Source organism: Alosa pseudoharengus, unplaced genomic scaffold (genome assembly GCF_046254945.1).
Source record: "Alosa pseudoharengus isolate Yale_2024_CS ecotype anadromous, Long Island Sound unplaced genomic scaffold, YU_APseudo_1.1 YU_APseudo_1.1_scf_11, whole genome shotgun sequence".
NCBI classification, from domain to species: Eukaryota; Metazoa; Chordata; class Actinopteri; order Clupeiformes; family Clupeidae; genus Alosa; species Alosa pseudoharengus.
This window is the reverse complement of record NW_027468576.1, coordinates 24,408,763-24,480,060: the sequence shown is the minus strand read 5'-3', so window position 1 is coordinate 24,480,060 and position 71,298 is coordinate 24,408,763. Positions and strand designations below refer to the sequence as shown.

The 71,298-nt window shown below is 43.3% G+C and overlaps 4 protein-coding genes across 5 annotated transcripts; 1 reads left to right on the top strand and 3 right to left on the bottom strand.

Annotated features, from left to right (window-relative positions):
• Positions 1-1,614: 1,614 nt before the first annotated feature.
• rexo1 (REX1, RNA exonuclease 1 homolog) lies at positions 1,615-20,029 on the bottom strand. 2 transcript variants are annotated; one of them, XM_076278526.1, is made up of 16 exons: positions 19,702-20,029; positions 17,289-19,381; positions 16,131-16,232; positions 15,760-15,991; positions 15,271-15,428; positions 10,923-11,060; positions 10,385-10,508; positions 9,992-10,117; positions 9,382-9,519; positions 8,294-8,407; positions 7,080-7,153; positions 5,814-5,924; positions 5,559-5,674; positions 5,125-5,263; positions 3,452-3,572; positions 1,615-2,834 (listed from the first exon to the last, which is right to left on the bottom strand). In XM_076278526.1, the coding sequence occupies exons 1-16, from the start codon at positions 19,886-19,888 to the stop codon at positions 2,746-2,748; spliced, it is 4,062 nt and encodes a 1,353-aa protein (XP_076134641.1). In that variant the 5' UTR covers positions 19,889-20,029; the 3' UTR covers positions 1,615-2,745. The 2 variants fall into 2 exon arrangements, with proteins under 2 accessions (XP_076134641.1, XP_076134643.1); XM_076278528.1 differs by lacking the exons at positions 15,271-15,428; positions 15,760-15,991; positions 16,131-16,232.
• Positions 20,030-29,395: 9,366 nt separating this feature from the next.
• On the top strand, positions 29,396-44,869 carry zyg11 (zyg-11 family member, cell cycle regulator). The gene is made up of 16 exons (XM_076278525.1): positions 29,396-29,954; positions 30,978-31,143; positions 31,519-32,033; positions 34,312-34,557; positions 35,171-35,311; positions 35,700-35,876; positions 36,897-36,961; positions 37,153-37,252; positions 37,450-37,500; positions 37,942-38,103; positions 39,808-39,855; positions 40,518-40,715; positions 40,906-40,958; positions 41,209-41,306; positions 42,083-42,275; positions 43,810-44,869. Exons 1-15 carry the CDS (start codon positions 29,952-29,954, stop codon positions 42,271-42,273), a joined length of 2,214 nt encoding a protein of 737 aa, XP_076134640.1. The 5' UTR covers positions 29,396-29,951; the 3' UTR covers positions 42,274-42,275; positions 43,810-44,869.
• A 1,300-nt stretch (positions 44,870-46,169) lies between these two features.
• echdc2 (enoyl CoA hydratase domain containing 2) lies at positions 46,170-53,713 on the bottom strand. Its single transcript, XM_076278523.1, has 10 exons — positions 53,320-53,713; positions 52,140-52,207; positions 51,517-51,604; positions 50,774-50,860; positions 50,098-50,190; positions 49,625-49,681; positions 48,975-49,162; positions 46,985-47,035; positions 46,823-46,870; positions 46,170-46,654 (listed from the first exon to the last, which is right to left on the bottom strand). Exons 1-10 carry the CDS (start codon positions 53,558-53,560, stop codon positions 46,577-46,579), a joined length of 999 nt encoding a protein of 332 aa, XP_076134638.1. The 5' UTR covers positions 53,561-53,713; the 3' UTR covers positions 46,170-46,576.
• Positions 53,714-53,938: 225 nt separating this feature from the next.
• ccdc190 (coiled-coil domain containing 190) lies at positions 53,939-63,909 on the bottom strand. Its single transcript, XM_076278524.1, has 4 exons — positions 63,737-63,909; positions 59,269-59,448; positions 58,816-58,948; positions 53,939-54,949 (listed from the first exon to the last, which is right to left on the bottom strand). The coding sequence occupies exons 2-4, from the start codon at positions 59,444-59,446 to the stop codon at positions 54,424-54,426; spliced, it is 837 nt and encodes a 278-aa protein (XP_076134639.1). The 5' UTR covers positions 59,447-59,448; positions 63,737-63,909; the 3' UTR covers positions 53,939-54,423.
• Positions 63,910-71,298: the final 7,389 nt, after the last annotated feature.

Sequence of the window (71,298 nt, the reverse complement as noted above, 5' to 3'; positions counted from 1 at the left end):
TAAGAAGTCCTGTCATTTGCTCTATACAAACAGCATAATTTCACATTTCGAAGCTGAGACCTTCTAACCAATAGCATATGAAATCCCCCAATCAAGCTCAGACATGGTGTAAACATATCCAAGCCCAAACAATCTGCTGACCTTCAGTAAAGACTACATATACTGTATACCTGCCTCAGAGAATGCATCACCAATTGAACTTGACTTGACACAGAGTCTTGTGGACATCCCTCCTCCAGGGATCCTTGTAGTGCTGACTGGCTCTGTAGGTCAGTACTGTTTACCTGACACTCACTCTGACAAACAAAATCTTTTCAGGAGATAAATTACTGGCACTTAAGTAACATCTCTTTCAAACCAAATGATGCTCTGTAGCCTTGTCCAAGAGTGGAGAGGCAGGAAATCAATAGGGTAACATCAAGGGATCAGTTCAGTAATGAGGCAACAGAAGTGTGAAATCGGAGAAAGAGAGCTAATGAGAGATAATCAGTGTGTGTGTGTGTGTGTTACATGGTGGTGGAAGTGGATTGAAATTGGGCTGTCAAGGTCATGATGGAAGGGGCTTTCTGTTTTTGTTTGTGTGTGGGGGATGTTACCATAGAATCTCTGATGTTACTGTGCACTAAATTTGCTATTGGTGTACAATTAGAAGTTCACAGAACTCTTTAAAGAGTGTATCTCTGGCTGATACCCCACTATTTTAAGTTGTTGGTCTTGAGCTAATGGAAATATTCCTATAACTATGGACGAAGGTTAAACATGTTACTAAATTGGTACAAATATCAATCAATGCACTTTCATTTACACGTTAAGCAAAGATAGCACCAAACACACAAAACAGCTAAAGAAAATATGTCCCTGTTGATGTTTGTCTGTGGTAATGGTCAGTGGGGTCACTCTTCTCCATCCTGGGGGACCTGAGGGATAGAGCAGCCTGTGCCCAGCATGGGGTCCGTGTGCCCAGGAGGGCCAGGCCTGACCCCCAGCAGTCAGAGGTGGTTAGAGGGACAGCTCTGATCGAAGTTGATAATGAGGTGAAGTCCTTCTGCTGCCTGCCTGCTCCTCTGCCCCCACATGTCCAAAATCTGCGCAGACACTCAATAAAGTGCTGACAGGACGCCTCCTCCCTGTCACTAGAACATTGTGTGCGGTATTGATCCCGGGGACACTGGGTGCTCGTGCTGACAAGTGACACGCGGGGGGCTCAATGGAGCACACACTGGGGCAACAATGGGCTGTGAACACACCACAAGTTGGGCTTTTTTTTTTTTGTTCGATTTTTTTGTTTTTCCGATAAAACAGCTGTTCCAAGAAAAAAAGGGAAATCTTCAGCAGAGCACCTGTCAGAAAAATGGCCGTGGAGGTGAACTTGACCAGAGATGACCAGCACATGGCAGAAGGACGAGAGGACAAGAATAATGCTGACCATGAAAACTACGATATCCAGAGAGCAGAAGCCTTTACAAACCAACCATATGTTGCATTTCGCAAAAATACTGTAGGTCCAAAATAAAAACCCGTTTTTTTCCTCTGAATTTTTCATCTCCATGTTGGAAATTGTATTCTTACAGAGTATGACAAGTAAACCACAAAGGACCTACACAGATATGCATATTGAGTCATTTAACATTGTTTAATAGAAAAAGAAAAACATACAAAACAATCTAGTGACATATGTACAATGTTGCGTGCAGGCTCCATATTTCACACAAAAATCATCCCGTTGGTTTGATGACCTTTATACTGTATATACTGATGATATCTGAAGTTATTGTTTCTCTAAAAGATTCAGTGATGGCTACGGTGGTAGGCAGGTATATGTTCTACCTACGTGAGGTTAGGACAAACCATAGTGAGTTCAGTATCAGCGTCTTTGTCATGCATTTCAAAGGGCTTGGTGAGCCTCAGAAACTTTTTTTAACTACACAAGAAGAAAGGTGCTGTTCCTTCAGCTACTTAACACTGTGTATTCCAATTAACAGTCTTCTCTAAACAAGCATGACTAATAGAATATCCGAATTGTAATAATAATAATAATAATAATAATAATAATAATAAAAGTAATACTACTTAGTTTCAAGTCTTTTGCCATTCATCAACTATGAACCACCAACGACACATTCCACCATGTAAACAATCGTTTAAAGAAGAAGTACTATTTGTAGTACAAACAAAAGTTAAATGACCCTGTAAGTGCATTTATAGCAGACTATAATGGGCAGTTGTCTGTGAATGCGCACAAAAAGTAATAAACATAATGGGATCAAAACAAAACAAAGAAGCAAAAAAGTAAAATAAACAAAACAAACAAAAAAAAGAAAACTAAACAAGACGTGCCTGCATCCTAGCGTGTTTGAACAGCTATGTAGCTAGCTGCGGTGGCATGGGTGTACATGATTAATCTCACACGGTCGGCTCTAGACTACCCGGGGCTTTAACAGTAGGAACCTTCATAGTGCAACTCGGCTCCGACAACTCAGCCTTTCAAAAGGATAAACCACCATTGGGGCCTCCTCCTCGAGCCCCTTACGACAGCCTGGAGCTGCGCCAAACTCCCAAATATACACATCTACAAGAGGTCCATTAGAACACAGGCCAACAGTGCATTTTGACGGCTATGGGGCATCCTTTCTTTTACTTCTCTCTTTCATTTCTCTCTTTTTTTTGTCTCTCTCTCATTTCCCTTCAGTGTTCAGTCTTTCTCTCCTGATGCGCTGACAAGTAGGAGCAGAAAGATGTCAAAGGTCATCTCTTGACCTTGGCGTCCTCTTTGATCTTCCACATCATGAGCTCCATGCAGGCGCAGGCGTCCTCACTGGAGTCGTGCCCCTCAACTGCAGTCACAGATGAAGGACAAAGTCAGGAACAAGGGATTTTATATCATACTACACACAGGCCTGCTCATATGCACTACATGCTCAAGCCAACTATCAAGCTGTGAATTAGTAGCTTCTTTAGTAGAACTAACCACTGCCTCCTTTGACTGTCATGTCAATTGAAGATGAGGTGCATTTAGTTTATTATATCATTGTATCGATTATATGACTAAATAGTATTTAGTCATATAATCTCACCAACATAGGCTGAGAATCATGCTCTATTCATTATTACCTCTTCCTATGACTGACCAGGTTTACCCCCCTACACCCACCAGGACGAGTTAAAGGAGGGTTTAGGAACACAACATCCACACTCTACCTGTTGTCACCGATGTCATATGTACATTAGCTCTTAAAGCAAACAGACAGAAATTGAACAATAATTGATTTCTGAATCCTTTTGTTCAACTGCATGGACACAACATTGTTGGAACGTAGACCAAAGCTGTTGTTTAATAGCCCTCATATTTAGCACATAGCCAGCTGAATCCTGAAATATGCTTTAACTGCATCTATCAAACTGTCAAAGAAGTAAACATATTAAGTAATCCAAGTGAGCTTGAGGGCCTCACCGTTGTCCTGTATGATGCGTTTGAGGTAGTCTGCCATCAGGTTCCTCAGGGCGCGTTTGTAGGGCAAGCCTAAGCGGTGGGGGAATACTATGGCTGTGTCCACTACTGTACTGTGCACCAGCTGCAAAACAGGAACAAGCCATTTAGTCAGATCAAGCTTGCACCCACAAGACAGCTTTTCTGGATGGGCCATTGTATAAAAACAAAAACATTTATATATGGCTTTTCAACTGTACTAGGATTATAATAATAATCTAATAATAATACATTTTATTTAAAGCGCCTTTCATGACACCCAAGGTCACTTCACAAACAAAAAGGTTGTTAAAATTATAGTCATCTCATAAAATGAAAATAAAAATAAAAGTAAAAGTATTTTAGATTATGTACCATGTATGTACAGCATTTTTAAAATGTAAAGAGACAGTAATATAGGACCAATTCTCCAGAGTAATTCAGATGTGAGGGTATGATATACATTTGGTACATACAGTATATGGGATACAATATATTGACGATCTTGCATTTCCCCTAAAATTATAACTGTTTCTCTGTATAATTTACAGCCATTTTTTGCCAAATACAACTTACAACCCCAAATCAGAAAAAGTTATGTAAAATGCAAATAAATAAAATTGCTAGAGTTTTAAGAATGAAATGTTGTCCTATTCCTGCTGATATTGGATTTCAGTTGCTCAACAGTATGGGGTATTCTTCATCATGTTTTTCATTCTATGATGCACCTAATTTGACAGGTCTGGACTCCAGACAGGCCATTTTGGCACCTGGGCCCTGTAACTTGAAAATCATAACGATCCGGGTGTAACTGAAACTTGTCGAAAGTCACATGTAAGATGTACAGAACTCAAACTGTAAATGTTATATAGAGATAATATAGAGAATCAGCACCCATTTCCCCCTGACAACGACGTTATCAGAGGTTTACCTGAGCCCATAAAATGATTTATATTGAATAAACAGCTATGGTTTTAATGCAGTACTATCTGAGGTCCAAAACACCATGGCCATCAAATATTGTTTTTTAGCCTTGTCCCTTGTTTGCAAAGATTTCTCTGGATTCTCTGAATATTGTAATGATATTATATACTGTAGATGATTAACTCCCCAAATAGTACATTTCATAAAAAGCATTATAATTATATTGTGTCTTTATTTGTCCATACACATTTACACAAAGTGATCCCAGAGTCTTTATGGGATGCTCTTTTTCATACCCAATCATGTTGCCAGATTCCCTAATTAGTTGCAAAATATTTCTCCTTTTGTTTTCTTTATCATTACACAACTTTTCCAGCATTTTCTTGGCCCCGTCCCAACTTTTTTTGAAACGTGTTGCTGGTAACAAATTTAAAATGAACATATATTTTCAATGAAATAGTGATATATGTCCTTTTCAACAACATATGATATATTGTCTGCATCCTTTTTGCAGCTAAATATGAGTTTACAGATTTGTATGAATATATGAGATTTGCAGATTATCACATTCTGTTTTTATTTGCATTTTACACAACGTCCCACCTCTTTCTGATTTGGGATTGTAGAACATTTATCCAGCTGTTGCATGTGTACAACATATTCAGAAGATTCAGAACTGTTACACTAGAACATGTCTAATTCAGCCAGTGCTGTGCTGTGGTGTGGAGGTTCACCTTGAGGGCCGTGAGGTCACTCTCCAAGCTGTGTCCAATCAGGATGGAGTCAGCGCTGAACATGCTGAGCAGCACGGCCTGCACGTCTCTCATGGTGATCGAGCAACTCTCCAGATCCTCCTCCGTCACACCTGAGAACCTGGAACCACAAATTTAGGTTAAAACACACACACACACACACAAACACACACACACACAGTAAAAAATGAGGGACAGAGAGAAAGAGAGAAAGAGAGAAAGAGAGAAAGAGAGAGAAAGAAAGAGAGACAGAGAGACAGATACACAGCACAGAGAGAGACAGAGAGAGAGAGAGAGAGAGAGAGAGAGAGAGAGAGAGAGAGAGAGAGAAAGAAAGAAATGTGTCTTGCATAATAGATAAAAGTTTCAAGCATCAAGCCATCCCCTTGCGAGAATCACGCCTTGAGGGTTCGGACCTTGTGTTGTAGTCCACCACTTTGCTCTCGGGCTTGACAAATGTGTCATAGATGACCTTCAGCTCCGAGTTGATGACCGTCACGCGGGTCAGCTCCAGGCCTTGCTTGGTGTAACACTGAGGACAGAGAAAAGAGGAGACATGAGGAAAGGCACCACCCGCAAGTTTGAGAGCCTTTTCACGATCCCTCTGGACACTGGGCATGTTAGCTCCACACTACAGAGGTAACATGGGGTCTCTCTGACCAATTACTCACCATCTCACAGTCCAGGGCAAACACCCCAGCATCTCCGTCCGATGGCAGAGGCTTGTTGAAGGTCTTGACGTATCCCTCTACCGCCTCCTTGCGCCCATCCTGCACGTGTTGCTGTAAATAAATAGTAAACACACAATAAACAATAAGTGATGGGAAGAACATATTCATTAATCCACACAAAAACTACAGTGTGACATACATTTACATTCAACCACTATTCACTATTGGAAGCATCATAGTCAATCACCCTCAACCTCAAACATATCATCGATAACCTCCAATAACATAGCGACTATTTTTGAAAGTGCCCCCTAGTGTCAGAAACAGAGAGAAAGAAAGAGACAGAGAGCGAGAGAGAGAGATAATATTTAATAGAGTCTCTATGTACTCAGTCTACAGTTGTTAAAGTCTAGACTGTCAACAGTCTAAGAATTTTCACACTTTCTGATTGGCTTGTGGTAATCCAACTAATACATTATTAGGATTGTTTGTTTCTATGGACTTAAGAAAGAGACATCTTGCCAGAAATTCCACCTTTCTGTCATGAATTCTGACTAAAATCAGTGTTTCCCACAGAATTAGATTCTATTTGTGGTGGTAGGTTTGCAGAATTAACTTGAATGCAACAGTTTTTAACAAATTAGCGCAGCGTGGTTATGATGCTAACCAGATTTAAGCACAGTTTAGTACAACCTGGAAAATCATTGTGTGGTGGTTAATGTTGATATTGTGGTGGGCCGCCACAAATAAGTCAATGTATGGGAAACACTGAAAATGGCCGTTGTGCAAGACTTTGTCAGCTTCTTCGAAGTTCTGACCTCATTGGAATGCCGGAAATGACATGGTAATACTGCTGACACTTCTTCTCACAGAGCACCTTCCCTTCCCTAAAGACTGATACTGCAGCCACAGATGTAGATACTGCGTTTAATGTCTGATACAACACATGCCACTCAGTGTGCACTGCATACTTTATCTCATCAAATTTACATCCACTAATTGTATTTCTTGGTGTAACACCTCCAAACTAAAACCCATTTTAAAAGAACAAAGGACTTTCTTGTGGACTTACAACACTAAAAGGACAAACCAAAAGTGCAGCACTTCTAAAATACCTCATGCCTTCTATTAGGCCGCTTCTTTCTTTATAGCTTATCTTTTTTGCAGCACCTTTAGAACATATCAATATGACAGACTGAGGAGCAATTTTATGTGCTCAACAAAAAGCACAGGTGAGAGTTTCTGACAGAACCCCGTAGAGATTACCTTTGCCACCTGGCATCCAAGTGAGCCCACAGCACCTGAGCAGCAGTTATAATGTGTCTCCCAGCCACCAGACACTGCAAGCAAAGACCATTAGAGCATAAAACACAAATCGCCCAAAGGATTCTCTCCTCAGGCCTGCTTTATGAAACATCCTGCACAGGATGCCATTCACTTGTACTGTGGTAGACATTTTAAGACGATCCCTAAATTGAATGTGTTGGACATCACATCTAGAATTATTATGTATATGGTTTACATACAGTGTATTGCGTTTAGGAAGAATTGACGTTCTTCTTTTGTATTGAGTCTCTCACTATTACAAGATACATTTCTGTACATTCAACTTGCTCTCTCCATGAATGGCTCTCTAATAAAGATCATGCAACAGCCATTAGAATAGTGAAGGAATTCCCTGAGTCAGACAAGTGACTATGTGATACGCATTGCCTATGCTTCTGCAGAGAATAGTGCTGACATATAATTAATATCATGTGATGTAGCCTCCAACAGCAGGGAAGATGCATATGTGGCACTTTGCTTGAGTTGTCTATTTTCTCTGCTGAAACTACAGCATGACAATCATGGGCTTTGTATATCTGTATGTAATGTTTTTGCCTGGAAACAATGTAATTGAACCTGGATAAGATTGGGCCTCGCCCCAGAGAACTTTGGATTTGTTGCTGGAACTTTGTTGATGGTAACATTTCCTCATCTCCGATCGTGATTAAAGACGGTACCTCTTTACACTCCTGCTTGTGTTGCCTTGAGGTTAAGATTTTTTACCAAAGTATTCATGCTTAATGTAAACATTTCAATTAAAAGGTGCTAAATCTATGCTACACATATACATATATATATATGCACCATTGTGCTCATAATGGCACTCTTGCTTTGCCTTGCTGGCTTCATTATAGTGACTCACTAGTGCCTTTTGTGGTAGAAAGTGTATGAGACAGGAATGGGCCGGGACTAGCTGCTAAATTATAGGCATTTCTGTATTTACATCAAAATAGTTATTGCTTCACATTTTGTTTTTAGTTTATTTATGAATAAGAATTCTCACATATAGTGCCTAAAATTAACTAATCAGGTGTGTAAAATAAAGATAAACAAGATGAAATAATAGCAGTTCGAAAGCCCGGACACTCCCCACAACTGCCCTGTTCTTGCCCCCAGCCCAACCCACCCCACCATCTCCCCGGGTGACCTCTGACCTCGGTAGCGGCGCAGGCGGCCCCAGTGGTGGCTGCACTCCTCCTTGCGCACGCAACTGCCATTGACGTTGATCTTGTACTCGGCCCCACAGCGGCAGCACACCTTAGAGAAAGCTGGGAGAGGCAGGGCAGCTCATCAGTAGCTGTGGCAGACAACTGCCATGTAAAGTAGAGGCAGACGGAGAGCCTGATTGGGCATGTTTTCATACGCGTGTGCAGGGATGAGGGAGTAAGCGATCAAGTGAATGAGAGACAGACAGACTATATGAGTGCGTGCAGGAGAGTGAGAGAGACAAAGAGATCGAAACGGAGAATATTTATGTGTGTGTGTGTGTGTGTGTGTGTGTGAGTGTGTGTGTGTGTGTGTTCATACAAGAGTCAGTGAAAGAGTATGTGAGGAGGATAGAATATATGTGTGCAGAAGAAGTGGCAGAGAGAAAGCCAGAAGGTGTGTGTGTGTGTGTGTGTGTGTGTGTGTGTGTGTGTGTGTGTGTGTGTGTGTGTGTGTGTGTTGAGAGAAAGTGGAATAGAACATTATGTCCAATATTCCAATATGTGGTTTAATGTTGCATTTCTCATTAGTAGGTCACTTTGATACTAAAAGTATGATTCTATGTAATGACTGTATGATATCTGTACTGTCCCTGTGTATATCTCTGTGTGACTGTGTTAAGAGATAAGCGGGAATATTATGACTTTGCAGTGTTTCACTGTTCTGCATGGATGCGTCAGTAGCTATCTGCTCCGGATTGCCAGGCTGCCACTAATCAGGGTCTGATTCAGTGTAGTCCACGTGAGATGGGATGACCAACGCCATCTCCCGTCAGCCTGGAAGGATACTTAAACTCTAACTATTTCCTTGTCTAGTTAGAGCAGCTGATGGATCTTTAGGTGAAGTCATGCTGTCTTTCCCTTGATGCGCATCATTGTAAATAAACTCTGTTCCTGATTTTTCATACTATTGGTCTGACTGGGTCTCTATTAAATCTATGGTATCAAAATTACCATCAGTGTGTATGTATGTATGTATGTATGTATGTGTATATGTGTGTGTGTGTGTATATATATTTGTGTGTGTTGGTCCTCACGATCTAGGTTCTTCTTCTCCGGGGCGTTGTGGATGATGACGTGGCCTGGGCGGTCAGGGTTGGGTCTGGGGTAGCCGTGCTCCTGCAGCTGCTCTTCAGTCATGAGGTACTCCTTCAGCTTGGCATACAGACACGCACCTGTGGAGCAGCATGCCACAGACACACACACACACACACACACACACACACACACGGTTTACATACCTGCTTAAAGCCCAGTCCACCATAACTATAAGGACTACTGCAACTGGAACCAATGACCGGGAAAGTCTCTCCTCATGTTCATGAATGTGATGCCGGATATTCTATAGATTCTGATTGTCTGACAGCGCTTCTATCATTCACAAAATCGCTCTGAAAAGTGATTCCTAACTATATAGTTTTCCATGTTGTTGTCGCTATAGTATGCAGTGTGTACATTGTTGTTTATATTAGCTAGAGCAATACTTTAGTTAGTTTGCTGTAGTTTTTGCTGTTAGCATTACAGTTATCTCTGCCAGTGTGAACAGGCATTAACCCTTTGGTTTTTCTGCTAGCCATTCCAGAATTTAAATTAGTTAAGTCAGAGGAATCTAAAAGGAATCTACTTTCTAAGGATGCGGTTAGTCACCTCGGAGTTCCAACTCCTGCTGTTTGCCCATCCTGTTGACGGTGAAGCTGGTCTTGGCTGCCATGCGGCCCCCCAGCATCTTCTCATGAGACTGAATCTTCTGGCTGGCGCTCGCCGCTTGATACTCTGGAGAACAGCAGCGATGGGTGGGGTGGGTTAGAGGGGAAATAAGTCTGACCTTTGGGTTGTTTGGAAAGCCATGACATGATGCACATGTTGGGTGCGCCAACAGCTAATACATAATACAAAATATGAGCTTAGCAATACAAAATGTGAGCTTAGCGGGATTACGTAATTGGATTTCCGTGTTTTGAGTCAAAGTTTGAGGAACAGGGAGTTTTGATGTGTGCGTGTGCGTGTGCGTGTGCGTGTGCGTGTGTGTGTGAGACGTACTGGGCGGGTTTGAGGCAGGCAAAGTGCTTTTGCTGCGTAGCTTCTTCAGCGTGTTGACGGCCACATTCAGGTAGATGTTCTTACTGCTGCTGCGGTCGTACACCACCTTCTCCTCATCCAGCGCCTGCAAGGAAGCACAGACTGCATGCTCAGAGCGTCCAATCCCATCACAGCATTTACATCCAGTCAAATGCTTTGATCCAAATCCACTGACAGTAATGTAGTCTGTCTCACACAGACACACACACACACACACACACACACACACACACACACACACACACACACACACACACTACAATAAGAAAAACAGAAACATACACACTCCTTTGCTCAATCTGTTGAAATACAGCTACACATGAACAAACACTTGCATTTGCTTACTGACACAAACACACACACACACACACACACACGCGCGTGCGTGCGCATGCATGTGCATTGTGCACACACGCGCGTGCGTGCGCATGCATGTGCATTGTGCACACACGCACGCACGCACACCACTTGTGAGTCTGTTGGGAAGGGAGGCGCTCACCATCTGGAAGGCTGCGGGCTCCGAGGGGCAGACCTTTAGGCACTCGTCAATGAAGAGGTTGAGGTAGCGCTGGCGGACCCCAGTGGGGACTTTGGCTCCAAACTCGGTGGGGATGACCGGCCGCTTCATTGATGAACTCTGAGGAGAGGGAGAGGAGAAAGATTGGGGGGATCCGGTGGGGCCATAATAACATTAGGGCCACCTCAAAGGTGGGGAGAGGGGAAACAGTCAGAGGGGCCCCTGTGGCAAATGTGCCCCATCCCCATCCTAACAGCAGCATCCATACATCTACTTAGCAGCCTAATCTCAGTCAATGTACGATTGATTGGGTGATGTGATGTGTGGCTATTTGATTGACTGAAAACCTACATTGATTCTCTAGTTATGTTGGAGGAGAGGGACAGACTCATTTAAATATATTGATATTTGCCAATTATCCAATCAATCTGCATTGAGATGCTAAAAATTGTATAAATTTGATTTGTTTGTATTTTTAATCCAAACATGGGCAATATCTGTTGCTTACACAACCTACAATAGATCACCGTCAAGCTATATAAACTAGTATATATATATATATATATATATATAACAAACCAAAACTCATCACAGGCCTTCTTATTAACATACTGTACATTACCAAGGTTTATACATTGATTTTGCAAAATTTCTTCAGCTATGACATCAATAAACTGGGGCAGGCTATACATGGGAATGCATTTCTTCTCTTCATTCCTCTTAATGATTAAAGCTCAATTCGATTTTTATTCATTGGGCTATTGGCCACTGCAGTTAATACACAGGTATGGTTAATAAATGGTTTTGTTTTTTTATTTGTATAAAACACTCTCCTGCAGTTTATAGATGGATAGATAATAAATCTTATTAATCCGCTGCTTGGTTGAATTTCCCATTGTCCTGCGTAATTTAGAACGACCATTAACCGTATGTTATTTGCACACCTATGAAGATGTATTTTGTGGGCCTGTATCACACTTGTATATTAATTCGCCGAACCCGTTGTGAAGTTTAAATAACCTGTCACGTTGCATCTGAGCTGTAAAATGCAGACGTTCAGAACATGGCAACATTGTAGCATATGACGGAGGTGGCTTTTAGCTAGATGGATGACAGCAGGCTAAGTAAAATAGCGATGTTTCCAAGCTAAAGTTCATCAGAATCTTGGGATACGCCCGCTTGACAACGGGAGAGATATAACCAAAGATTCTAGAACAGAGCTCTGTTCTAGAATCTTTGGATATAACTAACAACTGGCCTTTGGCCGTAGCAACCATCCATTTAGAACTAGTAACGGCAGTTTGTCCTGCAAGTTAAGAAATTAGTTGATATGTGTTGGAAGAAAGTAGTTCTACAAACAAGACAAGTTTTAGCGATTAAAACGTTTAAATTGTAACAGGAAATGAACACAACGCAAGTGGCAAAAGTGGAATAAGCGGGATAATGGACTCCACGGTGGCCTGTTCACAGAAGTTAATGCACTTACGAGGTTCGCTCTGCATCAACTTCTGTAAACAGACCACCGTGTCGTCCATTATCCCTTACTTAATAAGATAATACTTTATTGTCTTTATTGTTATAAGTATATTATAATATATATATGTTTTGCGTCCATTTCATAGTAGTAGCTTCATTGTAAAAAAGGACAGACATGTAACACTAATGGGAAAAAGTTCAAGTACAAACATACATATAATCTCTCCATAACCAAATAAATGTTATACACAAATGCGGCTAATACACAGGAAATTACTGCACTAAACTAAACAACTCAAGAACTGTGATGAAGCTGAATCATGAGTATATCCCCACCCTATCCACCTCTGTCCACATCACTGCCCTCTACTGGCAAAGACATAGTGTAGATCAGTGGTCTCCAACACGGTGCCCGCGGGACGGCTATGAGGCGCCCCCAGCGCACCTTCTAAAAATAGCCCACAGGTCGCCTGCAGATCACGCTCTAAAAACACGCTCTATTGTGAAGAGCTATTCAATCGATATTTAAGTCTAGACCAGAACCATTTTAAGAATGTATGTAGCCATACATCTGTAACATTAAATTGATATTGGTGATATCTTACAAATTGTAGCTGCGTTACATTTTAGCCTTTGGCTCCAAATCCGTTTCCCATTTAGTCTTTAACCCTTAGAACCCTAAGCTGTTTTTAGGGCATTTTCACTACCTTTATTCATAAGGATTTATTCTGGTCATTGTAAGTGCCACACACATATATTATATATTGTTTTTTTTCAGGAGAGTCGAGGCTATTCAGATCTGCCATCATTTCATGTATTAATACTAGCATTGATTTTATTTAGATTTTTAAAGAATTAAAATATAAAAAGTGTATTATAAAAATTCTTATATTTCGACATGTATCTCACCACAGCAAGCTCACAGCTCTACATGCATTTCATGTGGTTGTAGGGCAGACTGTCCTGAATCGGGCAATATAATTGCCATGTTGGAGGGATACTCTGGGGCTGAGCAATTTACAGAAATATTTGCTGTGTGATTTACGGAAATAAATGCCATTTTTTATTTAGTGATGAAAAATGACCTTTCTGAGCTCCATATCTGTGACATGAACTGATCTGACCTGACTTGACCCGAGGTTACATGTTAGCCTGCGTGCCTGTGTGTATGCTGTCATAATAATTCTCAACTTTTTACTGCATTGCCATGAACAAAGTAAAGGCAAAAAAGGTGTTTATTTGTTGAACAAATTGGGATGCAATGTGAGCCTTGAATTGGATGCCATGCAGGAATTTGCTAGGATCTCAAAACCGGAATATAAACATGCTTTGCCATAGAGAAACACATGATAGCATTGGATTGTAAACATGCTTTGCCACAAGAACAGACAAAAACGTGGGGTAAGTCCAGCTATATGAAGTTATTATTTTGCTGTCACTTCGTCTGTTTTATAACCCAGAAGGATGTACTTGGTATCAAATGATAGCTCTGAGTCTCCTCTTTCATCTGACATGCGTGGCATATCTATGCGATCAAATTCAAACGAGAGTAATGAGTGTGCAGCGTTGGTTTGTGTACATGATGTTATTATTTTGCAGTCACTTCGTCTGGTTTTATAAGCCCAAAGGATCGATAAACATGGTACCAATGGATAGCCCCGTGCCCCCTCTTTCATCTGGTATGCTTGCCATATCGATGCGATCACGGGTTCGCGAGTAATTCAAACTAGAGTAATGTGTGTGCAGGTGAACGCAGAGAAGTATAGACTGTAAATATGATGCAATTTGATTTAATTTCATGATTTTTTTTAATTTTCATACTTGATCGTACAGACAAGTATGTAGTCTCGTTGGAAAGCCCCACTTCTGCTCTGTCGTGCAATAAAGGTTTCATCTCGCTGCGATGAACCGTTCCGGAGCAATGTAACAGAGAAGAAGGGGTGTGTTTTTTGACGCACTTTGCGTCAATCGGGTTCTAAGGGTTAAACAACAACAGAAGCGGAGCGCATACACGCTGCTCGCACGCATAGACAGTAAAGGGGGGAAAACTAGCTCGTCTGGTGTAGCCAATGGAAGCATATCTTTGCAAAAGTTCTGTGGCCATTCCATGTTCGTCAAATACGGTTCTTGCATGATTGTTCAAGAACTGAAAAACAATTGCTTTAGCTCACAGGCCTTTTCTCCTCCGTAGGCTACTGCCGTATAATAGCACTGAAAATGTTGTGGCATGCATGACTGAGCAGGACTGTGCATTACCTTTTTTGTCAGATCATGGAGAGATTTCAGGTATGCAATAACTTTAAAAGGAGTTTTCATATGTTAGGGTGGTGTGGGGGATTACTATTGAAATGTTAAAACTGAATTGTCCACTGAAATCAGAACTTAAACAACCCCTGAATTCATAATGGTGGGTGGATATAAATTGGGTACAAATTTTAACCCAAATTATTAATTGCACAAAACGATTGGTTTTTTTTTGTTAAAAAAAAAATAGATTAGATTCCCCATGCAAACTTTGAAATGAACAAACTGAACAAAAATGTTGGTAGTGTTGCATAGGCCTACACAATATTGATAATTTAAAAGTACAAATCTCATAGGCCTATTATTTAGGAGGACTACCCTTGCAAAAAAGGGGTGACGGTATGTTTGTTTCAAATGAGTAGCCCTCCATATGATTTCGGGTCTTCAGGTAGCCCTCATTCCCAAAAAGGTTGGAGACCCCTGGTGTAGATAATCAGGGAAGTGTTCCTCCCTGGCTGCGCAGAGACATGGGACATCCTCCTAGACCGCTCTACCAAACACAGAAAATACTATCCTTCTGTGATTTAAAGCAAAAATGGCTGCCACTGACCTTCATGGTGGGGGTATGGGCCACTCTCTTCTGCATGCTGGTGGACATGGTCTTAGAGAGGATGCCTGCAGAGGTGTGGGCCTTTACAGAGGGCAGCTCGGGGGTCGCTCTGGTGGGGGACAACACTCGCGAGCCACTCCTTTTAGCTTCGGATGAAGCTGAAGTAAAAAGGCGGAGAAAGAGTCTCTTGACAACTGACCAGAAGCTCCAGCCCTCAACAACAAGTCAGCACAGGTGCAAAGTTCACGTTTCCAGCATCTGGTTTAATATTTCACTCATGATAACATCATCAAGTTAATTTCCCTTTTAAATTGAAAAGGTGTAGCACCCACAATTAAAGACTAAAGACTACTAATATAGAGGCAGAAATACCTGTCTATACTACATAGCGTTAAAACTCTAGAATGTTATATTGCCATCCTTAATTATTGGAATATCACACACTCTAGTAATATGGTGTAGTCAGGCACACTGCATTGCTTTTCATACCTTTAAGAGAAAGTGCGGAGGGGTTAGGCCGATGGGCCACTCTCTTCTTCTCCCCAGAGATAGGGGTGGAGGAGCTGGACAAGGAGTAGGAGGAGGACGCGGTGGTGGCGGCTTTCACCACAACGGCTAGCTGCTCAGCCTGCTGCTGCGCCATCTGCATGCGCTGGTAGCACATCTCCTGCGCTGTTGGCCTCCGGTACGGCCTGACCACCGATGCCCGAGACGACTCGGCCTGCACAGAGAAGTCCCACAGAGAGAGGTCCATGTTACGTTAGTGCTGGTCTCTAAGGAAACAGGTTCCATTTTCAACAGCAAAAACAAGAAATTGCATCTTCATTTTAAAAAAAAAACCCAACATATAAGACACTCACGCTTCCTTTGGCTGCAAAATGTGAGACTCGCTTCTTCTGTCCAGGAATGACTGTTGATAAAGTGCTGTCGGAAGCATCATGGTCTGCTGGCTCCTTGGTTGGCTGTGAAGACAAAACAATGAGAGGAAAAGGTCCCACTTCTCAGTTTAGTAATGGGCCATATGGCAGCTGCCTCTGAAGGCATCCGGTGGACCCACATGTTATCAGAGACACATTTGTGCCAGTGTCAGATGCTGAGGGAAGCTAAATCAAAAACCCTCAGTACAATGCTACTACTATTCCTGTGTACTGCACCATTTTGGATGACATTACGACAAGTTGTTTTCAACCTGTAGGGCAGGGGGGGTGAAAGCATCTGATAAAGAAAGATACACATAATGCAAATAGAAAAGTATAAAGTTGCCATTAATGGTCTCTTCCTCTTTTTGTCAGTGTGTGCGTGTTAAAAGGCCTTACAGACATTTGACTTTAAAACGGTATTTAAAATCTGACTTTAATGGTACACTTGCACCATTTTTCAGGTACTTAGAACTTAAAGTTAAAGTTGAATGATACTTAGCAGACGCTTTTATCCAAGGCGACACAAACTGGCAATAGTGGGAATCGAAACCCGAGTCGACCGATTGTCAGTCAGTTACGTTACCGCTGCTCCACCATGCCTGCATAATATAAGGCAAGGCTGGTTGTAACAAGGATTTGGGAGTTCTACAGTGGATTTAGACTGTCTTGATCATTTCTGTCTCTTCATGTTATCCCTAGTTACACTGGTCACTTCCAACTCTGAATGTGGTCTCCGACTTTGTTACATTCTTCCATTAACAGCATATAAATGCCTCACTGGAATACTCAATAAGAATGTTTGAAAAGTATAATATCTCCTATTGAACCACTCATTTTAGAAAATTAAATACATTTCTACTATTAATGTTTTTGTAAAACCCCTACAACTTAATACTGGATTTAATCAATATTTGAACACCCTGCTCTGTAAGATGAAAATACATTTCTACTACGAATGTTTCTGTAAAACAACTAAAACTTTTTGCACAATGCTGGATTGAACACCCTGACCTGTAAACTAAAGTGATTAAATATGGGTTAAATGTAAGCTCAAACAAAAATTAAGAAGCAATGCCAACAAAAGAAGACTGACAGTACCTGTTTGGCTTGCCTCCCTTTGTCCTCAGTTTTTACGTCTTTGGACTCATTAAAGATCCGCAGGCACTCCTCCAGGGGGTCGGGGTCAGAGTCATAGTCCACATCCTGTAGGTTTGAGTAGTCCACACCTCCATCATCAACATCTTCGTTGTCACTCCGGTCATCTTCCTGTCCGATCTCCTCCTCAGAGAACGAGCGCCTGAGGTCAACTGCGTCCTTCTTGCTGCTCAACAGGCCTTTCCGCCTGTGTGCAGCAGCTGACTTCCTCACAATGATCTCCTCCTCATCCTCCTCATCTTCATCATCTTCGTCGTCTTTCTCCTTCTGCCTGGCGTCCTCTCCGCTCTCATCTCCAAACAGATCGACGTGACTCAGTGACCGCTGTTTCTGCCTGCCCACCTTGGCTTCTTTGCCGCCTGACGACGAGCCACTTTTCCTACTCTTGTCTTTGCTGACCGACACACTCCCTTGGCTCGATTTGGTTTTGTCCTTCTCCTTCCCGGCCGAGTGAAGCTTGCCGTTTTTCTGATCCTTATATTTGGACAAGTCCCTTTCGTGGGTCTTCTCTGGCTTGTGCATTTTGACCTCGCTGCTCCTCTCCTTCTCCTTGTGACTCGACTCACCTTTGACCTTCTCAGGTCTCCTGCTCTTGCCGTCAGTACTCTTCTCCTCCTTCCTGCTCTTGTGTGCCACCTTGTCTTTCAGTCTGTTTTTATCATCAGTCCTCTCAGTCTTGTTGATGCTCTCCGAGCTCAGTTTCTTCTTTTTATCACTGCTGGAGCTCCCAGTCCTCACCTTCTCACCACTGCTTTTTCCGCTGGGCCTCTTCTCTTCTCTTCTCGTATCTCCATTCTTACTGCTCTTCTTTTGACTGTCCCTGTCTTTGGCTTTCTTTTCAGGAACTTTCTCTCGGGACCGTTCCCGATCTAGGCTCTCCTCTGGGTCCCCCGAGTCCCCCTGCGAGGAAACTTCCTCTGGCTTGGAATTCTGGCTCCTCTGTTGCTTCAAAACCCTCGAGGAGGGAGCGGCGTCGCCTTTCTCCTCCGAGCTCCTCCGAGTAGCATCCTCAGCTGAGGCACTGGCATTCTTCCGTCGCTGCAGGTGGCTAAGCAACATCGGCCGGTACTCCGTCCCAGAGCTCTCCTCGTCTGACTCTGCGAAATAGGCAGAGTACTTCTGACTGTCCACCACTGGCTGCTGCGGTCGCGGTTTTTTAACTGTAGGCACATACTCCTCATCTATAGATTGCTTCCTCTTACTTGTAGGCGGAAACGCCTTCTTAGTCTCTGCATCAGTAGTGAGTGCCCTCTGGTACTTGTTTTTGCTGGCCAGTTTGGCAGAAAAGTTGGATAGAGGGTCATATTCCATGTCAGTGAGGGGTTTGGATTTGTCAAGTGTGTACTTGTTCTTGACAGATGTGGATCTCTTGGGGCTAGAGGGAAGATTGGAGGTGCGGGAGGTTGGACTGAAAAGTAAGGACTTTTTCGACGATGTTTTGCTAACAGCTGTGGGTACGTACTCCAGAGAACTGCTATGATTTTCCTCACTTTCTGAGTCCAAAGGGGATTTGGATGTATGAAGCGTGTATTTGCACTTTGCAGAAGAGGAACTCTGAGGGCTGGAGGGAAGTTTGGAGGTGTGGGAAGTCGGACTGAAAAGTAAAGACTTTTTCGCTGACGTTTTGCTGACAGCCGTGGGTACGTACTCCATTGAACTGCCATGGTTATCCTCACTTTCTGAGTCCAAGACGTATTTATTGGAGCGAGGGGTGGGGCTGTAATCAGTCCCTTGTGTCATCTGATAACTCCCAGGGTCATAACCCTGATGAGAGGCAACAGGGACAGGCTTTTTCCGTTTGGGTCCCACAGTGGAGGAGCTTGACGAAGGCTCATATTCCTGGTCCCCGATATGTGAGAGTTTCCTCCTCTCTTTCTCCACCTCACACTGAACAGCCTCAATAGCGCGATTGACCAATTCAAGTTCAATGGCGCCCACGTCCATAGGAGAACCTGGTCGCCGCTTGGTCTCAGGTTCCTCATTGCGATGGTCTTCTGGCCGCACTACCTCGGGACTGAATGGGTCATAACACTCTTCTGCAAAAAACATAAACATACATGCAAAATAGTAAGCGTTATAGCACGAAGTGCAGTTGAAAATCAATTGGTTGTGGCTAGACAGGAGTTAAATCGGAATTAAAACACACCAGGAACGCCTTTTGTTCAACGTTCAACATGTCACCAATATTTTCGTCTGCCGAAAAACATTTTGGTTCGCTTGCAGTAAGAATTACAAGCTCTGCAGCAGTAACCATTAGCTAACTGCTTCTAGTACTCGCAGTGCAATAGCCGCTTAGAACAGAGGACTGCAGCTGTCGCGTGCATGTATTTGTTTACTGAGGGAAAATGGAAATCACCATTTGTACTTGAAGAGAGTTCTTTAGTTTTTCTGACTTCAAACGCTCCATAGGAAGTTCTTCTCTGGTTGCTGTGTCTGAAGTGACAGTATGGTCGGTTGCACCCATTTTTGACGATCTTCCCGTTATAGCTCTCGCTGTAAAACGGGCAATCAATCCCACGGAAAAACCCGGTGGATCTCAACATAGTCACCCAAACTCTCTAGCATTCCCATGTAATTCAGGTCAAATCAACACAAGTTACACTTCTTTATTGAATAAATGTACACCTGTCTCTAGATGAACCTTTCTTTTGCCACTTTCCTTCTCAATAGGAACAACAAGCGTTCGCACGACGCCATCTTTTATTGTTCAACTAAAAAAAAAAAAACATGCACCAAAGGCCCAGGCGTCGCACAATATTGACGTCATGAGAACGCCTCATATATATGCCTGTGCGCATTCCCGGCGTTACTCCCTGGTTACTCTCATTTTATTTGTTACGGTATTAAATAGATGCAGGTAATCCTTATTAATGTTTTATACCTTATTCTTAAGTTTGTATAAACGACTAGGCCTACATCGCGACTACTTATTAGCCTACAATTGTAGACGTATAGCTTTACAACTGTTTGCAGATTGGGGGGTGGGACGGGCTCACCTTTCTATATATATATATATAAAAAAAATAGGCCTACCGCGCCTCGATTCAGAAGGGTTGCACTAAATAGATGCTACGATGTGTAGGCCTATGTATTTGCCTTAACATAGCACTTAAGGCCATGATTTCATTTTTGTATCGACGAGGTAGGCTTAGGGGCCTATAGCCCCTGTTGAACTTCATTGGATAATTTATACACAAAGTAAAGACACGTCTGTTTAAAACCCTTTATTAAAAGCAGTAATTTTGAGACACAGACAGCAACATCAAGTATTTTCACACGTCCAAATAATGGCTCTTAGGCCTGTACATTTCAAGACATCAGCTTTTGTGGCCTTCCAGACGTATACAAGCTAGACTTTCAAAGTTAAACATATCAAAATTCCATATAGGTTACTAACAATCAGACCTGAAGACTTTTTTGCTGCATTGGCCAACATGTTTCAACCAACAGCCTTCAGGACTTAACGTTCAAAACTGAGATAGGACAACCAGGCCAGGATGTTTTACTTTACCTGTAAATATTTCCTGTGGGAAAAGTGTTTTTTTATTATTATTATTATTATTATTATTATTATTATTATTATTATTATTATTATTATTATTAATAATATTTGCACCATGTGTTAAGGACATGAGGTCACTTGTTTGAATGCAACCAAGCCCTGAAGACCAGGGGGTAGCCTATTCCAAGTACGTGGTTTAGTGACATACGTGGGTAACTTAAACTCCTAAGTGGTACATTTCCTAATAGAAGAGCTGTATGGCTTCATTATTCTAACGAAACGATGCCATAGGGCTCTTCTTGTAGGAGGTTTACACTTACGGAGTTAACTTACCCAGGTTTGTCACTACTTGGAATAGGCTTACCCCCCAGGTTGTTGGCGGAAACCAGAGTGGTAGATAAAACATGTAGGCTCTTCCAAGTCCTTACATGTCCTCCTGGGAATGCCTTGATTAGTCCATTTCACAATTTCCGGATACGTTGAACTCAGGTAAATGTTACCGGTAGGCCATCCTGCGTTCCTGTAAACAGTTGTAAAAGAGTGATTGCTACAATGATTTAGACTACACCTTAGAACCTAACTATGGTAAACTTAATAAAGTTTTGGAAAAGACACAGTCGGCAGGTAGCCTACCTTTGAAGATTCAGCAGATTTATTAGGCGACATCTTGTGAAATGGGCATAGAATGACTCTCCCCCCCCCTTTAAACATACCCTCATAGCCTAGGCCTTCATCCTATTTTGTTCAGTCGCCGGTTTCAACTCGTTGAAACATAGGCTAGTTATATTAAAATGAAGATAACGGTAGTAGGTTATAGGCCTATCTAAAGACGCCCAATTAAACAGCTTCATAACAAGGATAGAATTTGTTTAGCCTATGGACGGACTCACGCAAACTTTTAAGAAGTTGTAACTCACCTTACATCCTAAAGTTTCTGAGTAAAAGAAGCTTCAAGAACGAAATCGAATGCTTTTATGAGCTTCCCATTAAGGACACTATGAGGCCTGTGTTTGTCAATTAACTATGTAAATTATACTAATTATTGTTAATTGCTGCAAGCTAGCACGTAGCCTATTCCAGGCCAAACGGTGACGGTATTACCAAAAAATGGTTGCCAACCGTCATAAAGTCGAAGAAGAAGAAGCGGGGTGGGTGGGACCAGAGAATGTCTACTCCGCTTTTTCTGACAGCAGTTTTCCTGAGACCTGACTCCTTTTCATCTGATGTCTGACACCTGACTCTGACAGCTGAGGATGTCCTAACCAATGCTCAAGCAGTGATGAGAAATTGTATGCAAAGTGTCAGCCCCTAAGCCCATTGCCTACATTTGTGGTCGTTTAATGTCTAATGTCAGAGTAATTACATTCCAAAACGTACCTTAATGATACTCCACAATTTATAAAGAAACGACACAATATATCAGATGGATTACACGAATAATTGACAAGGAAGTACAAGATTATTCCATGGTCGCTTCTTTTCTAATAAATGTAATTTGCTACATTACATATTTCAAGCCACTAGATGGCGGCATTTCACTGCACTTCGGGCCTTTTTGGATGGAAAAGCAAGGAGTAAAATGGCGTCATCTGGTGGCCATGCAGCCCAATAGCACCATGAAATAATTTACCAGGAAATTACGGTAGAAATCTTGTTTTTTTTCTTACTAATTATTCGTGTGTGATCCCTCTGATATATTGTGTTTTTCTTTTTAACTTAGTTCATTGCGGAGGTTACAGTTTCTGGAGCCACATATTAAAAGGAAAGAAAGTGTATCTAATCTGCACTCACAAGGTATCAACTTTCACTCTCCCATTGTTAAATAGTACTCATTTGGCATATGAATGAATCCCAAGTAGTGTTCACTATGGACTTCACACATATTCTTATCCAATAATTTAAAAGTTTTGTTTTGCCTAACTGACAAAATATATGCTGCTGTTGTTATGAATGCTTTTATTCCATGATATTAAATCCACTATTGTGATTTTTTAGGAACCCCCGGCCCCAGACACCAGTTCAGACACCACTGTTGATGCCTCGGACAACAACCAGAATGAACCGCTGATTGCAGAATCTACTTTTTGTGACCCAGACTTTGAGTCATCCAGCACCAGCACGTCAGCTGGAAGCACGCAAAGGCCCCCTGCAAAGTGCAGCAGGAAATCTCAGAATGATTCACTGACAGAGACATTGATGGGCCTGATGCTCACAATAGAGGCAGCGCTTGAGAGAATGTCTGCAAAGGAGAGACCGGACTTCATTGCAGTGGTCTGCCAAAGCATAGAACACAATAGAGTCACGTTGGTGCCACCACATCTCCTGCCTCGATTGGAGTTCAGAGTTCAGAACCTCATTTTTAATTTATTTGAGGAGCACAACCTGGAGCACCACCTGGACACACACACGCATGAGTCTTAAAGGGACACCAGGCAAGCCTGATGCTTTTTCTCTACGAAACTCCCCCTCGCTCGGTCTGAAGCTCTTTTCCTTTTCTTTGCATCTTCTGTCAAGGGTTTTCGCTGCTTTTTCGCCGGATCTGCCATTATACACACGTTTGCAACAATCGCTAGCGTTTCGCTAGTCTGCCTCTGTGCTGTGGATGCAGGATGTAAACTGATCCTGCTTCGGTCGGCGGGTACGATACACTGAACTTGCAAGCGGGATATTGTTCCTACAAGCAGTAGGGGCGGGCGAGAGAGTCTTCATTCGCCCTGTAATGAGTCATTTAACCATATACCGACTTACGAAGATGACTAATTAACACGAAAACGTTGCCTGGTGTCCCTTTAATATTTATTATCTTTAGTCTAAATTATTTTTTATCTTTTATACATTTTATAAATTTATACATTTTACTTCTGATAATAAAAGCTTATCTTTTGGAAAAGCAAATGTCCCTGTATTTGTCCACTGTCCTGAAGATGATAATAATATTAATACAAATGATGTGGAACTTGTGGGTTTAAACACAATCCACTGTAACATACAATTTTCAGCAACACTGTCTTGCCACTCTCTATGTAATGTGTGTCACCTTCACCACATTTCAACATAGTCTGCACGTGAATTCAGCTATGCCAAGGTGCTTCACACTATTATTGTCTTCTGTAATAGGCCATGAACTGCTCATATTTTATCTGAATGAAGGCCAGTCAGTCCAGGACACTGGATTAATAAACAGGATTTAATAGTAATGCAATAATGGGCTAATCCAGAAGATGGCAGCAATGCAACTATAAGGATGCTTAAGGGACACCAGGCAACGTTTTCGTGTTAATTAATCATCTTCGTAAGTCGGTATATGGTTAAATGACTCATTACAGGGTGAATGAAGACTCTCTCGCCCGCCCCTACTGCCTGTAGGAAGAATATCCCGCTTGCAAGTTCAGTGTATCGTACCCGCCGACCTTCAGTCTCACAAAGTCTTAGACATCGCGAGAAGCAGGATCAGTTTACACAGGGTTGCCAACTTTGGGTGATTGGCTGGAGTGAGATTTTGTGAAGTCATAGTGCGTGTGCGTTACATTTTTCCCTAAACCTAATTTTAAAAATGTCTGTCCCCTGACTTTTTTGATATGTACAGTATAATCCCTGATTTAAGTTTCTTCAAAATGTACAATTAAATTATTGATTGCACTTGAAAACAAGACCAGTGTTTTAACCCCGTGGCATGGAAGGATTATGAGCCACTGGGTCCCTGGGCACAGACATGAAAAGGGCCCCCCTGCCCACCTGAAAAAGGTAGTAGCTCAGTAGAAAAAAATGAAAAATAACCCCTTAAATGATTACTTCTGGCGAGTTTTGTGGAAAGAAATGGACAGATTGAGACTTATGAATGTGAGTGTACGTATGTATCAGGGATGGAAATAGCCTAAAATATTTTTTTCCACCTACCATTGTGGCTGGTGGATTCCAAAGTCTACCAGCCACTAGAGATACAGTATGAACATTTGATGAAAAATCATGACCAAAATGATTACGGTTATTGGTATTGCAATATGATTAAAATGTGCTGACTTTTCTTCTAAACCTATCATCAATGTTGGACAGAACTCATAATTGGCCTGCCCTTCATGCCCAGTAGCAACAAATCTAAAGGTCAACAGAACAGCTATAGTGTCATAAAAGTGGTGTGGCTCCTTTAAGACCCAATCCACTGGTGTGAGTTCTGGAGCCATCCAACTTCTAACTCTATACTATCCTACATCATCTGATTTTAATATTATGTCTAGGCTACAGTATATTTAACATTTAACATTTCTTTTCTATTTGGCCTGTTATGAAATTATGCATTGACCAATATAAGCACACTTTTTTTTAAGACACTTAAATGCATGCTTAGCATTTTGTGAAAACAAATCATTATGGCTACATCGACAAACTCTTAGCCATGAGCTATATCCTCTGATTTTAATATTTACACATATGTAGGTATTTAAGCACAGCTCAGTTTTAAGACACTTAAAGCCCAAAATTGGAGACCATATAGAAATTTGCTACCATTTCAAAACCGGATTACTCTGGAACGGCTTATTGTACAGGGGATTAAATTACACCTCTGTGTTCGGTAAGGTCTGCTGGTTATTCTGGTTTACGGTTTGTCATGTGTGGAACGAAAAGTTTGTGAGATATTCCTCCTATAGGAATTGAAATGAGCGCAGAGCTATAGTAGCCTAATATGATTATTTCTTGAAAGTTAATTTATTTTTCTCGCGAACCGTTTATCGCAGCAAATAGCGGCTATAGCACCTTATAAAAGATGAGAAAAAGTTATTTAATGTGATGTCTGTGAGGCTACTTCGCGAGTTCCGTGAGTTCCGTAAAAGGTTCCGTGAAGGTGTCGCGGACCGGATTAAAATACCCTAGTCAGCGAATCAACAATCAGAGAAAACTGCGCTGAGAACGTTGTAGGCGGATATTAGACCTACCTGCTGTTGGTCTAGACATATGTAGGCTACCGGTATACCTTAAACTCGTATCCTGTAATTTAGAAACAATGCTGTGGGCTAGTCTAGTCATCAACAAAAAATGAACGGATTGCAAAAAAAAAAGAATGGATTTGGCGTGACATTTCTTGAGTGTGCGTGAGAGCGTGAGATTGGTGCTGAAAGCGTGAGTGTCACGCCAGATGCGTGAGAGTTGGCAACCCTGGTTTACATCCTGCATCCACAGCACAGAGGCAGGCTAATGAAACGCTAGCGATTGTTGCAAACGTGTGCATAATGGCAAAGCCGGCGAAGAAGCAGCGAAAACCCTTGACGGAAGATGCAAAGAAAAGCAAAAGAACTTCAGACCAAGCGAGGGCTCGTACACGTATTGACATGTACAGATGCTAGGGGGAGTTTCGTAGAGAAAAAGCATCAGGCTTGCCTGGTGTCCCTTTAAGGTAGTCATTGATCAGTTCCTTTGTTTTTGATGTGTTCAGGATCAGGGATTAGAAACGGTGTTGTGTGCCTTCTGGTTTTCCCCACCTACTGGTTTCCTTGCGCGTGCTCGCGTTGCTCACCACAGCTGCAGGAGTTGTCAAACATTCGCAAACAAGTTGTTTTCGGCGGATTTGAAGTCGCATTTCATATCTATCCCATGGTCATTACACTACAATCACTCGTACAAAATACATGTAAAATAAAGGCTATAATTTTGCACTTTATAGCATTAAAATGGATTCGAACCTGCAATAAATACGCACACCTATGATCCAGACCGACCTATTCAGCGCATTATCTCTTTGAGCCACTCCAATTCGCTGAAAACCGTCATCAATCACCTATTAATTAACCATACAAGCAACATTTTGTCTTGCATTAGGTGACACAAATGGTAGCCTATTGCCTTATAACTCCTTGTCTGAGCGACTATCAGGCCTATGGTTTTGAAAAGTCATATGTTCCCCGACAGACATTCGTAAGAATGTTTATTGACTTGAAAAATACGCTAATTTTTGCAAACTCCCTTCATTCAATCAACCCTTGAAGACATCGCGGTCTGGTGCGCTAAAATGTAGATCGTTTCTTCTGTCGTACCATTTAATTTCTAAGAATGTAGGTCTAGACTACTACTACTACTACTAGACCTACAATAACGCCATCACCAAACACATATTTTATTTTTATTTGATCAACCACAAAGAGTAGCATACTGTGCACAGTGCACTGACGGCCGTAGCAGCCTAAGGTAACCAGTTGTTTTAGATGAAGGGCAACCACTTGTTTCAGATAGCCTGGACAACATGTTACCTGGGTGTTGCCTACGTTATTAATTGATGGTAGCCTACAATAGTTAATTGTATCGCGCAACAGCCAGGTATTAGTTGGCTCAAGGAGTAGGGAATCAGGCTGGAGAGAGTCGTGCATGTATTGCTTTTGCGGTATCGAATCCAGTTTAATGCTAGTTTTCAAAACATATATTTTTTTTACGTCTTTTGTCCGAGTGGCTGTAATGTAGCCGAGCGCTCATGGCGTATATGAAAAGCGACTTCAAACCGCCTAAAAACAACTTGTTTGTGAATGTCTGACAACTGCTGCAGCGCATGCACGCGCAAGGAAACCAGTAGGTGGAGATACCAGAAGGCACACAACACCGGTTCAAAAAACACAATTTTTGGATGAAAGTAACCGAAAACGGGAACAAAACCCATTTCTCTTGTTCCGGAGTGAAAACACTATTTTAAATTTTAGATAACCGGTTAATAACGGTATTTCGTTCCGATTAACCTTTCTTTGAATATTATTCAAAAGTCCATAGGCTTAGGAAGTCACCACACAGTAAGACCCCTGGTGAATTTAGTCAGATTTTATGAATCAGTGTCTCCCCTGTATAATAGGGTAGACCTACTAGTTGATAAAAAGGATTTTCATATGCAACACTATCTGCATTCTGCCTTTTCCATTTTCAGTCCCACTTCAGGTTGTTGTCCGAACACCACACTGCCAGTCTTCGGACCTCTTTCCTGTAGGTTGTCGTCCGCATTCTTAATGATGGTGATGGTGGAGTGGGTGGGGGTACAGGTGTATGTATAGAGGGTGTAGAGGAGGGGACTTAGCACACAGCCCTGAAGGGAGAAAGTGCTGAGAGTGTGTGGGGGAGAGAGGTATCGTATGTATGGGCCTATAACGGTCTGGAGTCGCTTTGTCAGGAAGTCCTTGATCCACTGGCATATAGATTGAGCAAGTCCTATGAGTGAGTTTGGTAACCAGTCTGCTAAGAATAGAGTTGAATGCAGAGCTAAAGTCTATGAAGAGCATCCTTACATAGCTCCCCTGGCGTTCAAGATGGGACAGTGCATTGTGAAGAGCTGTGGAGAATTAGTGTTGTAGGTAGGTGGGAGGCTGGCTTTTAATGTGAGTGCCACTGAGTGGTAGTTGTTCATGCTACTGATGGCAGGTTTTTCTGGCAGACTCTCTAAGAGTTTTTACCCAAGTGCCATTAAACACCTGAACAATTGAAGGCACTGCACCCTTTGGACTGTCTTTTTTAGCTACTTATTTATTTATTACTGTGCATATATTGTCTTGCTGTCTTTTGTCTTAGGTGTAGTTCATGTTCCATGTTTCATGTGTCTTGTTATGTGTCACCACTAGGGGAAGTGCAATTGAATTTCGTTGTCACTATGTGCAATGACAATAAAGGCATTCTAATTCTAATTCTAATTCAGAAGGCACGGTGGGACGATGGATTGTTGAAAAAGTTGAAGATTTTTGTGGGGACCTCCGAGTGCTGGTCTGCACAATCTTTCAGGAACCTTCCGTGACACCATCCGGGCCCGCAGCTTTCCTTGGGTTCACAGTTCTGAGCACACGCCTCACCTCATACTCCTGCACAATGAGGGTGTGGCTGTTGTTTTGAGCTGTTGAGGGTGTGATCGATGACCTCAACGTTTATTCCAAAGCGTGCAAAGAAACAATTAAGCGTCTCTACCAGTGAGGAGTCACTGTGAGCAGCTGTTGCTTTTGTAATTGGTGATCTGCTGTATGCCCTGCTATGCCTGCTGTGAAGCAATCCTGCTGCTGTCAGGTGGCTCCTTCAGGCCATGTTTGTACAGGCTTTACCTTGGCTTGAGCTTTTCTTCTGAAGGGGTGTATGCTAGGGTTAGGAAGGAGAAGGTGGTCTGACTGTCCTAGGTGTGGTAGTGATGTTGATATAAAGCTTTTTGAATGTTAGAATAATCCTTGTCTTGTGTGTTTTCTCCCCTTGTAGCACATGCAATGTGTTGTGTAAATTTGGGGAGTACCAACTTTAAATCTGCATGGTTGAAATCACCGACTATGATATGAGCTGCCTGCATCTGGGTAGTTATTCTGTTGTGTACTGATAGTGCTGTGCAGAGAGACTAAAGCAATGAACTTTATTGAAAAAAGTCAAACAGTGCTCCATCAAGTGGAAGAGGTAAGACACTGTATGAAAGGATGAACATTACAGAATGAAACTACACAGGTTTTTGACATAATAAACAAGATATAAACAATATAATAAACAAACAATAAACAAATAAACAAAATAAAATAACAATATATCATTATTTCCTCTTTGACAAATAATTGTGTATTTTAATGGTTTTATTACTATTTTGAGTGTTAATGAATGTCGACGTTTTGATACATTCATTAAAATCACACTGTCTACGAAATTGGGTGACAGCATTTTAGGCCTACCTCTTGTTTACATAACATGTTGCGTACTTCCGGTGTTCTGTTCTTCTTCAGCGAAAGCTCAACCATCGTTTCCTTTCGAGCAAAATAAAGTGTCCAGAATGAGCTCAACGACGTTAGTAGAAGCTGCAAGGTGACAACTCCGTCAATCGAAGGATGCATATGAAAAAATGTCTTCGAAAATCACAGATTTTTTTTGCTGCTGATCAAGAACGAACCGTCATTACCAACCAACAAGTTGTTTCACTAGTCAAACCGTGCAACATAGTGCATATAGTGAGCTAGCTACCTTTAGCAAGTCGGCTAGCTAGTCAACTAATTGCTGTTTGGTGACTAGCTAGCTCTAGTTTACAAGCTGATAGTCTGCTTACCTCCCCAGACTCGTAATAATTTTCATCCCTCGGTTGCATTTCAGTTCTGCTGTAAGGGTACGCGATTCACGATTTTGCCAGCATGGTGAGTTCATTTAGATTTCAATCATCTTAAGCAAAAAAGCAGTTACATGTTTTAATCTTTACGTTACTTCCCTCCGGAGATACGTACACAACACATTCATACAGTTATTCCGTGTTGTTTGATGGATAGATTGACAATGGATTACTATAGTTCAAGCGATGCCAGCACCAGATTTTGAGTTAAAAAAAATCTTCTGTCAATCGACAATATGTAACGTGAAATACTGTTGTGTTTTGCTCACTCATGAAAGCATCTACAGCGTTTATATCTTAAAATCCAATGTTGTTCTTATTATGACTGTAAACCGTGTGCTCTAATCATATAAAAGCCATGCTAATGGGGTTATTTCAAACGATGTACCGTTATTGATACGTTTTGTGAGGTCTAATCGTTGAAATCTTATGAACAGTGTCAGTGATTACTTATCTCACTACCTCAGTAATCGGCCACAGTGACCGATGGTTTGGCAGGAGAGTTGCAGCTCTGTTTTGAAGAGAAACTGTCTGTATATTTTGTTATTTTCACGGCGAATACCATGATTTTGACAGCTGCTGCACGCTGTTGAACGCATTAGATTACATCCAGTTGACTCAAGTTACTGTTAAGCAGGCATGTGAATCTTGGTCGTTATGTACACATACCAAAATACCATTTGCGTGCTGCTATGTTGCTTTAGAGCGAAAGCTCATTTCCCACTGAGTCTTGCTGTAAAGGCAGATCTTTATGTATGCCGTGAACTAACACTGCGTACCCTAATTTGAATGCCAGGCAAAGTGCAAATCAAAAGTCTAACTAAAGCTACTATGCAAAATCTATTTGCGAATTCACTACCATGAGTAAGACCCCGAGCACAAACTTTGTTGGGTCGGCTGGAAGCTTCATGTACAGCGCAAGAACTTTGCTCATTGACTGACTTTGCACTTAGCTCGGCGTTTAAATTAGGGCCCTGTGTGATTGAATCGCAGAAAGAGATACTGGGGACACCCGCAGAGAGATGGTGATCAATGCTTATGATTGTTTCAGGATGAGGCCTCTCCCCCACCGTTGACAGATCTCTGCCTGTCTCTGGTCAGCTCCAAGCTGGAGCTGTTCTGTGTGAAGCAGGCCGATGGCTCCTTGTGCCTTCGAGAGTCTCTGGTCTTCCCCCAGGAGCTAGCTGATCAACTGCTCTGCAAGATGGCTACTGAAGGTGAGCTCACATCACACACACACACACACACACACACACACACACACACACACACACACACACACTCACACACAAACACACACACACTTCCCTTTCCACTTGAGAATATGAGGTGTTGAATGGTCGTCTTTGTGTTTTGTTTTGGTTAGCCAAAATGGAATGAGTCACTGACAGCAATGCATGTTTAAGTGATTACATAGTATCACTTTAAGTGATTACATAGTAATCACTTACAGTATATGTTTAGATAAAATATGTGTGGCATGATGCATGCTGAGAGACAAGTATACAGATGCTGCTATAAGTATATGTGCTGCTATGAGTGGCACAAACAATTCATTGTGACACAAAGTGAAATTTTTCACTCTCTTCCAGGGTTACTGAATGACAACACGGTAGGAATCTTCCGGAGCTGTCAGCAGCTGCGTCTGCGGCGCGCCTGCATCCGCACAGCGCGCATCTCGGCCGAGGCCTTCCACCGGGCCCTGTGCCTGCATCGGCTCCTGGAGCTGGACGCCTCGCACGTCAACGCCGACCTGACCATCAGCGACATCGTGCGCGGCCTGTCCTCCAGCAAGGAGCTGCGCGAGAGCCTCCAGCGCCTGGTGCTCAACGGCCTGACCATGACGTCGCTGGAGGAGCCGTCGCGGCGCTGCTTCGGCGCCCTGCAGGGCCTGCGCTCGCTCAGCGTGGCCCACGTGGACTTCTACGACTCGGGCCTGGCCGACGTGTGCACGCTGCCGCGGCTGGAGAGCCTGGACATCTCCAGCACGTCCGTCACCAACCTGACACCGCTGCTGGGGCTGCGCGCCCGTCTGCGCTACCTCACCATGCACCAGCTCAAGCGGCTCGAGATGACCACAGCACAGCTGCTGGCCGTCCTCAGCCAGGTAACATGGGAGTGAGCCGACATCTGTCTAGTGGATTTTATGGAAGGACAAACATTCAGTAACATCACTCTTAAGCAATGTAGTATAGTGCCTCCCTATTAAATACTATCAATCAATCATAGACAAAAAGCGTCTGCCAAATCCCATAACCAATCAATATATTGTATATATATAGTGCAGTATGACCACGCAAGGAAGGTTAGATATTGGTCTATAATTGTTCAGAATTTGTGGATCCAAATTGGGCTTTTAAGTAGTGGTTTAATAAAGGCTGATGGCACAGAGCCTAGAGAAAGTGTCATGTTCATAATTAGAAGAAAATAACTAAGACCGACAATAATTCCTTTAAAAGACTAGATGGTATTGGGTCTAATACAAAACACTCACAGAAATGTATGAATTTAAAGTGGCCATTGTACCTGCATCTTTCAATGTATCATAGACCTCAACATTCTGAGAAGAATGGAGACCATCAATTCTATCTCTAATTCAGTCTATCTTTAGCCTGACATAGTCATACTCAATTCTAGTCAGAATATGAGTCTGATACTGCTCCATTGGGACGTAATTATGGGCGTGTTTCAACCGATACAGGGGTGGGAATGCCTCTGCACTCAATTGGATAGACCTAACCAATCAGAGCAACAAAATAGCTTACCGTTAGGTGTAGGAAGAAAACACACAAACCATCCTTCTTCTCCTACATCCCCTCCGTTTTTAAAAATAATTCTGTTTAACAGTGATATGCTACAAACATGGTAAACAGCTGGGAAAGGCTGTCGCAAATCCCTCGAACAGGTGGTCAATCAGAGATTTCAAACGAACGATGGAACATGTCGCAATGCAACAGCGCTGTTTTCCCTTGATGAAAGTGAAACCACGAGTTTTCCCACATCTCAACTTTGGCCAAAGTTTTCAAAAATAATCATTTTCAGTGATACAACCTCATTAAATAATATTAATTTTCAATATGGGGTCTTAAAAGCCATGTATCCTTCTAGCCATAGTGTTTTTGCTTCAAACATAAGCCTAATCTAAGCGTGCTCAGATGACGTGATAGACCAGGCGCTGTTGCTCACCTGTCCATCATCGTAATGCCTGATTTGATTGGTCCGCCCGATATAGGGCGAGCATACTTCCACCACAATGAAGCAATGCCAGACCGAGCAGTCTAGAGCCGCTACTCTATAGAGCATTAACGTGTATGTTAAAATCACCCAGTACAATTACTTCATCATATTTGACAAGTGCAATCAACAATAATTCAGAAAACTCCAAAAGAAAATCAGAGTTGTGACTAGGGGGTCTATAAATGGTTAAATCAAGAATGTGCTGTTGACTTCTAATAACCATGGCTAAATGTTCAAAGGTTGAGAAATCTTGAAATATACATTCAGTACAGGTGAAAAGGTTTGAAAAGATAGAAGCGATTCCACCTCTTATTTACCTTGTCTAGCAGAAAATAAGAAGTCTGGAGGCGGCAGTGGATGATAACAAACTTTCAGTAAGAACCAGGCAATTCAGTTTAGGTGGTGAGCGACGCAGACACAGGAAACCACCTAAACCAATGGCGAAACACGGAAATCACAAGACACAAATGGCGAAACACGGAATTCATTAGAAAGCAAAGTTATTTGCCCAGCTCAGTGGGTGAGTCATTTTGACTTTGTAGCTCATTGTCTACATTACTGCATTTGTTCCAATCTTACTGAAGTGAGTACAAATTGGATATAGCTCAGAACGTCTACCAGAAAGGAAATCAAATCACCAAATGGAAAAGAATAAGAATAACACCAATGAGGAAGGAAGTGCCAGTAAAAATGGGAATGAGAGAGATGTGAGTTAAGGGAAGATACAAGTTTGTCATGAGATACTGGATAGGTGTGGAATTGCCTGAGGAAGAGCCAGTAAGATATAGGAGCACAATCATCTCATTTGAGTGGCTCCAAAATAGCCTGGGAATGCCCATACGAACCTTTGGCAGTTGTAACGTGTAAGGTCTGCGTGCTAACCAGGCTAGTTCCAAAAGTTTAGTTTCACTTTCCCTACCACACGATAAAGCCTTTGGCCTTGGTTGAGTTCCGGGTTCTCTAGGTGCCCTTCTAGTGTAATTGTTATGTTTACATTTTTAAATTCTTCAATTTAGAACTGACTGTGCAACCAATTTTTTTGTCTGTGCTGCTACATTTGTTAACCTGGTCGTACAACTATTCCTTGAAAAAAAAAAAAAAATATGAGCATCAAGCCCTGCTTAATGTTCCTCCCATTTCTGTTCCAGCTGGATGGCCTTCAGCATCTGGACATCTCGGATGACAAGCAGTTCACCTCGGACGTGGCAAGGCAGCTGCTGGAGAAGCCCGGTATCCTCCCTGCGCTCGTCTCGCTGGACGTCTCTGGAAGGAAGCAGGTGACCGACACTGCCGTCAGGGCCTTCGTGGAGGAGAGACCCGGCATGACGTTCATGGGACTGCTTGCCACCGACGCCGGATTCTCCGACTTCCTGTCTGGAGAAGGCACTCTAAAGGTAGGTTCACAGGATGCTCTAAACATGAGAAAGGAAAAACAAATGGCTTGGGTTGTAGTTGTGCTCTTTTTAGTAGTGCACTTTGAGAATAGAAGTGCTGTGTTTGTTGAGTTTGGTGCTCGGTAGTGCAGTGGGTGTAAACAGACATTTGAGACCGAGCTTGAGAGCGCACACCTGTCCATCAGCACTTTGCAAAGAGTAGGTTCAGTTCCCAGAGGTGATGGCCAAATTAGTGCAGTATATTCTTGGATGTGTTGAGGTCTGCTGACATTAGGAGCATAACTATAAAAGATTATGTATGTCAAGTTTTCCCCCCAACTTTAACAACCCTGTTTTCTACTTTGTTTGTGAGTCAGTGTGTATTAATATGCAGGGGCATGCTACATTCATGTAAGTTCATGCTAAAAGGCATAGTGTGAATAACTTCACTAGTCAATGCTATTATTTCCATAGTGTTGATTGTGGTCCTCATTGTCTTCCTTCTGTAACCACTACCATGACATTGTATAGGCTTGTAATTGTATCCCCATTGAGTTTGTGTGTGTGTGGTGTGTGTCTGTGTGTGTGTGTGTGTGTGTGTGTGTGTGTGTGTGTGTGTGTGTTTGGCCTGCAGGTGACGGGCGAGGCGAATGAGACTCAGATCTGCGAGGCGTTGCGGCGCTACAGCGAACGCGAGGGCTTTGTACGCGAGGCCCTCTTCCATCTCTTCAGCCTCACACACGTCATGGAGAAACCTCGGCCAGATATCCTCAAGGTACAGCAGCCAGTACCTCAGAACATGAGCAGTATGAGGCGGGCAGGCAGGGGCTCCATCAAAGCGCTCGCTGCCTCCCTCCCACGCCTCCTACATTCTCTAACCCCCCGTCTGCACTCGCCATCCACATCCAGCTATTTTTACAGCTGGCATTGCAATGAGTCATCATCCACTTTCTGGTTTCTGGTGGTGTGTGGTAATCTTCCTTGCATAAATATTTTTGTTTGACTCTCTCCCTCTCTCTCCCTCTCTCTCTTCCTGTCGTTCTCTGTCCTTTCTCTCCTCTCTCCTCTCTCTCTCTCTCTCTCTCTCTCTCTCTCTCTCTCCCTCTCTCTTCCTGTCGTTCTCTGTCCTTTCTCTCCTTTCTCTCCTCTCTCCTGTGCCCTAGCTGGTGGCATTGGGCATGAGGAACCACCCCACCACCCTGAACGTGCAGCTGGCGGCCAGTGCCTGCGTGTTTAACCTGACCAAGCAAGACCTGGCTCTGGGCATGCCAGTCCGGCTGCTCAGCACCATCACGCAGCTTCTCCTGGAGGCCATGAAGACCTTCCCCAACCATCAGCAGGTAGAGCGCACGCCTCCATCCAGCATTCCTCCTGGGTCCTCAGATCGCTTGTTCTTCCATGGACTTGTTCTTCTTCCTTCTTTGTGCCCCAGTAATTCTGCTGGTGGAACAAGGTACACAGAGGGCCATGGTCATGGGTTCGATACCCAAGCAGCACACTGATAAACTGATTAAAAAGCGTAGATATGTCATTAAATCACTTAAAAGCATTATCAAAACTGATAAATGTAAATCAGTACAACTCTGTTGATGTAAATGTAAATCAATAGAACTGTGTTGATCAATACAATTTACTAAATGGGATTAAGTGTTAAGTCCTAAGCTACAAACTGCTTTCGCAATTCGCAGCACCCTCAAACACTTGTCCTTCTCTAATGGTCCTTAAAAAGCTGAGGCTGACTGTAACTGTAGAAAACAACCATGACATTGGCAGGGGTTCTGAATTGTACTCCCACATTTGTCAAATTAACTCCTGTACTGCGAGAGGAGAGATTAAGCTTCGCTGGTCCAGTCAGTCATTAGCGGGCCCATGGCAAGGTCACGAGTTAAATTCAGCGCTCACAGAAACACAGCTGAGAATGCTTTCAATTAAAGCATCTGTCGAACGGAAGTGACGTGACCGTGGTGCTTATTGGAACGGCTAGTGAAATAATTACTTCACTGCCAGTCTGCCCGTGTTTAATTCTGTTGGGAAACTTCTGTTTGGGAAGTGGATTTAGTGGATTTTTTTCTCGTAACAATACTATTTCTTAACAACCCCATTAACAGCGGTACAGACTTTGACCTCAATGGCCACACTTATCTAAAAATAAATACAGTAATGACTATGTGTTGTAAGATGTCAGTAAGCTGTGCTGTGTCATTTTTAAGTCAATTGCAGTAATTAGTGTGTTTTATTTCTGGCTTGGGAGCAACCTGTGACATTTCAGAAACTGGTGTTGTCATGGCTATGACTTGTCAGTAGAACTGGCCATTGTGTGGCTCCACAATGACTCTTCATGTTGTTTCTTCCCTCTGCAGTTGCAGAAGAACTGCTTGCTGTCCCTCTGCAGCGATCGCATACTGCAGGAGGTCCCTTTCAACAGGTCAGTCTATGGAACCAACACTTCTGTTTCTGCAGTCCCCTAACTGGTTTGACTTTGAGGGGTGTATGTTTGGGGGGGGGGGGGGGGGGGGGGGTACATTCTATAAAGAGTGCCTATAAGTAGGTGCTGCTGAATGCCTGCATGCTTGATCTTTGTGGGTCCACTGAACTGCATTTGTGTTTTAATCCCAGATTTGAAGCAGCTAAATTGGTCATGCAGTGGCTCTGTAACCATGAGGACCAGAACATGCAGAGGATGGCTGTCGCCATCATATCCATTCTGGCTGCCAAGGTAGACAGGGGTCTAAGTCCACAGTGCTATTATTGGGCATCACTATTTTTGTATTTTATAAGGGCTCTCTTCATCCAACTGTCTCATTTGTACCCGTACCCCCTTCTCCCCCCTCTCCTCTCCCTCTTTTTCTCTCAATCCCTCCATCTCTTTCTCTCCATCTCTCTCTCTCTCTCTTCCCCCCTCTCCCTCTGCAGCTATCAACGGAGCAGACAGCACAGCTGGGTGCGGAGCTCTTCATTGTGAAGGTTAGAGCTAGCGCCACTGACAGGCGTGTAATTACTCAAGTGGAGCACAGCAACGGAAAAAACCCAGCAGCAGCCAAACACTGCCTCATTTTTATTGTGTTTGGCAAATTGTGAAAAACAATTTGTAGTTCCGCATGTAAATGCCAAGCATTTAAAAGAGTAGCTATGATCTTGTCATTACTCAATGTCATAGAATAGCTCAAAGGTAAATAGAAATGTTGATGGGTATGTCCAAAACTATACAAGTATGCTGTTAAATCTAAAACAATAATTAACTCTGATCAAAGTTTCCATAGACATCATTGCATCACTGCAGATTTATGACTTGAATGTGCTCTATTTGTCTATTGTGTGGATTTTATTGTCAGAAGAACTTTATTGATCTTGGAATGTCCCCTGCATTCACAACCTTTGTACCTGCTCTCCTCTCTTTGTCTTTAGCAACTCCTGCACATTGTTCGTCAGAAAACCACCCAGGCAAATGTGGATGCCACTCTGAAGTTCACTCTGAGCGCACTGTGGAACCTCACCGATGAATCCCCAACCACCTGCCGACACTTCATAGAGAACCAAGGCCTGGAGCTTTTTATCAAAGTGCTAGAGGTAACATCTATGGGCACATACAATACCCTCCACAATTATTGGCACCTCTGCTAAAGTTGACTAAAAAACGGTATAAAAAATAATCTATTGGTGATTTATTGTAATTTCACAATGGAAAAAAATAGGAAAAATCCAACCTTGAAGGAAAGCAAATTATATTTTGAGAAAAAGGAAAATCTCATAAAGAAATAAATTAGCACCCCTGCTAGTTATACCTTCTTAAGCCTCCCTTTGCCAATAAAACAGCTTGTAATATTCTCCTGTGACACCCCATAAAGTTGGAGAATACCAAGCAAATGATTTAAGACCGTTCGTCTTCACAAAATCTCCCCAGATCGACCCATTCCTAGGTGCACACTTGTACATTCCCCTCTTTGACTCACCCCACTGTTTTTCTATGGAGTTTAGATCAGGGGACTGAGATGGCAATGTCCGAAGCTTGATTTTGTGTTCAAAACCATATTTGTTTTGTTCATTTATGAGCATGTATGCACACAGCATATTTGTGAACAACAAGCAGCTCGCCAAGCTGACGTCCTCAGCTAGTTATTAGGTTAACCACATCTGGGTTAACCACATCTGCGCAGGTGAAACATTGCAAACTAGAAGGACACTCAGAGTTTGCTGACCTATGCCAAGGTCAAGTGCTATAACTCGCATGTTGGTAAAAGTGAAACAAAATGTATGGATCTGCCCTGCTATTTCAATACGGTCCCAAATATGTTGTGGTCTCCCTGGGTATGCAGTGTTACCTACAGTCACTGTATGAAAAGTCAGTGCTCAGGGAGGCACTTAAGATTCTAGATGATCCTACCCACATTAGGGGTGTAAATCGGAGTCTTCATGACGATTCGATACAATATCGATTTCTTAAGCCAATGATTCTTACATGATATCTATGAAGTTTCAAATAAATCAACAAAAGTTCGGAATGTAGGAGCAGGTATCTAAAGCCTTCGTTATACAGCCTCATGTCTTTGCATATAAAAAAAAAAACCACCTGCAGCTTAGGAGTAGGTAGTGCGCTTACATCAGAGCCATAGACAGAAAAAGAAAGGTCGGAGCTGATGCTGAAAATAGATAGGCAAACAAACAGGCGGCAAAATAAACACATTAATCGATACTCTTGCGGACGAATCGATGCATTGAATCGCCGGCTGCCTAATCGATGCATCGATACGAATCGATTAATATTTACACCCCTAACCCACATACTGAATCAGGAAATAGCATTGCTACTATTTATATTTCCCCGGGGGACAATAAAGTATACTTTATGTTATCTTTATTTTATCTTATCTTTATCTTATCTTATGCCTTTCCACTTAGTTTCATGAAAATCAGGCCAGTGGTTTATGCCTACAGACAAACAAGCCTACAGACAAACATTTACGGTGGTTGAGGTGACACTTGCCTAAATCTTTCCAGTTCCTGTAGTCTGAGTCACAAAGGTCATTGTTAGGACACATTCTTATGGATGGAAATGTCCAGCAGTCCCATTTGCTGAGAGCAAAATGTCAGTATTGCTTATTAGCTCTCTACCCTGCAGTTATTGCATAAGGCCTTACCGTGACCCTGTGCATGTGATAGTCATTTTTGCATAAGATTTACATAATGACCTTTACTTGTTTCCCCCAGGGTGATTTGTTTAGGTGTGTTAGATGCAGAAGTAAAGTAACAATTGAATCACTTTCTTCCTTTCAGTCCTTTCCAACAGAGTCTTCTATTCAGCAGAAAGTGTTGGGATTACTGGTAAGTTGAACTTCCTTTGGTGGGTTTGCTACATGGCTATAATTTGTAAACCATCATTTTCAATATCTGTTATTCTATCATATAAATTTGGTATACTTATGGGCCGTGAAACTGAAACTCAGCCCTCATAGCTGTGTTTAGAGACATACTCTGGTCAAATCAATTATCTGGTCTGTAGCATTATGCACTAGTCGGATGAGATGTTTACTGTGCACTTTTACCATATCGGTGTCAAATCAATCGGGCGTGTATTGCAACACCAGTTAAATCAATAGTCTGGTCTATTGCCCCACTGCAGTCAATTCAGATGTACACGCTCTGGCCTTCACATGCTCATCTGCAGGGCCTTTCTGACCTCATCTCTCTGTGTGTGTGTGTGTGTGTGTGTGTGTGTGTGTGTGTGTGTGTGTGTGTGTGTGTGTGTGTGTGTGTGTGTGTGTGTGTGTGTGTGTGTGTGTGTGTGTGTGTGTGTGTGTGTGTGTGTGTGTGTGTGTGTGTGTGTGTGTGTGTGTGTGTGTGTGTGTGTGTGTGTGTGTGTGTGTGTGTGTGTGTGTGTGTGTGTGTGTGTGTGTGTGTGTGTGTGTGTGTGTGTGTGTGTGTGTGTGTGTGTGTGTGTGTGTGTGTGTGTGTGTGTCTGCATGCGTGTGTGTGTGTGTGAATAGAATAACATAGCAGAAGTGGGGGAGCTCCACTCGGAGCTGATGGACCAGCGCTTCCTCAGCCACATCAGCACGCTGCTGCACAGCACCGAGGTGGAGGTCAGCTACTTTGCGGCGGGCATCCTGGCCCACCTCACGTCCCGGGGAGAGGGCCTCTGGACCCTGGACATACCACTGCGCTCCACACTGCTGGAGCAGTTGGTGAGTGGGTGTGTATGTATGTGTGTGTGTGAGTGTGGCTGGGCTGTGATTGGTTTAATCAATTTCACTTCACCAGAAAGGACTCGCCTTGGTGTAGCTTCCTGTTACCTATATCGCCGCTGAACTCGGGCCGTCTGTGTGTGTGTGTGTGTGTGTGTGTGTTAATTGCCTTTTATTTGTCTTTCCTCAGCATGCAGCTATAGTTAAGTGGCCAGCTCCAGACTGTGAGATGGTGGCTTACAGGTGAGACCTTGGTGAAGATCTGAGTGGACTTCAGATGGGGGGATGGGTGTAGATTCTGTGTTTGGTTGTGTTTGTGATTTCAGTTTACCTAATGTCAGTCCTTCATACAGTATGTTGCTTTTTCCTGGTAATGAACTCAGACAAGTGTCCTCATATAGTTATAATGAAACTGCTTTTTTAGTTTATTTCTTTTGTTTTATTTCCACATGTAGCAGATTAGTGTTACTGTTTGTTTTGTGTGTGTGTGCAGGTCATTTAACCCTTTTTTCCCGCTGCTGGAGTGTTTCCATACCCCTGGGGTCCAGCTGTGGGCAGCCTGGGCCATGCAGCATGTCTGCAGCAAGAATGGTAAGACACACACACACACACACACACACACACACACACACTCACATGTGACGTAACACACACACACACACACACACACACACACACACACACACACAGACTTTCAAAAGCATCATGCCTACAGTCCCTGTGGCCACACAACGCATAGATGTTACACAATACCACATATTTCTAATGATGGCCATCCCAGTCTACAGTAGACACACAGACACTCACTCTTTTCAATCTGGTGGATTACAGATTAGATGCACGTGTGTGTAGGCGTGTGTCTTAATGCCGTAATGAGTGTTGGCATTTGGCAATGGTTGTTTGGAAGTTGATGCAAGATGTTGTCATCACAGTCTTATACAAAACAAATTTCAGTGAAAACTGACAATTTTTCTTTACTGGTGTATTTGTGGCTGCAGTATGTCATACCATACAGTATGTTCGTATGCTTGTTTGTTTATTTGTTGTGCCATGACCACAATGCTAACATTTAATCTTATCTTCAGTCAATAAGAAGAATATAATTTGTAAATTCACCTTTTACCTCTGACAATGATTTAACCATGTGTATATTATGCCACTGTTTAATCACATTTCTCTCATGTTGTGTGTTTGAGTGTTTGTGTGTGTGTGTGTGTGTGTGTGTGTGTGTGTGTGTGTTTTTGTTTGTTTGTTTGTTTGTTTGTGTGATTGTGTGTTTGTTTGTGTGTTTGTGTGTGTGTGTGTGTGTGTGTGTGTGTGTGTGTGTGTGTGTGTGTGTGTGTGTGTGTGTCTTTATGTGCGTGCAGCGGGGCGGTACTGCAGCATGTTGCTGGACGAGGGGGGCCTGCAGCAGCTGGAGACGGTGGGTTCGCACCCCGAGACCCACGAAGACGTGCGCAAGATGACCAAAAGTATCCTGGACAGCCTGCAGATGTACCAGGCCCGCACGGGACAGCTCCCTGGACACGCGACATCGCTGCCTCACACTCGCTCGTAAAGGTACTACACACACACACACACATACTAGGGATGTCACGATTCCGATTTTAAGTCGAAATCAATCGAAATTACATCTCAATCTCAAACTTCGAACTCAAAGGTAGAATCGACAATGTAGCCACGCCCCCAATGTCGAAGTTTCTTGTAGACTATTTGGAATGTATGTCAGGGGTTCTGATATAGAATGACTACACAAAATATGGAATAATTATACAAAAGTCTCCATTTTCTTTGTTGGTTCAATGGATGTGTATAAAATGAGACTATACATACGCACAACTATTATTGGATAAAACAACATGAATATTAAATTTCTAGGGATTCCTGTGAATATTTCAGGACCCAATATGCTGCATCTTCTTATTGTTAAGGGATATAAAATGTAGCTAGAAAGTAGGGAAACACCAAAGGGGGGAGAGGGGCATTTTTGATTAAATGTAATTGAGACATAGTAAGATTGATCTGATAATGTAAAGCACTAGATTGTACATGAAAAAGGTCGGATATATATGGATATATGGATTCCCAAGAGGCAAAGCTTTCAAATGGTGTATAATATTACTATGCTACATAGCAATATGGTGCATACAATTGATTTAGAATGTTGGGAGGAGGGGAGCACTGTAAATGTCCTTAGTTAAGGCATACAATACACATTGATAAGTACATATTCCATGAACACTAACCTTGGGTCTCTTCGGAGAGTGCTGAAACAATCAAATTATCATTCTGTGCTGTTTCTCGCTCTGTTTCGGTTCACGTCTATGTTTAATGTTTGTTCTGTTTACAACCTCGCGGTTGGAACGATTTCAAAATAAAAGCCCTCGAAACAGAGTAGGAAAAGGGAAAAAAGTAAACAACATAAAGAATGCATTAATAGTAATATTTAAAGAAGATCAAAAATCGAATCAAATCATGACTTTAGAATCGAAAGTTAAATTCACACACACACACACGATACCCACCACTCCGCATACCCACCACCCAGCATTATGACATAACTCACATAAAGGAGCTGCTTCTATATGAATGGACATAGACAATTCACATGCACACAAGATAGTCACCAGTATATAGAATACATACACATGCACTCAGATGTGCATGTATTAACATGCAAGTACAGACATACTATACTACAGTACAATGCTACCAAGCAACTAAAGTATAGTTTGTACACAACACTACATCTACATCTACTCGTTCACTTACGTACACGTTGCCACGTTGCTTGCATTTACGGTCTCAAACACACAACAGTGTTCAGTCACAGACTTCCAAAAAGACACACACACTGTGGATGTCCAACTCGGGGCCCCTCATGGTGGCCCGAAAATACCCAACAAATTATATCCCTTCCCTCTTAAGTAGAGGGGAAGCTGAGTGATGTTCACTGAAACTCCCTTCTCATCCTTTCTCTCTCCCTCTTTCTCTCTCTCTCTCTCTCCCTCTCCCTCTCTCCCTCTCTCTTTCTCTCCCTCTCCCTCTCCCCCTCTCTCTATCTCTCTCTCTCTCTCTCTTCCCCCCACCACAGAGAAAGATGCGCAGTGACATGGGCCAACCCCGCCGGCTGCAAGATGTCAAACAGCCAACAGAACTGGAAGCTTGGTCTGGGTGTGTGTGTGCTTATGAGTGTGTGTGTGTGTGTGCAAGTGTGTAAATAACTTGTGTGAGGGTGTCTCTCTGAGTATGCAAGTGTGTAAATAACTTTGTGTGTGTGTGTGAGAGCGTACACTTGGGGGAAGAGTCTACAACATGACATGGATGAAGCACAGCGATCCAGCACCCTTGTTAAGAAAGAGCAAGATTGTGTGAGTGAGTGAGTGAGTGAGTGAGAGAGAGAGAGAGGGGGTAGAGGGGGGCAGTCAGAGATGGAAAATATAACCTAATGCATTTTTTTGCACACACTTGATGATATTATTTATTACTTCATGTCTGTTTTACTTAGGATACTGATCATGATAAATATTATGAATACTGTTACCAAGACTATATGGAAAAAAGGCAATTGGAGAAGCGTAAGGAAACCAGACATGCTGATTAATGTTACAGCACATGCAGCATGACACACGAGTGAGGGGGTCAGTCTTCACTGCAAGTACAAGTGTGTTTGCGTGTGTGTGCACCTATCTGTCTGTCTGTCTGTCTGTGTGTGTGGGTACATGTGTGTTGGTGTGTGTGTTGGTGTACGTGTTGGCTTGTGTGATGTCGAGGGCGAGTGCAAGCATGCATGTACGCATGGTTTGAAGCATGTGTTAAATCAGTTTGAATGTCTCTTCAGCCATATATGGACTTTCTATGAAAATGCAACTCATGACTTAAGACTTGCTGTGTGTTGGTAAAAGTAAATAATGACTCCTCGGACTCAAGTGGCATTTAGTGTGCATATTCAGTACAATACAGATCTGTTTTTTTATGCCGGCTGTGTGTTTTTGTTCTTTTTAAGAATGTATATAAGAGTGTGGCAATGTCTCTATACTTTATACTGTGTGTGTGTGTGCGTGTGTGCGTGTGCATCAACAGCTATAGTATGAATGGTCATCAATTTGAACTGCATGAGAGTTCGAAGACTTTGGTTAAATAAAAATATATATGTATATATTATTTTTTCCACATATATTCTATGGCAGTTTACTAGTGTTGCTCGTAATGGACAGTTTTAGCTTTGAATGGAGGCACCATGGGTGTTCCATTTAATCAGTTAGTCTGTTTTATTATCCTGTCCTGCAACAAAGCTATGTTACTTTACTGAGCTATTTTAATGAAGTCCTCCAACTGTCCTCTTCCACTAGTCTGTGTACTTCCTTGAAACAGCTTCGATCAGTGCAGTCTCTTCAGTGTGCTGTTTTTACAAGTGAGCTCTACAGGAAGGCGAAGGGCCATGATGATTATTAGGGATTGAGTGATGAAATAAAAAGAATGTCGGAGAGATGACCTTTGAGCCTGTTAACCTGTTAAGCGATAAGAAAACACACATTCTCACTCTGCAGTGTAGAGACAGTTGAGACTTTATTCCTTGTCTGAGGAAAGCTTCTGCCACCAATGCACACCGCCAGATGTCTCCCTAATCACACACACACACCGAGGTCCACACGGATCCAGTGAAGCTTAGAGATTTTAGTGGCCCTCCATTACAAAGCAAAGTACTTCACTCCCAGCTACTATCAAAACTATCAAAATGCACCAGCTTCTGTTGTCCAAGCTGCTACTGCACTATGGACCTTCTCCAAATCGTCTCGATCGGAACCTCATTCTTCATGTAACTTTCTGCAGCACAGGTATTTCGGAGGAATGCCATCACAAAGCCACAACCTCATTACTGGTCCCCAATGAAGTTCACCAGTCCAGCGCAGACAGGCATGTCATTCCACAGGCGGTCAGAGTCCGCCACAGGCATCTGGACCCTGTGGGCCTGTGGGGACTACCCCAGGCCCTCGCTGTAGAAGGGCCATGGCCTCTCAGGAATGCACACTTGTCAGCAGTACACCTCACTTCACAGACATGCCTGCAATGGTGCGTTCCTTTCAAAACCTCCACCACCTCTGTGATTAGTGCACATGTGCAACATTTTGGGACCTGTCCTGTGTCATGACTGCGGCCTCTATAATGTATATAGAGAGTTTATAAAGTTTAAATAAATGTATAGTTTGTGTGATGCTTTAAATTCCTGGATTATGGAAGTAATATGTCTAGAATGAAAGAATCCAGTGCCCTTTAGTCTTTTCTCATGTTGGTGTATATGCGTATCTGCAGTCTGTATTGAGTGAACTGTAATACTGTAAAAACCATAATAGTTTTAGTTCTATACCAGCATTTTGAATTACTTTTTGTAATACCACCATCAATGACCAAAATTGACCTATTTTCCCATAGCCACACAAACCCGCACTCAGAAAAGCTTCAAAAATGTCTTTATTTAACACAATCACAAAAAAAAAAAATTTATGCATAAGACAAGGAAAACAGAACTGACTGATGTGAAAAGATTGTCATTTAAACCTGTTGAGCACACCAGACAAAACCTAATCCCTAAAATAAGACCTTGAACACTTTCCTCAAAAGCCTCTTCAAAAGACCCCTTGTGCACAACACAATCCCCGACTTGTGATTTCATCCAGAACCATAATTAACAGCAATTAAATTCATTCACAAGGAGCTTTCCTACAGAGGCTGCTACATGCCACAACACTCCCTAGTGGCATGCAGTCAACCATTAAGGCACTGGGCCCTCATGTCAACTGGTTCCTGAGTAAAGTGTGATTTTGGCAGTGTATAGATCTTCCTTCAATGTGTGTGAGTCTTCATTCGCCAATGTAGTTTGGTTTTCTCTTCTCGATGAAAGCTTTCATCCCCTCCTGTCTGTCTCGAGTCGGGATGACCTGTAGCATACCACAGAAACAAAACGGACGCATCACAACCATAGTCTATCAAAAACACAACCATAGTCTGTATCAAAAATAGTTGAACACCCAACAATACTAGTTTGGGCTAAGCATTTCCCCACTGGTATTGGTTATACAGTATGTATCAGAAAACTCTTCTCTTACCCTGGCATAGCACATGCCCTCAATGGCCATTCCTGAGGCAATGTCCACCTGAGGGTAAGGAGCAGACATGTCAGCATCATTCAGTGTGTTTAGGTGAAGTCATTATGCTATAGCGTATATAGCATGATATATCATGAAATCTTTAGGGGAACTGGAAATTACCTCAATGCCTCGGTTCATGGCCTCCTTTGCCATCCTGACAGCAATCGGAGCCTGGTGAGATAAGCAGTGATGATAACACATGAACACATGAGAACGCAATAGTGAAACTTAATCAGGCACATTAACCATAACAGGGATATACATTTTGTAGGACTCAACAGATTTATTTTAGGCTATACAATGAGAGATTCCAGAGACACCTTTAAATTTGTCAATTACACATTGACAAAGACAATACATACATTGGAACAAAATGAGAATGACATTTCATACCTTAACACCATTACCTAGCTAATTAGCTAACCACTACCTTAGCACCACTAGCTAATCTTTAAGCTACAGAAAGAGGTTAGGCCTCTGGAGTCTTCTCTGTTGCGGAGCAGTTGAATATTTTCAGGGAATTGTAACAATGGCATCATATCTCAGCGTTAGTGTTACTGCTTGTAGCTGACTAAAACAGAACCAAAAGTTGAAAACAGAGGATTTAATGAGGTCCTTGGGGAAGAACAGATTTATGAAACTCCCCTTTATATAAAAAAATTAATACTGCTCTGGGGGGCCTATTCTGTCACTTTTATTTTGAGTTTATTAATTCATAAGAAATATTCTATTGCTACAGAGCACAGCAATCCCTAACTGGTTCCTCCTACAAATGGGTACACATCTAAGATTTGTGCTTCAAACTGGCACAAATCTCCTTTTCCCTGTCTGCCATCAGTCTAATTTTCACAACAAAGATGCCAAGTGAATTAACTAAAGAAAAAACTCTTGGCAATACACTGTATTGCATTGTTTCTAAGCATTTAATTATTTTACGTGAAACAATTATCTTTCTTTGTAATTCAGTTGACCTGCTGACAGCTGACCATGTACGGCAAGAGCACAGGGTCATTACTGTTGGCCAGGAGCACTGCCCAGTCTCTCTAGGGGTCAGACCTCCGCTCTGTTCTCTCTTCTGAGAGTGCATCGTTCCAGCACTGGTTCCAGAGAGAGGGACAGTGAAAGACCACAGGAAGGCCCATAGAAAGAATATTAAAGCCGGGACATTCTGGCCAATTTTACTATCACAGGTCACTCAGAGTGGCGGTTTCAGAGGGGCTAGACGCAAAGGGTGGCAAACTGAAGCTTTCGGAGGTCAAGTTAGCCCAAACACAGAGATAATCAGCCACTGGGAGGGATTATGTCCCCCCCACCCCCTTTCCCTCTCTGTGTGTGCTTTGCAATGACAAGAAGTCCTTTTTTTAAAATGTGTGAGTGTTTGTGTCACATAATGGAGTAGGCTTATCTGTGGTCACAGATGGGGATGTACGGGATTTGCCTTTTTTAACTGCCATCGCATTGTCGCTACTATTCAGTGGTGACAGCCTCTTGGTTTCTTTCATTTGAGCCTGATGTATTAGAGACAGACAGTGCGGGTACACATACCCACACACATAATCACTCATACATACAGAGCAGCTGATATGCACTGGGGAAAGAGAGAGAGTGAGGGAGAAAAGAGATAGAGGAGAAAGAGGGAGGGGAGGGAGAGAGACAGAAAGAGAGAGAGAGCGAGTGAGAAAATGAGGAGACAGGGGTAGAGAGAGAGAGAACGAGATAGAGAGCGGGGGAGAGAGGGTAAAGCTAAGCTGAGCCAAGCCATGCGAGGGAGTGTGAGTGAGTACAGCAGAGTGAGTGAGCAAGAGTGAGGGTCATGCAGACAGACAGCCATCTGCACAGAGAGGAGAGGAGAAGAGAGGGGAGGAGGGGAGAGGAGAGGAGTGGGGAGGAAGGAAGAGGAGAGGAGAGGGGAGAGGAGAGAGGAGGGGAGAGGGGAGGAAGGGAGGAGAGGGGAGTAGAGGAGAGGGGAGAGGAGAGAGGAGAGGAGAGGGTAGGAGGGGAGGAGGGGAGATGAGAGGGGAGCAGAGTGGAAGCAGCGACATCGGCAGCACTGGGATGGACAGAGTAGAGGGATAGGGTTGGGGGGGGGTGGTGGTGGTCAGGGCCAGACCTGCGGCAGGATCTCTCTGGCCAGACTCAGGGCGTCTCTGTAGGCCGCGTCGCCAGCCTGGTTCTGCTGCACAGCGCGGTTCACCAGACCCAGCTGCTGGGCCTGCTCGCCCCCCACGCGCCGTCCGGTGAAGATCAACTCCTTGGCCGCGGAGAAGCCCACGGCCCGCGGCAAACGCTGACTGCCCCCTGCGGACCACACGACACAGGGCTGAGAGTGACACAGATCTCTACTGACAGGAAAGATCAATCTGGGTGATCAGAGAGATCGCTTCTCTTACAGCCTTTAATGACTCTCCGGTTTGCCGTTAGTCTGTCTGTCAACATATCCATTACCCATCTGTAATTCCGTCTGCCTATTAGTTCGGCCAACTGTCTGTCTGTCTTTTCTGTCTGTCTGATTTTTTTCTGTGTCCGTCCAGCAAACTGTTTATCGCCTGCTTTTATCTCCATCTGTCTAGCAGTGCAGCTGTGTATCGGTTAGCGTTTGTGTCTCTTTCCGCGTGTCTGTCAGTCAGTGCAGCTATGTGTAGGTATAATAATTCTGTCTAGTTGTGCGTTTGTGTTTAGATATGTGTCGCACTGTCTACCCAACAATCTCCTATTCTGAGGTTTTGCTCCACTCCATCATGCCCTCCCCATTCATCTTACCAGCCCCTGGGAGAAGTCCTCGCGTAGTCTCAATCAGGCCCATCTGCGCTGTGTGAGCTGGAACACAAACACACACACACACACACACACGCACACACACACACACACACACACACACACACACACACACACACACACATACACACACACACACACACACACACACACACACACACACACACACACACACACACACACAGAAAAGGACAGTTCAAGGACCCCCCGAGCCCAGCACGCTATCAACACGCCATGGGAATTCAGACTGAGCGATGTGCTTGTCATGGCTGTTTATGCAAACGACGGGGCGTCCATGGCATCTGTCCTCACCGGCCCATCATATGGCCGCACACCCCCCACCACACCAGCACCCGGGCCAGCCGCCGCCGCCGCCCGGAGGCCTCCTGTCACTCACCTGCCACGACCCCTCCCCCCACCACGGCCGCCAGCTCGGGCCGTGGGGATCAGACACTCACCCGCCGTGCGAAGGTCACAGGCCAGTGCCAGCTCCAGCCCGCCTCCCAGGGCAAAGCCGTCCACCGCAGCGATGGTTGGCATGGGCAAGGCGGCTGGCAAAGAGAGGGCACACAGCACAAATTAGACACGTGGGAGGGAGATGGGAGAGAGAGAGAGAGAGAGAGAGAGAGAGAGAGAAAGGGAAAGAGAGAGAGGAAGAGAGAGAGACAGAGAGGGGAAGAAGGAGAGGGAGGTTACATCCTGGCAAACACATTGTCAGTGCAACTGAGGGTATAAACAGCGCAGTGTAACTTGCACTCAGCCCAAATGGAAAACAGTTCCTGCTCTGACTGACATTAAGGCAGTTTTGGGCAGTTTAGCAACAAAAAAAAAACATCATAATGCCACAGACATGCAAAATGCCAGCTTGTGCTTGGAGATTTTGATTGCTGTTGACATTTCTGAAAAAGGCCTTGAAGACTCTTTTTAAGAACAGCCTTTAAGACAAATACAGTTTGAGAGGTACCAAATGGGAACAGTCACTTTTTTCGGCAACAAATTATAGAAACTTTACTTTAGTGACACTAGAGTGACACAAATTATAGAAACTTTAGTGTGATACTTTAGATTCTGAAAGGCTACAAAAATCCACTTGATATCCATCATGATCATCACCATCCTCTCTCAATGTCTTACCAATCTCATTCATTAGGGAGCGCAGGCCATGTACAAAGTGCTCAGCCTCGACGTTCGCCATCTGTGCTCGCTCTTTCAGGTCTGCGCCTATGTCACACACACACACACACACACACACACACACACACACACACACACACACACACACACACACACACAGGCACACACACATGTGTCAGCAATAAAAACGTATTGACTTTGCATAACGCTATTTCATAAAACAGCCTGTGTGTCTGGTAAATATTCATTATGAAAGAGTGAAACGTATTATCTGAGGGTGAAATTCATTAACACCACGAGTGAAGAAATCCATTTGACAAACACAGCAGCTCAAACACAGTTTGGTCAGAACAAACTGGTACAGGCCCCCTGTAAAGTGTTCTTGTTACAACTCAACTTGTAGTGCATTTTTTTTTTTTTGTCATGTCTTTTCTTATTTCTTTTTTATATGTATAAAATAACAAAAAACAAAAATTGCAATGTAACATGTGAATAAGTGAAGTGGGTACCTTACATGGATGTAGATAAATAATTGCAATAAAGTATAAAAAAAAAAACTTTGAACTTTGGTGAATGGTGAACTTAATAGCCAGGGACCACAATCACTGATATAATGTAGGCCTATACCCTTACTTCAAAAGAAACTACACACATAAGTTGCTTTAGATAAAACTATTTTCTGAGTGGACGTGTATGTTTGTATGTATGTATGTATGTAGTTGTGATGCACAAACCGTGCTGACCTGCACAGAAGACCCCTGGCACCATACTCCTGATAACCACCACCCTTACAGCAGCGTCATGGTGCAGATTGGCAACCAGCTCCCGCATCTACAGATACAGAAGACACACACACACACACACACACACACACACACACACACACACACACACACACACACACACACACACACACACACACACACACACACACACACACACACAAACACAAATGAACCACTGTGTCCACTGGCCTACATTTCTCTTTGGGCGGTCCTTTGAATTATGCATCTTCCGTTGTTATTTTCTTCTGAGGTGGTCCTGGTGGAAGTGGGTATGCATCTACGAGGCTTTGATAATGATCACAAGTATAGGAACTTTACTTTGTAAAGTACAATTCTGCTGTGTCATTGAGAATGTTTGTTTATGTATAAAGTAATGACATTAAAATTATTATAATGAATGTTATTATTATCATGACAAAGGTAATAAGATAGATAGAGTGAAAAAGAAAACATTAAGACTAGGCTTATGTAAGGACCACTCCTGGGATGAAGTGATCTTTTGGCTCTCCTTTGTCCAGTGATTTTGGGAGCTTGATTCTGACTGACATACCGTTGCCATAGCCACACAGGTGTCTACTCACCTGTGCCACAAACACGCGGCCGAGTGAGTTCCTCGCCCTGTCTCGGCACATCTGCATTTCCACTATCCCTATGAGAGAGAAAGAAAAGAGTGAGAGGGGGTGGAGAGGGTTAGGGTTGAAAGAGGTATAGATGTACATCTCTATGCTCATGTGTCTCCATGTATGTGTATGTGTGTGTGTGTCTGTGTACGTGCGTGCGTGCGTGTGTGTGTGTGCGTGCGTCCTTGCGTGTGTGTGTGTGTGTGTAGAGACGGGTGCGCACATCCACAATATGTTGTAACAGGTGCCAGACAAAACGTGTCAAAAAGAGAAGGAGATGGTCTGCACACTGTATATGGGTTTCTTATTTGCCTGATGAAGATCTGTTGAGATCAAAATGTTGCCTTTTAAGAATAAATAAAGTATTTCTTGGAGCCCATATACAGCATGCAGACCATCTCCTTCTCTGTGTGTGTGTGTGTGTGTGCACATGTATCTCCAAAGATCTATTATTAGGACATAATAGAGAGAGAGAGAGATACAAGACCTTTAGAAGTAAATAAAATAGCAACAACAGAGCGTGACAAAAACAGAAACACAAATCCTGCCAAAGATGGTTTGGAGGCTTTTCCAGCTGCTTACATCATCACACATCACGCCAGCATCATCAGGTGCATATAAGCCTTGTCCTGTGTGAGGTGGCAGGTGTTTGGCCCAGATGACTAGCATCACAGTGGTCCTCTGCAGCAGTTTTAAAGGGGACCATTGGCTGCAAATGGGTCACTGTTTACTTGTTTGGTTAATTATTCAACCATGACTGTTCCGGAAGGGAGTCTCAGACAACTATCAAGTCTGCAGTCTTTCCCATATTGGTTGTGTTTACTGAACCAGACCGAGTTTAAAGGCTCAGGAAACTGACATTTCTGTATTATAACCTCTTTCTTCTAATATTTTGAGATACTCAAAAATTCACATTTTTGTTTTTTGTGAGCTGTAAGCCGTAATCATCAAAATTACAAAAAAAAATGACTTGACATATTTCACTCTAATGAATCTAGAATATATTAAAGATCTACTTTTTGAACTAAATAGGGGGTGAAAATGAACTTTTCGACGATATTCTGATTTTTTGAGACCCATCTGTAAGTAACATTCAGGATAGAATAGCACTCATAAAAGAGATAGCGTAGACTCCACCTACCTGTATCTTCTCCATCTAGGCGGTTTAAATCCACTTCGATCAATGAGCCATGCGGCGCCTCGGAATGCAAAGCACGGATGTGACCACACCGAAAGTAAGGCCTGTTTTCCCCAGTGTTAGTTCGCGCTGGACCGCCAAAAGCAAAGGCAAATTGAGACCTGCTGATTTCGGAGCTTACTCCTCCGGCAAGACACCTGGAAAAGGTGCTTGGTTTAAGGAAGAATCTTTTGAGTAAAGCCATAATCTCGGTATGAAATGGGAATAGACTACTATTGCAGATGACTAGTTAACAGTTAAAAGGCAAGACAGCAATACGTTCGACGTTGCAGTGTTGCAACACGTAAAGGCCTTCTTCCTAAGAATACTTTTATCCTACAATGTAACGCTATCTCCTTCCTTATTCAACTTTGTCCACACTTCCTTATCCGTGGACGCTGTCACCTCGGTTACTGACAGGCTACGCGTCAACACTGACTCAGCAAAAAATATCTTTGATATGCCTACTACTATGATCTGCGAAATAGCCTAGGCTACGCAGAAAGCTTAACACTGCTACTAAATGTCCTAAATATGGGAAGCAATAAGGCACAATAAGAGTCTAAACAGTTTTTATTTGTTTTCATAGTGGCACTTCAGAATCGCCAGAGGGCGTTCATGTAATGCTCAGTCTGCACTAGCTCAATCTATAGGCTATTCTGTAAAGGCATCAAAGTGAGAATAATTTATGTTCGACACATTTTAGGTACAAGCAAACTATAATTTAAGCACAAGATTTTAATCTTGGATTGCGTAATTCAGAGGTGATTCATTCTGGCAAGGGTAGGCAACTTGACAAAGAATAGGTCCACATAGGCATTAGAAAAAAAATGAAAGAAGAATGATATGCTGATGGAGCATTTCTGATTTTTTTTTTCATATATTGAGTGTGTGAGACGGGGGTGGTGAGAGAGAGGGAGTTAGTTATAGTCAAAAGATGTGTGCACAGTTGTATTTACATCATGTGACTGCATATGTGTGTGTATCTGTGTGTGTATATGTGTGTGTGTGGGGGGGGGGGGGGGTCACTGAGTCTGCAAAGCTGTATTAAGAGCTGTCTCTTCCTGATCAGAAGAGAGGGTGTGATGGTTTGGGACTCCTGGAGAAGATTTCTCTGATGGTCAGCTCTCTCTCGCTTGCCGGCTTGCCTCGGTGACGGATATACCGAGCTTTTCGGGCCTCTGCCAGCGCCTGGCCGAAGTTGGGCAGCGTGTGAACCGTCCTCAGACGTCCATCCGGGGCCAGAAGCTCAAAGGGAACCAGAGGGGCATCAGCAGGGGGTAACGTTTGTGTGTCTATCTCTTTCTCCATCTCTACCTCTTTGTCTTTCTCTTTCTCTCTCTCTTTCTCTTTCTTTGTTTCTCTATGTCTTTCTTTCTCCCTCTGTCCATCCTTTCCTTTTTCCCTCTCTGTTTTGCCCTCATCTCTGTCGTCTCCCTGTGTGGTGGAGTTGCTGGGGATTGCTGCTCCAGGCTGCAGTTTTAGGTCTGGCAAACAGAGCGGCGCTGCAGAGCTGTCTACTCTGCCGTCTCCATTGGTGATGAACTCTTGAACTCGTGCCTGCAGAGAGTAACCAGACTGAGGCTTCAATGGCCTGAGAGAGAGAGAGAGAGAGAGAGAGAGAGAGAGAGAGAGAGTGAGAGAGAGAGAGAGAGAGGTTTAACGCCAGTTTATTAAATCAGTCATCTAAACATGGCTTCATTCACAACAGTACCACATCATACACTGTTAACTTAAGACAACAAATACATCATTTTATATAAAAAACAGAGAGAAAGGAAAGAAGGAAATAAAGAAAGAAAGTAGCAGTGGGAACAAAACAAGTGCCATGTAATGCTGAATATACAGTATAATACTGCTGGTAGTACTGATACAGATTTTATATGCACTATACCCATAATGACATTTCAAGTTTCCATTTTCTGCCAACGTAAATAACCTTTCCTACAAACACAATATGTTATGCCCCATGTTATAACCACTGATAATAAAGGAGCCATTGCCCTATGCTGAATATAAAAAGACATGTGTGCATAGAACCATAAATCTTCAGAAACACATTACAGTCACATGAGGTATACGTGCATCAGAAGTTAAAAAGCGACATGCAGGAAGAAAATGCTCAGTCTGAAGAGATAAATCAATAATAATGATGGTAATCATTCGATGGAGGTGCTTGGGAGGGTGGGGGCACCGGTCTGCCCCCCGGTTCCGTGGAGACGGGGCCACTCGCCGTGGCTGTAATGGGCATTATGACAAAGTGTCTGGCTGATGCCATCAATCTCCCGCGCACGGTGCCTGATCCTCTTTTCACAGTCCCGCTCATCCATTTAGCCGGCCCCTTTAATAATCGGAGCCAGCCGACCATTCAGAGTACATGCCATGTCTGTCTGTGGGAGAGGCTGCTGGAAGAAAATGTTTGTCAAGGAGGGAGCATGTGTTCCTGGGAGCATCTATCCCGACACCTTAAGGATGACTGCTAAAAAAAATCCTAAAGCTAAAAATCCTTTAAAGCCTAAAGATGTTAATATAGTATATTGATGAACATACTAATTGATATAACTAGATAACATAATTAGCTAAATTAACGTACAGCAAATTGTGTGCAGACACCAAAGTAGGACATAATGTCATAAACACGGCATAATATGAATATTTTTATGCTACATTATGTTAATGCATTAGGGTGAGATGTGATGTGTTTTTTAATGTTTTGAGCTGCTACATTGTTTCCAGACACTTGTGCCAATTCAGCTGCCATGTTCCTTAAACTGCGTGGTCGTAGCCTGAAGCCCGGCTCACCAGCTGCAGGGCAAAACAGACTATTAGCGTGCTCAGGCCGTGTCATTGGCAACACTGTTTGCTTTGTTTATTGGCCTTTTAAGGGTTGGGGAGGGCTCTGTGCGGTACTGACCACAATCACATTAAAAAGGGAAAACAGGGGAGCAAACATATGGGCATGGTCCCGCCGGCGTCACCAGGCTGGCAAAGCCACTGCCAGGATGCCGCAGGAGGATTCCAGCCAGCGAGTGAGACAGTAAATCCAACACAAGTTGGCAGCGGCACGTACGTTGTAAAAGAAAATGAGTTTAGAATAAGTCTGTTAAAAGTGCCTGCCTCAAAAATGGCCTGCCTGGTCCCAGAGGTGCAGAAACAATAGGGAGAGGAGAAAGAGACACCCATGAGAATAGAGGATGAAAACACAGCTCAAGACAAATAGAGAGAGGGAGAGACAAACAGACAGAGAGACAGACACAGAGAGAGAGAGAGAGAGAGAGAGAGAGAGAGAGACAGACAGGCAGACAGATAGAGAGAGATGAGCAAAGTGAGTGAGAGGCAGACAGACAAAGAAAGGTAAAAAGCTGAGCTAAAGAAAGAAAGAGAGAGAGAGAGAGAAACAGAAAGCGGAAGAGAGATTAGAAGGGGACAGCAGTCCAAAACCAGAATACTGTGTACAGGTACGAAACACAAGCAAGGAACAAAATGGACGCTAGGCGAGTGGAAGAGGCACATCAAGAGCAGCAGTGTTTGGACGCCGGCCCACCACCACTGCTTGACAGGGACTGAGAGAGAGGAGCAGCTGCCTGCCAGCACTCCCTCACTGACTCTACAGCTCCAATGTGGCTACTTACCTCAGCCAATGCCAAGCAGAGAGATACACGGACAGACAGTAAGAGAGAGATAGAATGGAGGGATTGTGGCAGAATTTTAATACCTAGTCAAAAGAATATATTGCAATCTAGGAAAATGATTTCTTTCATTCTCCCTCTACATGCTCTCTCTCTCTCTTACACTCTTTCTCTCTCTAACATACATACACACATTCTCTCTCTCTCTTCTTAGTATTCAAAACATGTGTTAGAACAACCCCCTTGCTTCTGTAAACCATGCATGTGCAAATGGAAAGTGCATTTCTGTGTACATGAGAGAGAGAGATGGGGAGGGGGTTATGTATGTGTGTCAGTGTGAATGTGTACGTGTGATTGAGTGTACGGAAACATTGAGACATTTCGCTCCAGAGGATAATTGTGTAGCCCCCTGTCAGTGCTGAATCACAGAGTTTCCCAGAATCCCGTTATCAACTCGCCGGATTAGCATAATTAAGAGCCTTCCACAGCGTGCTGAGAATTTCCCTCATCCAATCACACAGTGGGCTACGGGGGCTAACTGTTACTGATGGATGGAATAACAGGGAGAAAGAGAGAGAGAGAGAGAGCGAGAGAGAGAGAGATGTGGCAGAGAGAGGGCAGTGAGGACAGAAGTGAAGATAAGTGTGTGTGTGTGTGTGTGTGTGTGAGAGAGAGAGAGAGTGTGTGTGTGTGTGTGTGTGTGTGTGTGCGAAAAAGAGAGCTGAGTCCTGTCTGATTATCTCATTATCAGATTCAGTGGGGCGATTAACCAAGAGAACCCCCCAATCACTGACCTCCAAGGTTGTGAACATTCTCTGTGCACAAAGTCAGACTACAGGGGCCACGAAACATGCATGCTTGCATGCTCACACAGAAATGTTTGCTCATACACAAACACACACACACATATATAAACACACACACACACACACACACACCATAAAAACACTGTATGTAGACACGCTTTCACACACAGAGTTAGAGCATGCAAAAGCTGAGGAAACCTAATCACGATATCTAAACATCCAGTCTACCATGAGACCAGGAGACGTATTGATGCATGCATGCATAGTCATACTGCACAGAATTCCCACACATTATTGTATATATTTCCATATAAGGTGAACTTACATGCAACCCTCACAGCTCTGTTATAAAAAGTCTTGCACGGACATAAACTACAGAAATAGATGCATCCCACCATGCGCGATGTTAACCCAATTATTTGTGTATGCTTGGATGGATTTCCGCCATATTGTATTCACTTATGCGGCCTATTTCAAATGAATGCTTGTAAACAAATAAGAAGAACTGTGATCCTTGAAAATGTTTCATTAATTAATTAAGGTCAAATGTTGCTGAACATGAAGTTCCCCTCTGAATGTGCGTGAGAGGGACTTTTTTGTACTTGGAGAAAGAAGAGAACGACTCTGTGATTCTTTAGAAGGGGTGGCGGTGCTTGAAGAATGCGCTCCCAGAGTGCATTCCTAATTTATAAGAATTCTTTTCCATATTCTCTTTGAAGTTGTTCAGTTGCAGGAAATAAATGCTGCCTTTTTTAACCTGACAATTTAAGCCTGCTGGCAGAGCGAACAGAGTTCTGAGTAGTAGCAAAGCAAAACTAGACAATTAAAAAGCCATTGATAGACTTTTGACAGATGATCTTCGAGACTTTAATACTTGTGGTGTGGTTTACATAGAAAATGGCTGTTTGATGTTATCGAATGATGAATATTTACCTAATTTCCCCCTACATTTATTTCAGAGATATTTTCTTACCCGTGTAATTTGTTGAGGTGAGTTTGAGGATACAATCTATAGATGATCTCACCTGTGTCTCTTTGTATCTTTGCCAGAGAGTGGAATTGTGGGTAGCTGAGTCCTGTTGTAGCACATAGGATGAGCAGGGTCATGGTTAAAAGCTTGTGACCCCAGGCCAGTGAATCCCTTTCTCCAAATGTTACCTAAGTTCAAACCATAGTTAATTAGTCTATGCTTCTCATATGGACTTGTAATAAGATAAATTGCATATGGATAAATTCCAGAGTCTGGGCAAATGTGTAAGGCATATTGGTTTGTATGTATATATATGGGCAAACAAATTCATATGTATTCAGGCAGTGTAGAAAACCTAGATCCATATGCATTTGCACCTGTCCACTCACAGATTCAAGCACACAGACACACACACACACACACACACACACACACACACACACACACCCCCCCCCCCCCCCACACACACACACACACACACACACACACAAACAAACACAGTTCTGACCTGCTCTCATATTGAGCAGGTCTCTGTGCAGTCTCCGCTGTTCTCTGGTGAGTGTGTTGATGTGGTAGAGCTTTGTCTCGTCCAGTCTCTGAATGCCTTTGGCCAGACGGGCCTCAGCTCTTCTCTCCTCACGACGCTGGGCCTCTCCCGGCCACGCCAGAGAGTCCCCACGATGCATTACTAGAACACACGCACACACACACACACACACACACACACAGACACATAAATATGCATCAACAAACATATGCACACACACACACACACACACACACAGACACATAAATATGCATCAACAAACATATGCACACACACACACACACACACACTGCTAATACTGTTAAGTGACAGCATGGAGCTGCACACATCTGGTCTGCTCGCGAAGAAGAATATGATTATTCAAATGGGCTTGATTCTACATTATTCCTCAGCTCAGTATCTAGGTCAGCGGGTGACTTCTCAGTGGGGAGTAATCCTTTATTTAATATTTAACTCAAACTTCTGGCAGTTGCAGTCAACCCTTTAATCTTAATAAAAGTCATTAGACTGTCAACAGACATGCATGGGCTTGTTGGGGCATTTTGCTATTGATGTGCATATTAACCACTCAAGGCCACGCTAATGGAGCAAAGTCTATTTGTGACGTATGTTATATATTAACGTTTAGCTGTTTTCCAGAGAGCCTCTATAGAGAGGATAGTGAGATACTGTAAGTGCAAGCGTTTTCAACCTCTGACTCAAAAGTGACATTTAGAGACACGATTGGAAGGCAAAGTTGAGGCAAAGTTGCTTTGCATAGAGAACAAACCGCCTCATGAAGAGGGCATCATGTCTTTTTGGAGGCCAAACACTGGGTACCAAAGCAAACCGACTACACACATCTCTGTCTGCACTAATGGCAGTAAATTGTAAGCATGTTAAATACTGTGTGAAATGTACAGTATTTATAAAAAGAAGCTTTGTTTATGTGACCCTTTCTTAATCCTTTGTTTTGTCATGGACAGTAAACAAAGACACTAGTCTTGCTCTCATCTTTGAATCCAAAAGAGAAATATGCCTCATATTTCATCTAAGCACTTTAGCTGGCAATGTCATTAACAATTTGGAGAGGTTGTCAGGGAGGTTATCTCTGTGGTTTATAAAACTTGACCTTCAGCATCCACCAAAGAACTTCCATCACTGTCCTGGTGTGCTGCTCACGCACACAACAAGAACAAGTTCAATCAGTGATCCTGGATGGGGAGTGGAAAACGTGCTAGAAACCCAATGATTTGCTTTGGCCACCAATTCCCATCTCAAAAAAACTGTTAATTAAATACTAAAAAATAACAGATGTCCTCGTTTATATTTGACTGCTTGCTTTCAGATACAGTAACACACAACCATGCCAGGGTCTGGAGTATATAGATCAGAGAGTCCAGCACCTTCAGAGCTGCTGGCAGCTTGCTGGACGCAGAGAGAGAAAGAGGCCGAGTCACCTGCCCAGTACTGCCATTGGCATCTCCTCAAACATCCAGTTTGGTTCAAAGCTTTTCTTTTAGCCTTCATCTCCATTTATGTGGTTGGAGCAATCTACCTCCCAGGTTTCTGTTAAACCTCTTTGCTCCCCCATAGTGATTGGTTCTCTCCTCCCTGTGGCCCAGCCATTCTAGTATGTCCTTTGCAGAGGGCATTAGGTCCGTGCTTACATCTCAGAACCCATTCATTATAGCATAACAATTGCCTGTGTGCCATAAATCATGGTCATTATGATGTCTCATGTTTGGACGAAGGACTTCGGGGTTCTGCAAATTACTGCTTTTTCAGTTGGCACCTTTGAGCAAAGGTCAAAGTTTTATTTTGAATTATTTATAGTTAACTATTTGGATAGCTTCTCAGATGATAACATCATTTGTTTGCTTGCAATAGAATGGCTCTCATTATTTTTTTAGGCAACCAAATTAAAGTTTATTTAAATAATGTCCTCTGCAGAGGACACTGGGCCCCGATAACTGTTTTCCACCTTTCACACATGGTAGGACAAAGAGCACCGGCAGGATGTCTGGCCAGTGGATGACTAAGGAGAAATAAATCCCCCACTTTCAGCCAGTATTGTTCTCTTTTATCTAAAAATACTAAAACAAACTAAAACACACAAAAGGTCAAACCTGGCTACTGAGAAACTGTAGGCTCAGAAATCAGATATATCATGTAGCAACATCTGTAAACCACAATCACACAGAAATCCATATTTAATTTTACTGTGCAAAGTATATTGTATTCATAGATTCTCTATATTTATGATGTTGTAACTGACTTCCACGGGTGTCCTGTCTTCCTTCTTGCTTCACTAAATCAAAGTTGACTGAATTCAAGAGGAAGAAAAACACAATAAAAGTCTTTTTACGGGAAGTTCACAAGGCTCTGCGAGAGTGCATTTGATTCCCGCTCACTGAATAATGACAATTTCAATGGTTCCATCAGTCCTCCGTGGGGAGGGTCAGGCCCGCGCAAGGCTTTAGCGGCTGAGTTATGCCGCTGCATAAAGCAAAATGTCAGCTCTGCCGATACATTGTAAATCTCCCCATTGCATCAGCCTTATTAGCTTGTTGTCCATTAAATACAAACTTGGAGCGTTCGATCGTCGTGAGGCCATTAGATTGCGCCCATTGCATTCCCAAAGTCCTTTTCCTCTCCCATATGACCATTTGCATGGGAAACTATGTGTGTGAGAGTTTTTCTGTATTTTCTGTTTTGGTTGTGTGTGTGTTTGTGTGTGTGTGTGTGTTTGACCAACAACACCCTCTGGTGAAAGTCAAGTTTTTAACCTTGTTAACATGTCCATATGATGTCTGCTATGTTTTACAAGACATATCAGTGAAATAAGGAGTCAGTGCCAATGCCAAGGATTTCTTCTTTGGATCACAATCATCCGATCACAGCCTCAGAATGCAAATTTAAACTTCAGGCCTTCAGGCAAGATGGATCCCAAAATGAGGAAGAAGGTGTAAAGTTGCATATAAGCCATTTTAAGACCATGCGGGGATTCTTTCATGAAGAAACACTTCTAAGTGTATACTTTTGAGGAACAGAGAAGAGTTTCAGTGGTGTAATAAACTGCCGAAGGCGAACTTCAAATTATTCCCCAGTGATTAGAAATCTTTTGCATTAGTCTCATGTTTCAGTTAAAGATCAGTACACATGGTGATTTTCTAGGCCAAATAGAGATTTTAGAGCTGTTTGACGAAGCCATGGAGGACAACTCCGCTATAAACTCCAACCAGCCACAATAAACTCCAACCAGCCACAATACCCATTGCATTCCATCCCAGCCCTCTTGAAACTGCGTCACACAAAACTGACCCCTGCCTTGTGTTACGATGCGTTGCCAGGTCTGAGGGGGCCTAAGTTTCATTTACATACCCACTGCCCCATTAGATTTACTTAAGTTTAAACACAAAATCAGGTAACCACACTGTGCTAGCAACTTCCCACATTTAATTGCTATTTCATGAGATCTTGAAGGTCAGGCACCATTATTTTTCCATGGTAGGCTTGTCTAGTTGTCTACGTAAAAGTTTAGTTGAGTGGGACCGCAACCTAGCCCCCCCCCCCAACCCCCCTCACTGACTGATTTCAGAGGCCTTGGCTGCAAGACTGATGTTTCCATTACAGTGGTGAAACCCATCCATCTACTTACGCCCACACTCCCCTCGTCTCCCTCTATACCAGGGCATTGCTCACGCACTGCGGTATGAATGGCCAGTGGCTATCTACCAGCGCACTAGACTCCCAACTTAGCTCTATCCTCTGACGGTCATACATATTCATGGACATTATATGAGATACAGTATGTTTAGATGTTTGCACTTAAGTGACTAGTTATATAGAATATAAGCTAGCACATACACATACAAAACAATAACTTTGCTTGCTTTGAAGTGAAGGACCATTAGTATAACTTTACTCACATGATGTAGACCTACAATTTAATACTCAAGTGGAGGATCTCCGTATTTTGTAGATCCTCTCATTTTAGAAAATCCTGCAGCCAAATCTGTGAAATTGAAATTACTTTTGAGAAGTAGAGTCTACCAAAGCTTAATTGCCTGATCCAGTGAGATAATTGCTTTGACTCTCAGTCTTTCCATCTAACCATTTTGCAAAGATCAGATTTAGCCATGCAGCGGGTACCTCGACACCATGCTATGTGTAACTCCCACGCATCAATCTGGATTCCTGTCAGAAAGCCTTTTATGAATATTGCTGAAGAGCCACTCCACACTCACTTGAAAATCCACACGCTAGAATAAAACTCTAATACAGTGAGGCCTTTCTTCTGCTACAACACGTTCAGTTGGAGTCCCTCACCAAACACAGCCATTTCATACTCCCCCATTTTCAGGGTCTCAGATTATGTAAAAATAATTGCATGGTAAAGGTCACACTTGACATGGTTCACTTGAGGTCTCAAAATTGTCCAACTTACCTTAACCAAGATGGTGCTGTCTTTACATGGAATGCCACTCCTCTCTAGTTACACGTTGCATTCTTTAGGTTAAACAATCGCCTTTCTTCCTTCAGGTGGGGGCAGTTAAAAAAACTGTCTAACTTGTTTTGATTGTGTGTCTCCACAAGCCCACAGGGTGAGTATGGAAAAAGTGTTGAGATCAGATTTCCGCCTCTTCAATGGCAAGTCCTTAGTGTGAGTGGCTGAAATCAGAACAGACCTTTCCTTAGCTCCCACCCAGCTCATTTCCCGGCAGAGCTCCTGGGTCATAGAATCGGTGAGCGGGGCAGTCTAAACACCACACCACCCAGGAGGTTACCACGGGTAACCAGGGGTCTGCGCTGAGCAATGAAAGCAATGACACTCACAGAATCACCATGGCTACTGGATTGGCTTTCTTAACTGCGCCCAGCTGTGGGAACAGTCTCGGGCGAGAGAGCCTGTCCAGCGGAGGTTTGCTCACTCATTACTCTCTCATTGACCACACATGTGTGCCTGATCTAAATCAGATCCTTCCAACTTACAGCACACATCTGACACAACCCTTTGTGGCCTCTGGAGGTTAACCACAGGGCTACAGAAGTTGCTTAGACAAAACAACTAAAACACAAACAGAAGAAGCATGTGTGTTCATATACATTTACTCAGATAACAACAAGGATGACAGCAACTGAAAAAGTGACATGGGAAATTACAATACAGCCAACTCAAAGCCATAACTGTTATGTAAGAATAATGCATGATAATAATATGGGCCCATGTCATCTTTATAGCCTGGCACTCTTAACGGCCTGTTTTATGGCCCCTGTCCCTTTAGGCCATGTGAGATCCATGACATATGTGATAACATTCTGGAGATAAATAGCTCCGCCAAGAGTCTGACTTACAGTGGTATTCATCTTGACATGGGTCACAGATCTGAACCACAGCATGGTGAGCCATGTACTACTCATACTAGCTGGGCCGGGACATACGACTTTCTATCAAAGTCCAATCAGGTTTTCAATTTTTCTTGGATTCTTTTTGAATCCCTCTGATCCCCCCTGTCTGGATTGTTCGTTTGACCTGTACTTGACCCTTGCGTTCTTAGAAATGTTTGATGTTTGTGTCCTGAATTGAGGGTGTCATCCCTGCTGGCCTTGTCTGTCACAGCTCACAGTGTGACCAGCCTAGCAGGGAGGATAATGAAGAAGGCCACAAAGACACTGCTAGGCTGACAAATAAAGAAAGAGAGAGTAGAGAGAAAAAGAGAGAGGGGTGGAAGGGAGAGAGGGAGAGAAAAAGAGAGAGAGAGTACTCCTCCAATGGTCTTGTGTGCCTTCAGCAAGTCCACTCAGCTGAGGGAGACTCATGCCCACTGAACTGTGGGAACATCACAGGACTGCGGCAGCTCTCCTGTCCTGAGGGTCTGGTGTGGGGGAGCTGGCCTGTACTGGCTCTCACTGGCCTCTGACACTTAATTGGCTCAAATCAAAGTGAATGGAGTTGTTGATTTATTGTACAATAAATGCATAAATAAATACATACCGTATTTTCCGGACTATAAGTCGCACCGGAGTATAAGTCGCACCAGTCAAAAAATGTTTCATGAAGAGGAAAAAAACATATATATAAATATATATATGTTGCACCTGAGTCACAGGACCGGCCAAACTATGAAAAAAAGTGCAACTTATAGTCCGGAAAATACGGTAAATAAATATATAAATGAACAACAAAAAAACTAGCATGGTAGCTGCTTCATACACGGCACATCCCTGACTGATGCTTGACTTGAGCGGTGCTTCCATCACACCGACCTCCTCCTGGCTTAACCGCCTGCGCCTCTGACATCCCTGCCCATCATTGGTCGCCTTTGAAGGGTTTCCCCGAGTGGTGTCGTCGTCTCCGGTTTGACATGTAATGCCATCAGCTAAATCCTCCACACACACACACACACACCCCACCTCACACACATCCCGCCCCGCCAACCACCACCATCTCCCAAAACCTCCACGAGTCAAATTTGCCGCAGCCCCGAGCCAATTTATAATAGGATCTGACCAATTTAGGTCAGAATTGTAATGGCAAATCGGTTGTCCCATTGGGCCTCTCACTGAAAGGAGAGCTGCAGTTTAGTGATTTATGGCATCTCAGGGCAGCATGAGGGAACGCCTGTGACTACATGCCAAGTCTGCAGTTACGTCTCTCTGCATTAGAGAATGAAGTTCAGTGCACATATGCAACTCACTGAAGGCGAAAAATCACCTGAGTGCAAGCTGAGGAGGTCATTCTGGGCAAGTGCTCTCTGTTACTGAGATATGTGTTCGAACAAATGACTGTGATGCTGCGTTTAGAAGAGGCCTAAGAAAGCAAGAGACATGATGAGAACATTCAAATCATACACACACACACACACATACATATATATATACACACAAACACATACACATACACACACGCACACACACACACACACACACACACACACAAACACCCTCACAAAAAAGCAGAAACAGAATCAATAGTACAATCCTGGTGGAATACAAAGTATCTGTAGAGACTACAGTATCTACAGTATCTACCAGAAACACAGTACTATCTTCATCTTTGTGTATGAGTGGGGGGGGGAGACTTTTATCGTGTTCTGTGTTGGTATTGATCTCACTAGGCTTGTTTTAGCTGTGTGCCAGCAGCAGTGGGTGAGCTGCTAACCTTCTTCCCTCTCTCTCTCTCTCTCTCTCTATCTCTCTCTCTATGTCTCTCTCTCTCTCTCTGTCTCTCTCTCTCTCTCTCTCTGTCTCTCTCTCTCTCTCTCTCTCTAGCTCTCTCTCTATGTCTCTCTCTCTCTCTCTGTCTCTCTCTCTCTCTCTCTCTCTCTATCTCTCTCTCTATGTCTCTCTCTCTCTCTCTGTCTCTCTCTCTCTCTCTCTCTGTCTCTCTCTCTCTCTCTCTCTCTCTCTGTCTCTCTCTCTCTCTCTCTGACGCTCATCTCTGACGCTCATCTCTCTGCTCTCCTCCAACACAGCGATCAAAGCTCCGATGGATCATGGGATCGGGACTGCGCTGTGCTCTGGCACGCTCACTCACTTCTCCTGATAGGAAAAATGCGTCTGAAAGCGGCGATCAGCTTTCTCTGTTGTTTTTTATGCTATTTTTTAGTGATTTAGCTATTTTGCATATGAACTTTCACATCTGCATGTCTTTCAAATGCACATACCATGAGAGAGGGTGGATGTTTCAATTTTTTATGTTCTGTAAATAGTGTAGGGTTTTGTGAATGTGAATGAATAAATGTGTTTGTTGTACTGGTTAAAGACTTTTAAAGGCTTGAGTTCTATCGTGTTTATTTCTCTATGTGTTATAACCTCAAATGTCCTGTGTGTATGTGTGTATGTGTGTGTGTGTATGTGTGTCTGTGTGTTTGTGGGTGTTTAAATGCATGCTTTATCTGTGTGTACACCTATACATAACAAATGTGCACAAACAACCAAACATCAAACCAGCACCTGCCGACAAAAAGTATCAGTTTTCTGCGCATGTTGCTAGCCTCTCGCTGGGAAAACGGAGATGCAGGCGGTTGGACCCGGCGTTCCTATGTCCCGTCGTGGCATGAGGCTGCTGCAGCAGGCAGCCGTCTCCTGATGGGCCGAGAGCTTATCTGGGGCTGGAGCGGCGGCCGACTACACAAGCGACGCTTTTCAAATCTGCACATTCCCAGGAGGAGCTGAGGAACAAAGGCAACAGAGGAAACAACCAAACAGCACCACGTCACCAGGAGAGAAAGAGAGAGAGAAAGATAGAGATGAAGAGAGAGAGAGAAAGATACAGAGTGAAGGAGACAGAAAGAGAAAGGAAGGGAGAGCGAGAGAAAGAAAGGGAGAGTGAGAGAGAGATACAGAGTGAAAGAGAGAGGAGAGGGAGTAAGGAAGGTAAGGAAGTTGGCGTGGGGACGAGAGGGGATTGAGGAAGGCAGAGGAGTGGAGAGTGGATAAGGAAATAATAGAAAAGTGGGACAGGGGTCTGCATTTCTCTCCTGGCTTTCTTCCTGCTGAATCAGCGTTGGTTGCAGAGCTACGTGCATCTACGTACCGAAGGGATGTATGCAGTATATATAGAGGGATGCTTACAAGCATAAGTGTCCTCATGGATAATCTCACTCAGACACATTTGAATGCATATGGCATGTACTGATGCACATTTACACTGCAGCAGAACGACTCCCACCTATGCAAGCAGAACTATCTTTATCCTTCTCTCTTGGCTTACCACGCACACACACATACACACAAACACACACACACGCACAGGCTTTCACAAAGCCTGTACACCCACTGCAGCACAGAATGCTGGAGTTGTTCCAAGGACCCATCAGTCAAGGCCAATGCGATCTGAGTTTAAACAGCGCGCTGCTCAAGTCCCAGTTTAAACACTGACATTAAGAGAGTATTGACCTGAGGTGCGCATTGAATACAGAGCATGGTAACTCCTGCAGGAGAGATCATTGGAACACTGACCCAGAATCAGTGCAGGTGACACAGCGCAGTGGCATGAGAAATAGGCAACAGAACTTGACAAAACTGATCTTGGGTTGGGGAGTAGTTGCTTTGTTTCTTTTCTCTAAGCAGAGACCTGCATCCTAGAGAGGCAATGTACTGTAATTAGACTACACATTGTGTTTTTCTGAAAAAGTCTTTGCTCCATTACTTTGCATCGACTCTCCTGAGCCATATGTTTAGCTCGGGAATGTCCCAGTTGGTAAACAAAATGCAGCAGCTGTTTCATTCGGACAATCATTAGAAACCCACAGTGCCTAATGAGGAGACACAGGCGTGCGGCGCTTATTGTATCTTAATAAATACTTACGGCACTCTCTCAGGGGCTACTTGGGATGCCGAGCGTGGTCTCATCAGCTGACGAACACAGCTGATAAATTACTTCAAGAGGGGGGAAATTGATTCGGGCGACAGACGGAATAAGTTTGAACATTTGTCAGCACCTCCTTGACCCTGCCTCGGCTTTTTAATGGCTCTCATCTCCCTCTCTCATCTCTCTCTCTCTATCTCTTTCCCTCTGTGTCTCTCTTCCTCTCTCTCTCTCTCTCTCTCCCTCTCTTTGCATGTCTTCGGCGTTGAGCGTTGATGTGACTGGAGCTGGAGAGAGATATGATATTAAGACCACATTTCTCCCCCTGATATGGCAGACGGCCTGTGTCTGCGCCCTGCGGGGGAGTGACTGCCGTGAATGTAAAGCACATTATGGGTTTGATTTGAGGCCCCCGTGGAGAAAGCGTCGGTGCCACCACCGCATCGCCGCCTCCCTCTGCCCGGCCGTTAGTGCCACTGCGCCCTCTGTTAAATAACACACCACACACACACATACACACACATACACCTATACACACACCCTACTTTCTCCACCAGTGACAAATGGGGGCCACAGGCCACATCCATCTCCACAGCCTGTTCCAAAGTGCTTTAGAGGCGTGACGCTGGATGTGTGTGTGTGTGTGTGTGTGTGTGTGTGTGTGTTTGTGTGTGTGAGACCAGGGCGAGATTGAAGATGCATTGGGAGAGGAGGGGTGAGCCAGTTATTTTTAGAATGTAATTGTTAACTGATAATGATATAAATCCTTGGTGTCACTCAAAACAATGAGGGTGACAAAAATAGAGAGAGGGAGAGAGAGAAACAGAGAGAGAGAGAAAGAGGCATAAGTAACACACACACACCACACACAAAAGGTTCTGTAGGGCTGACACCATTATATATATTTTTTAAGATGCCTCAATAATAGTAATCAAATACATATATGAACTGTTGCCATGTACTGTCTCACACACACTTTCCTTTGCACTTTCTAGTGTGTGTTTGATTGTGTGTGTGTGTGTGTGTGTGTGTGTGTGTGTGTGTGTGTGTGTGTGTGTGTGTGTGTGTGTGTGTGTGTGTGTGTGTGTGTGTGTGTGTGTGTGTTTGTGTGTGTGTGTGTGTGTGTGTGTGTGTGTTTGTATGTGTGTGTGTGTGTGTGTGTGTGTTTGAATGTGTGTATGCATTGAGTAAGTGTATGATCTGAGTGAAATGAAGTTTAGCGCAGTTTATGGGTCACCTATAAAACCAGAGCCTGGGGAATGCTGAACATAACAATGATAAGTCCTGCAGCTATTTTAGTCTTGTTTGATTGAGCCGTGTGTGTTAGTGTGTGTATGCCTGTGTGTGTTCGTTGAGTGTGTGTGTGTGTGTGTGTGTGTGTGTGTGTGTGTGTGTGTGTGTATGTGTGTGTGTGTGTATGTGTGTGTGTGTGGGGGGTATGTCTCTCTGTGTTTGTTGTGAGTGTGTGTAAATGCACAGTGTGCATCCATCCAGGGGTGTCGTGAAAATCAGAATATTGGGTGAGCACAATTAGAGCAGGGAGAATGAAGTCCTTCCTCTGAAAAAATAAAGAAATTATCTTAAATTACTATTTTTACGTTTTAAAATGTGTCCAGAGCTGGATAGGCACATACCCTTCTAGTTTTAATAAGCACAGTGTCACTGTGTCCATCTTTGGGGGGCTGTCCTTTAAATAGTGTTTTTCACACACTTGCCTGATTCACTGAACTCCTAACTCCTGGTGTGTGCTTAGGGAGGTCTTAAGACAAGAATGTACAAATGAATTAACATAAGGCCAGCACAGTCAGCGAGAGAGAGAGGGAGGGAGAGAGGGAGAGAGAGAGAGACTTTGACTTTTAATGTTCCTTTATTAACCATCAAATGGAAAGCAAGTAGCAATATTAAATATGTTAATATGGAAGACTTCGTAACCACTTAGTAGCCAATACTAAAACCTCACCCCAACCCCTACATACAAAAAACCCTAATAAACCAACAACCCAAAGACCAAACTTGCCATATTAAAAAAGAAAACAAAAGAAAAAAGAGAAAACAAACAAACCACATCAGGTATCACCCCTCCCCCCACCCCCCCCCAATCCAGTGCACAAACACATCCCTCACTGTTTTCATCTTTGGAGGCTGTCCTTTAAATAGTGTTTTTCAACACATACCTGATTCACTGAACTCTGGCGTGTGCTTAGGGAGGTCTCAAGGCAAGAATGTACAAATGAATTAACATAAAACCAGGACAGTCAGAGAGGGAGAGGGAGAGAGAGAGATAGAGAGAGAGAGGGTAAGAGAGAGAGAGAGCCTGACACCTTCTGCAAAATAGAATCAGAATGAGAGCTACACTACTCCACTCACTGAGCAAGAGAACCAGAGAAGGAGAGAAGGAGAATGCGAGAGTACAAGAGGGGAGATGACAGAACAACGGAAGCAAGGGAGCGATCGGCACGCTATCCACATTAGAGGACCTCATTAATCGGGCAGCCGTGCAGGGTTGGGGCCAGGCTTCGAGGATCCTTGCTCTCCCGCTCCCGAGAGGCGGGATAAGTTGGGAAACGGCGGATGATTGAGGTGGGGAATTCTGCTCGAAGCCGTCCAAATTGGGAAAGGTTGTCGTCAGGAGCCAGCGCCACCGGATGAGGATCCCAATTGAAGCCGCAGACCCAGGAGGAGATCTCTCCAGTAAT

Bases quoted from the DNA above. Each gene is read 5' to 3' on its own strand.
- rexo1 (XM_076278526.1), bottom strand. From the start codon at position 19,888: ATGTTGAGATCCACCGGGTTTTTCCGTGGGATTGATTGCCCGTTTTAC. The intron at 15,429-15,759 runs GTATGAAAAGCA...TTTTTACTTCAG, and splicing joins CTCCGCACTTTCTCTTAAAG to CTTCATCCGAAGCTAAAAGG. The intron at 11,061-15,270 runs GTCAGTGGCAGC...CCCTCTCCTCAG, and splicing joins CCCATACCCCCACCATGAAG to AGTTCATCAATGAAGCGGCC.
- zyg11 (XM_076278525.1), top strand. The intron at 36,962-37,152 runs GTCAGTCTATGG...TTTTAATCCCAG, and splicing joins CAGGAGGTCCCTTTCAACAG to ATTTGAAGCAGCTAAATTGG. The intron at 37,501-37,941 runs GTTAGAGCTAGC...CTTTGTCTTTAG, and splicing joins CGGAGCTCTTCATTGTGAAG to CAACTCCTGCACATTGTTCG.
- echdc2 (XM_076278523.1), bottom strand. From the start codon at position 53,560: ATGGCTTTACTCAAAAGATTCTTCCTTAAACCAAGCACCTTTTCCAGG. The intron at 51,605-52,139 runs GTGAGTAGACAC...CTGTATCTGTAG, and splicing joins GCCGCGTGTTTGTGGCACAG to ATGCGGGAGCTGGTTGCCAA. The intron at 46,655-46,822 runs GTAAGAGAAGAG...GGTATGCTACAG, and splicing joins AGGGCATGTGCTATGCCAGG to GTCATCCCGACTCGAGACAG.
- ccdc190 (XM_076278524.1), bottom strand. From the start codon at position 59,446: ATGCATCGTGGGGACTCTCTGGCGTGGCCGGGAGAGGCCCAGCGTCGT. The intron at 58,949-59,268 runs GTCAGAACTGTG...GTTTGAACTTAG, and splicing joins CCTGCTCAATATGAGAGCAG to GTAACATTTGGAGAAAGGGA. The intron at 54,950-58,815 runs GTGAGATCATCT...TCTCTCTCTCAG, and splicing joins AAAGATACAAAGAGACACAG to GCCATTGAAGCCTCAGTCTG.